Consider the following 72,089-nt stretch of genomic DNA (forward strand, 5'->3'; position numbering starts at 1 on the left):
CATTACTCACTCCCTCTTCTTGGTCTTTAAAAACGGCTGACATTAATTTAGTGATCAAATTCAACACCCTTATGGAAGTATGATAATATTTTGTAATGATCACTTAAATCAGACTAATGTTCAAATTGTTTGTCATAAATCAACATATCAGGGAAATGTTATGTGGTTTCAAATCAAAATGTGACTTTCTGTTACGAAACAGGACATCAGTTTCATACATGTCCACTATAGAGGACACCAAGACTTAAAGCATGTTTATTAGGCATTTAGGGAGACACAACAAGTGAATAGGGAAAGAAATTATATATCAATATTAATATGAAATATTAGATATTATTATGAAAATCTTGCCAATTATTAGTCCCATTATAACACTTCTCTTTTTTTTTTTTTTTCATTATATGTTGCCCCAAAATACATTAATATGCAAATTAGAGACAGTTTATAGATGCATTGAATATATTGGGAAAAACCTATTTATGGTCATTTGTACACACATTTTGCATAAAGAATAATGGCATATCAAATAATTTTGTTATATCTTTCATAACATAGTTTAGAATCATCTTTATATAACGCTTGGTTTAAAATAAATAAAAATTGATTTGTGATTAAAACAAAAAATCCTACTGTTTTTGAGATTTTCATGTGTATTATGTATTTATTATTATTATTATTATTATTATTATTATTATTATTATTATTATTATTATTTTAAACAGGACTTTTTAAAGTCCTGGTGTCCTCTACAGAGTACATAGCATAACATATGAATAAAATATAATTTTTCTAAAATTGTATTATTATTTTTATTTTCTTTTTTTCTTTTTTTTTTTTTTTGTTATGATCTATGGAATGATTATGACATGGAAAAAAAATCTAAATTATATAATTATATATATATATATATATATATATAAAAAAAATCTAAATTAACAAAACATATAATATATGAATTCTTTTTTCTATGAGAAATCACATGCATGTAAAGCTAGTTCACTCGCTGCTTATAAACTTGACTCAGAGAGCTGACAATATGGTTTCAATTATAGTGCACGCCACACCAGTGCGCGCCTGCAGTGCATGTTTGCATTTGCGCGTCTGCGTGCGTGTGTGAGTGTGTGACGTCACTCACACATCTCTCTCTCTCTCTGTCTCTCTCTCTCTCTCTCTCTCTCTCTCTCTCTCTCTGTGAGAGTGTTGCCGCGGAGTCTCAGTGCTGCAGTTGTTCTCTGAGTAACGGGACAGACGTGAATTATTCTAGCTCACATCCGCGCAACAGCGAGGAAATAAAATGAATATTTCAAACAGCCGTGGACTAAACAGCGCTAAACTACAATCGAGCCATCTCTCCTAACCAGACCTGTGTTTTTAGAGCTTTGTTCTTACTTTTTTGAGGAGTTACGAGTGAGTTTTGGAATAACTTTGTTGGATTTCACTGTCACTACTGCAAGTAAGTATCTAATGCCAAGGTTAAATATCTGAAAAAAATATGCATTTTCTCCATATAGTTAAACTTTTAATGTGAGGTAAACCACATAAATATATAAGCTCAGCAGATCATGCAAATTTCTGATCTCAGAGACAGTAACGCGTGGCAGTGTCCGACAGAAGAGGCAAAGGAACAGAAAAAAAAAAAAAGCATCATAATTCATTTCTAGCCTCTAACTGATGTAGTCTCTCCCATATGAGTTTAGTGATGCATAAGTTAAAGGATATAAATCAGACTCTTTCAAGGTTTGTCATTTTGTTTGTATGCATAGGTGCCACCCTATTCCCAAAAGGTGGCAAACGTCAGTGTTTGCCCCAATTTACACTAACACCTCCCCCACTTTTCCACATAGACTAAACTCTCACAAGAAGATGATAACGCGTACCTACCAAAAGGGGAATTGTTTCATACTGTGTTGTGTGTATAGTTACTGCTGTAACAACCTGTTCTGGTTTGTTGTAAATTTAGATTGATAGCAATCAAACATTCCTGGCCCTTCTGGCCGGCTCTCAAAAAACACGCCTTGAAATAATATATTCCAAACCAGAACAGACTCAGGTCAATGCACAGCAATCGTTTTATTCAATGCACAGCAATCGTTTTATTAAAGTCTTCTGATGCTGTTTAAATTCTGAAATGTGGCTCATTGTGCTGTTAGCAGTGTGTAAGGAGTAGGTGTGTTTGGTCCTGGTCTGAGTCCACTGTGGAGGATGAACCTGAAAATCATCCCAAGGGCAAATTTATTTTCATTTCATTAGACTGAGTCGTGATGTGGTCACCCTGTTATGTAGCTGTAGTAAGATTGCAAATGAAACCACAGTTAAGCTGCCTGATGACTGTTATACAGTATTACAGAAATCAAGTATATGCAATGTAATTCAGTTGTGTTAAACAAATAAGCTTTATAGTCACATTTATTTTCTAGATTTTTTTATTTATTTATTTATTTATTTATTTTTTTTGAACTTCTTTAAAAGTCAAAAGATTGAGCACACCTATTTTATTTATTTATTTTACACCACTTATTTTATATTATTTCTATATTCTGACAGGAATTGACAGGAATGTCATCAAAAGGAAATATGAGGATGATGTATTGACCAAAATAAAGCTGAATCTTATATTTGATCTTTCTGTTATACTATCAGTTGTATTTACAACTTTTCACTGATATTATTTGTTTGACGAAAACATTCAAGGCGGGCCTCACCTAACATTTACAATGCATGCATCACAAAAGTAAAGATACAGTGATTTTTTTTTTTAGCCTTCATTGTGCTTTTTTTAAAAATAGGTAGACTTAACAGATTTAGTGCCAAGGTTTTTGGTCGGCTGCTCTCGAGACAGAGACAGGAAAGCCTCCTCTTTACAGAAAACACCCATGGCTCCCATCACCTCGCAGGTCAGGACTGGTGCAGCTGTGCCGTGCCGCAGAGCTGGTTCCTGCCCTTCCTGCTGTGTGTCAGAGCTGCTGAAGGGAGATATCAAACTCCAAAATGTGTTCAGTGGCCTTCAATTTGCTGCAGTGGCGCTCTCTAAATAAATAGGTGGAATGGGCATGGCTGGGAGGTCCCGTGACTCCATAATGTTCATGGTGGTGCTCTATTGTGTGCTATTTTAATGGCCACCCAGTCAGCAGTATAAATACGACACAATTTTGATATATGTGATCTTTTGCGGTGTGTGGTTTGTTGCTTTGAATATGTGAGGAGATGCAGACATCAAAACAGTTTAGCTCAGCTACAGTATGAGGTTTCATTGATTTCTAAACTGTGTATTATCTTCGTAGGATAATGATTTGTTGTGGTGTTGGTGTCAAGCTGTTATCTTGAGATTGTTTTATGTCCTCGCTGGAGTTTACGGCGCCTAGTCTGGTTAGCTTCAAAGACAAACTCACAGTGTGAATTGTGGTTGGCTCTTGCAACTTTGTGATGACTTGCTTTGTTGTAGTAGTAGGGTGTATCACACGGAAATATGTCCAAGTTGTACTGTATTCAACCCAAAATGACAAGAAAAAAGGCCATACAAATTTTTTGTTTTCTTTGTTTTCTTTGTTTTGTCATGAAAAATTAGCACATTATTTCATTACAGTGTGTTCCGATGTTTAACGTTTTCATAAATAAATACATTTTCAAAAGTTATTCACTTTACTGCAATACAGTAGTTTTAACCATTTTCAAGCATAAATAAATAATGCATAAATACATACATGCATTCATAAATGCAATGTTTTTTTTTTTTTATTATTTGTTTTGTTTTGTTTTTTTATATTTTAAATCCAAGTTGTAATGGATACAACCCAAAATGAAAATTAAAAATAAATACATACATACATACATACATACATAAAAAAGCCCATAAGATTTTTAGTTATCATTTTTCTTTAGGTTTTTACATTATTAAATGAAAAATTATTAATTAATAAAAAATATTCCCAATGGTGATTCTCTTTACTGCAATACAGTAGTTTTAACCATTTTCTAACAAACAAACAAACAAACAAATAAATGAACAAACAAACAAATACTGTTATGCAATGTTTTTTTTTTTTTTTTTTTTTTTTTTTTATTCAGCATAAATTTAAAGTAGTGAAGTACATCAGTGAAATAAGAATATTTATTTTGATATAAATTTGTATTATAGTAATAAAAAAAATCCACATTGTTGTAGAGAATTATGACAGAGGAGGCCATGTTTATTTTTTTATGTAAATGACATTATAAAAAGCCTACTGTGGGTACCAAAAACAAATATATATAAACTAACTAGCTCTGTAATCTTTTTGTATTCTATCTGTTTTCTTTTCATTTATTATACAATTAACAAAAGCAAAAAAAAAAAAGACCTCTAACACTAGCTTGTGCTATTCTTTGTCTATTCTATCTGTTTTCTTTTTATTTATTATATCATTAAAAAAGCCGTTGCTATGTGTACTGCATTAGCTCGTGCTATTCTTTGTTGCAATGAGACTTGTTATAGCAGTTGCACATCTTCCATTGTCCTCATTTGTAAGTCGCTTTGGATAAAAGCGTCTGCTAAATGACTAAATGTAGATGTAATATATATATACACATACATACACATACATATATACACACACACACATATATATATACAATTTTTTTTTTTTTTTTTTGCATTAAAATACGTCTTATGTCTCACTTGGCATATAGTCGATACAAGATGTTAAGTCAAAACATATGGGTTTTAAAAAGTTAAAACTTGTGCAGTGTGCAGCCCATATGCATTTCAAGACACTCCCATACACAACTGTGACACAACTGTGAGCACAACAGGCTTCATGGAAAATGGGGAAACGTGGGTTTAATAGTTCAGACGAGTGCATGAAATCACCGTTTGGCTTCTTCCTCAAGTTTTCTTACACTGATGTCAGTGAATACTCATCTGCCATCATTTTAAAATAACATATCAAGTTCTTCATAAGAGATCACATCCGTTTTCATAGTGATATATGTCCAGCCTCTTGTGCCCATGTGTGTATGTGTATATATATATATTTATATATATGAACTATTTGGTTAACCAACTAAAAGCCTCTTCATATATTTAAGAATATTGGCCTAATTGTTACTGCCATGTTGTAATGCGCTCAGTAATGAGTCACAAATTAAAGACTGAAGACAGCCTAATAACATCACTTTGAAGTCAGGTCTGAAGTTGGGTGTTCGGCAGAACAGTGAATAACACAGGAAATCTCTCATCTCTTGCTGTTGTTTGGGGTGTCAAGAGAGAGTAGTTACTATAAGTTTTACCCTACTTGTAATATCCTTAAGAATGAAAATCGAGTAAACAATTTGGAAATATAAGGGTGAATCAGTTAAAAGAACCACGTCATGTGAGCTAAAAGTAACTAGATTACAATAACAAATGCAGCTGCTGAGGTGAATCACTAAGTTGATTTAGCAGTATGTGTCAGCTATAAACTGTCTTGTATTACTTTTTAACAACAGAATAAAACTCAACCAAACTAGTCTGTGCCAGGACTAGACATGTGCCGGTATTCGGTAATGCGATATATCGTGGTAATGAATATGCACAATATTGTTACTGTGGGCACTTCTGAATACCGTGAATAATTATATATTACAAATTATTCCGAATTTGTAATGCATTTTGAGAATACTATTCCCATCAACTGGTCACAATGCACAACACCGCTGTATGCTGCTTGAAAGCGTGTGCGCTCTGATGTAAACAAGCACGCATGAGAAGCACATGGGGGAACACCTCAGAGAAGCTCTGAATGAAAGCACATTCACTCTCTGACAGCAGATGGCGCTAAACTGAAAAAAAATGCAGCCGTTACCCTGGAAACCCCATAAATAAAGCAGCTGCACTACTTTCTAAAACGTATTTAAATTAGGGCTGTCAAATGATTAATCACGATTAATCACATCCAAAATAAAAGTTTTGTTTACATAATATATATGTGTACAGGGTATATTTATTATGTATATATAAATACACACACATAAATTATATATTTAGAAAATATTTACATGTATATACATTTATATATTTTATATTCTTATATTTTATATTATATATAAATATATTTAATATATAAACATAACATATTCTTCTTAAATATATACATGCATGTGTGTGTATTTATATATACATAATAAATATACACAGTATACACATATATTATGTAAACAAAACTTTTATTTTGGATGTGATTAATCGTGATTAATCATTTGACAGTCCTAATTTAAATAGATTTAAATAGCCATTCAGATTTGTGGATTTGCTATGATGTTCATCACACCACCAAATACTTATATATTTAGACATAATAGGCTATTTATTTTCAATCTTTCTTACATTTTAATCTGGACTACAACATGCCCTAGATATTGTTTGAAGTGTTTTGATTCTTTATTGTTCTGTCACACTTTACATTAGGGCTTTATTAGTTAACATAAACTGCCAATGAAAAATTCTTCTGAACATTCATTAATCTTAGGTATTTTAATATTTAATAACATGTTAAAATCGCAACTGTTGCAACTGTGATATTTAATGAGCTAACATGAACTAAGAGTTGTATTTTTTTTTTTTTTTTAACAAAGATTAATAACTTCTGTAGAAAAAGTAGCTATTGCTTATTGTGAATGTTAATGCGTAAAATAAATACTAATGAGTTCTTATTGTAAAGTGATACCTATGGGTCTTTATAGTTCTTTTGCACTTTAATCTGTGTAAAACTTTAAACTTTATATCTGTTTCTGTATTTTATCCGTGATTTGACTAAATAGCAGTTAACCAAGTGCTAATCAGTCATACTTTTCAAATTCAAATTTATGAAACTAAAAGAGTGTGTGTGCATGCAAGTGATGTATGTGTGTATGTATGTGTGAGGGTGAAAGAGAAGGAAAATAGTCCACATTAGGGACTGATTTAATAAACCTATATACTTAAAAAAAAAAAAAACTGAAAAGAAGAAGAAAAAGTAGACTATTGAAAGGGGTTCTTTATTAAACCATAAAATTACTATTTTGCAGTGTTATGGCAAGCTTTTACATCAGGGACAGCATGTTGGGACAGTTGCAACAAAGTGTGACAGCTGTGATAAAACTTGTTAACTTGACACAATATATTTGACATGTGCTAGTTATGCCTATTAGAAGCTAAAAAAAATGATATGGCTTTATGATGCTTTATGCAAACAGCTTAGAAAGTGACAAAAAAATCAGACCATACAAAATACTTTTTACCATGAGAATTATTGTATATTGTGTGTGTGTGTATATATATATATATATATATATATATATATATATATATATATACAACTGTACATTTCTCGTGCAACCCATTATATGGCTTCATACATCTCAAATGGATAATGCATATTGCAAGCCATATGGACTACTTTTTAGGGATGCATCAAAATGAAAATTCTTGGCTGAAGCCGAAGGCCGAACAAATTGAAACACTGGGCCGAAGGCCGAATACCGAATACCGAATACCGCACAAGTTTTTTCGAGGTTTTTTCTTCATGTATTTTGCCAACTTTTTTTTTTCACCATTGCATAAATTAAATAGCCAAAATGTGCTTTTTACTGTTTTGCCTTGCTTTTCAAAGAAAAAAAAAGAAAAAATCAATCAATTACAAAACAACAGTTTAAAAATATTTAACACTGAACATTTTTAACATTCTAACAGACACTATACCAATAAAGCACATTTTAACTTCAAATGAATACAATTAATAAGTTAGTAAAATAATATTTTTTGCCCATCAGACCCCATCGCGCATGTATTTTTTACAGTACAATTAAAAGCAGCCTTGCTGAGAAGAGATTTCTTTTAAAACTGAAAATATTACAGATCCTAATTTGAACACTATGTGTGAACGTTATAATAAATGTATTAACAGTGCTGTTGTAATGATTATTATCATTATTATTGTTTTAATTTTTCTTTTATTTTACAGACCAACAGAAAAATTACAATACTAACATTTATGAATGTTGGTAGAGTTCTTGCTTTTTTCTCAACTTTTATTTTGGCGGAAATGCACAGGAAGACCTCAGTGCTCCTTTTTGTTGACAACAGCAGATTTATAAGCGAGTCTCATTATTATTAATTTGTTATTATTATAAATGATTTGTAAAAATTCATAAAAATGTGTGGGCGACTGACTAGTAAGACTGTTTCAGCGCAGATTGATTTTTGTTAGTGTGTAGTTATGAATAGGGTTCCTGCAGCGCTGTCAGAATACATGCAATGCGTGCGTGTATTAGAAAACATAGCATTCTGCAGTTTATTTACTTATTGTTTAAAGCCATTTCACGATATCAGTCATCATATAGGAACCAGCAACAATCACCCCTTCCTCTTCTCATCAAATACATGCGGTGCAGTCCTAAACAGTCTCTCGCTGTCGATGCTTGTAATGATTTTTGCATCTTTCTCGCACAGTTTTGAATGCTTCCACACTGCGGACATGTTTGTTACATTATAAAGAGTGTGCTCCTCTCACTCTTACGTCACTGTTCGGTACAATTTATTCAGTCTTTTTCATTATTCAGCCATAATTATTATTTCATGGTGCCAAACATTCAGTGCATCAACACTACTTTTATGATACTTTATGCTGCTTTTCAGCATGTGGGTGGATATATGAATAATTCTGGATGAATTATTGCTTTAATAGAGATAGATGGATACTTAACAGGATTGGTTCTGAATACCGCAAACGTATAACCTTAAAACTGAACCCCTGTGACCCACTCTAAGCAAAAACTGAGCAAATTTATGTCAGGGGGCTGCCATTTGGAAACCACTTGTATCTAAAGACCGTGTACAGTGAAGGATAATCTGAAGAAATTAGTAGGAAGCCTAGACCACTGAGTAATGGAAAAAACCTGTAAAATCATCTTTTATCCTGTTTGCTTCATCCAACTGAGATTGCCAACTTTTAAACACTGAGTTTCATAATGATTTGAGCAGTCATCTTGCGGGAATCATTAGGTCTGATGATTGTTTTGTAAGACACTTCCAAGGAATATGAGAGCACCAGGTGCAAACACTTTTCAACCATGACATATTCAGGAAGATAGTGGCACCATGCACTGCAAAACATATTCTAGAAGGGGTTTCATTCACCAGAATGGCGTAAAACAATTTCCATGTCCAGAACTTACAATGATTGAACCATGAAGAGCCAAATGTAGATTTGGAGTTCATTTCTTGACTTTCTTGAGAACTGCAGGATCATATGCTTGAGTTGTGTGATATCTCACACAGTTAAATGCTTGCCAAAGACATTTCCATAGAAGTCAGTGTCAGTGTAGGTCAATTCATGATGTGTTTAATTTCTCTAGGTTCCAAAATTGTGTTTTTCATATATAGTTACATAACAGACCTGTTTGATTTTTTTTAGCTGAATGTACTCCAATCAGCAAGGTACCACAGCTGACCCATCTGGTTTTAGAAGTAGCACCAGAAATGGAATAATGGAGCTTTTTCCTTTTACAATAATGCACAACATATGGTGAAGAACTGAAAATGGTGGTTCTGATTTTGCCAGTATGATGGGTCTCCACAAAAGGATGTGAAAAGCAAACAAGGATGTAACAATAAAGAGTTAAGAAGAAACAGTTGTGTAGGACGTCCACAGCTCTTCCTTGCCCATGTGGAACTGTCTCTACAGACCCAGAGAGTACACTTTTTTGGCATGCCAACCACACTCTATTTATGTGGTTTCTTAACTTCAAGAGGGGCAGTTGCCTTCTTTGGATTGAAACCCTGTGGGCTTCATCTTTGTGGTGTAGCGTGCCATACAACTAACCAACTCCATGCCTCAGTTGTGTTGTGGAGTGCTGCCACCAAGAGATTTTACTTTGGTATTGCAGTAGTCAAGGGGTGTCCAGTCCCGTTCTTTGAGGGCCACCTTCATGCAAAGTTTAGCCCCATCCTGCTTCAACACACTTTATTGAGAGCTTCTAGTGAATCTGAAGACCTTGATTAGCTGGTTCAGATGAGTTTAATTAGGGTTGAGGCTAAACTCTGCAGGACTTTAGTTGTCCAGGAGCAAGGTTGGACACCTCTTCTTGGCACATAGGAGATACTCCAAGAGATGTTGCTTTAAGAAACCGATATACTCACGGTAAAGTTATTTTTCATTCTGCAATATAAGTTTGATTCAAACAGCAGTATACCTTTAGCAAACATCCCAATGCTGTATAAGAGCATTTAATAGATAAATATGTGTATACTGTATGTGCTGCATGCTTTCCTCTCAATCATTACATCTCCACTTTATACTGTGAATCAACTCTCAGGTGTGTTCATGTTTTACTCGGTCTGACCTCAACAGAAATGGGCTCAGAGCCGCACCTACCTATTACATAATCACCACGAACCAGTGGTAGTCTGAAGGTGTTTACCAGCCAGAATGAACTTTTCTGGAAACCTTCAAACTCACAAAATGAACTCCAAATGAACTTTGTTTTGGACTGATTTGAAATGCTGCCACACCAGTTCATCCGTCCGTTTTGCCTGAAGTATATTGGGGGCTTTATGCTGAAGAACGGCTCTGCAGTTGCAGTTGTCTCTGCTGCAAACTAGACCTTATAGTGGTTCATTTTCCATTTCCATTTTTTGCTCACTTCTGAACAATGTTGTTAGGGTACTACAAACTAAATGTCCATTTAGCAAGTTGGTTGGCTTCAGGTTTAAGTATAATAAGCCGGTTAGTGCAAGACATCTAGCTTATGTTTTCCCACTTACCTTTTCTTGTATTCTAGAGAAAGATTCAAGGCCACCTAACATCAAGTGCCAAACGAACATCTCAAGCCAATAATGGAAAACTAATGGAAATGAGTTCTCAGCAAACTTCAAAACCATTTCTCAGCAGTCGATTGACACTTTTGTGGTTTAAAGACACTAACCCCTTACGTTAGTTGAGTTTTGTTTTTTTTTTTTTGGATCTGTAGACTGAGGATGCTTCCAAAGAACCAAAGCTGGTTGTGGGTGGTGATGATAGATCAGTGAACACATTCAACAAAGCAGGTCCATACTGATTTTGTGTCATTTATGCAGTCCATCTGTAATTTTGTAGTCTCTGCCTGAGGCTGTTTGTAATCATTGTAATACTAAAATACATTTGAAATCAATTATTGTAAATTTTACACGAGTCGCTTTCCAGAAAGGGTATCTGTTTTCATAGGCTAAGGCTGTCAGAGAATGCCCTTTAAGTGTGCTCTGACTCAAATATTTTGAGGCGTGTATAGACCTAAGGGTGGTAGACACAGCAGGTAAATGAAACCATTAGCACATCTGCAACCAGGTCCAAGTTGAACCTGAGGTCCAAGTCAATGGCGAGAGGACATGCCAAAACAGGTCCTATGACACTTGTTTTCGAACAGGGTTTAGCCCCAAAGACCAAGCAAGGTTGTAATGTTCAGACATAACTTCCTCTAGAAACTCAGGAATGTCTAACAGGTATATTCTGTAGTAGACGTAGAATTATGGTTTCTAACAAGTATGTAATGGAAATTGATATAATTATATCTGAATTTTCAAGCAATGTAGCCTATGGGACGTTATTTTTTGTAAAAATGTAAAAAAGTTTGTGAACATGAATCCACCACTACTTTACCTGAGTTCTTCATTCTTCCTGGATTGTTAAAAGCTTGCAGATGCCTACCTAATTATGGGCATAAATTAGCACCATTCTGCTCTGAATCACATTGGAGTATTGCCTATGCACCAATGTGAACAATTTATTCTTTGTAGCAATCCAGTTTCATTGCTTTTTTGACAGGATGGGTGCAGAACAATGCCTGCATTGTATTTTCAGACAGGCAGGGGACCAATACTGAAATGGATTGAGGCTGAAGCTGTTGCTCGTTCCTTAACCTCATTCTCTGAAAGTTTGCCTGCACAGAACTTATATTGCTTATAATGGTACTTTATATTGTTGATTATGAGCAGGGTCTGGTTGATTTTCTGGAAAGGTGTTAGCCTCTTTTCAAAACAGCAATAACAGCAAAAATGGCATTATAGCATGAAGTGAAATATTTTAGAGAAAATCTAATTTGGAAGAATCAATTGGCAAATAAAATAGTGCAATATAATTTATATATACTCCCTAAAGTGTTTATTATCACAAAATGTTTCCTAGAGTAACGGTCATGCCATGTGGTTTTAGCAGGAGACGCTGTGAAGCTACAATGTTATCAAGTGCACTCAGCCAAGGCTTTTCTGGAATTTCCTTTCCACCATCTTTATCCATTGAGGATGGTTACTACAATAATGCTGAAGCTGTGGATTTGAGCATAGAAAAAGGAAGTTCACAAACATCTGTGCACAGATCGCTCTTGTTCATTGCCTTTAGTTAAGAGAGATCAGAGGCCTGGGGCTATATGATAAAACACATTGACACACAATGACAGGATCTGTCTGTCTGTATCCCAGCACTATGGACCAGTGTGTGGTGATGATAGGTTCAGAAGTACAATAACTGTGGAAAGGTCATCCACTCTCACTTGGCATTTGAATTCTAAACAGTTGATAGCATGCTGAGCCTGAGATAGCTGAATGTGAGCAGAAAAAAAGAAGAAGTGTGTTTTGAAGTTTTATTAATAGCTAAAAGAAACTGTTGTACTGAAAATGGTTCAACTTCATTTATTGATTGTTTTATTTATTTATTGTAGACAGGTTTTCAAACATATTTTACTGTTATGATTCTTTACTGATACTTGAATGGTGCTTTGGCATGATTTTTGAAGATTGAAATCTTCAGGTCCTAATTCATTTTAATTGCTGGGAAAAGAGCAACCACTAGACTACTCTAAATTTCTGCTTTGTTAAATGATGAAAACATTTCCAAAATTATTTTTTTTATATAACTTTATCACAATTATTCTTAATATATTGAAAAACAATGAAACCCAAGTAATTATTTTCATACACATGCTAAGGGTTAAATTATCTTGCAGTACCCAAATGAGGCCTATTTCCTGTGCTGGGTGTTTGGGGAGGAAGAATCTGCCAATTCAGTCTAACACTTATGTGTTTAATAACTAGTTTTGAGAGTAGGAAAGCCATTCTACAGACAACCATTGTGCCTGTTTGTGTGTTTATGAAAGTAGTCCCTTTTAATGTGTTTAGTGTGCCTTTCCTGGTCAATGTTATGAGGTAACATGCTAATAAAACAAAGCCAGATGGAAATTGCGTGCTATAAAGTCAATATTTTATGCCTGTGAAACATCTCACTGGGTTCTAGGACATACTTTGCAGCTAAATGATAATCTGTCTTGTTGTTCACAATAGAGACATTGTGGTTACACTTTATTTTACAGTCTGTACACTTACCTGTACTCATGGTGTACTTACCTAAGAAAGTACTAGATAATATTAGGTAACTACATGGGTAAAGATTAGGTTATGGGGTAGATTCAGATTTATTACTTAGTTATTACCCAGATATTGCATTTACTATAACAAGTGCATGCATTTTAAATGCCTGTGTGCTTGGTCACAAAACATACAGCAACATATTATTTCAGCATAATCCAGTTATTGTGTCTATGGCTCTAAAATCAACTGGCGTCCATTCATGTGTGTGACAATCTACTTTGTATACAGTCAATATCAAATTACAATCCATAAATTATGCAAAACCTTAAGCCATGTGTGCCTTTCATTAGACTTCATGCAATATTGAAACTCTGACACATTTTTTTATCTTTTTCAGAAAGATAACCTTTCAGGATGGATGACGGACAATGCTACTACAATGAAACCATAGCCTTTTTTTACAATCGTAGTCAGAAGTACCTGGCCACAGAATGGAACGCCGTAAGCAAGCTAGTGATGGGACTTGGGATTACAGTATGTATTTTTATTATGCTAGCTAACTTGCTTGTGATGGTGGCCATCTACATCAACCGCCGATTTCATTTTCCAATCTATTATCTAATGGCTAACCTTGCAGCCGCTGACTTCTTTGCGGGACTTGCCTATTTCTACTTGATGTTTAACACAGGACCCAATACGAGAAGGCTAACGGTCAGCACATGGCTGCTTCGCCAAGGCCTCATCGATACGAGCCTAACAGCCTCAGTTGCCAACTTGTTAGCTATAGCCATTGAGCGCCACATAACCGTGTTTCGCATGCAGCTCCATACCCGAATGAGCAATCGACGAGTAGTTGTAGTTATCGTCATCATCTGGACCATGTCTATCATCATGGGCGCCATTCCTAGCGCGGGCTGGAACTGCATCTGTGCTATAGATACTTGCTCCAACATGGCTCCCCTATACAGCAACTCCTACTTGGGCTTCTGGGCGATCTTCAACTTGGTGACCTTTGTGGTGATGGTTGTTCTATATGCCCACATATTTATGTATGTACGTCAGCGAACCATGAGGATGTCTCGGCACAGCTCGGGTCAACGGAGGAACCGGGACACTATGATGAGCTTGCTGAAAACGGTCGTGATTGTATTGGGTAAGTTCTCCTTTGATGATTCATTAGTTAAGTCTTTTGGCCTTTGAGGGTCGACGTTTTGAAGAGTTTAGCTCCAACTTTCTCCAGCACATTTGTCTGGAAGTTTACAGTAATCCTAAAGACCTGGAGTAGCTGGTTCAGTTTAAGATTTTAGATAAACTCTGTAGGGTATAGTGAGGCTGCAGGAGTAGGATTGGACACCCCTACTCTAGCAGAGTAGTTCCCAATCTTGGTCCTGGAGCCCCCAGGTCATCAGGTCATTAGTAGAGACAGAAATGGGTTTGACAGACAAATGGAATTTTCCACTGCATGGTACGGTACGGCTGGATACGGTTCACTTTTGGGTGGTTTTCCACTGGGTACAGTACCTGGTACCTGGTCCTTTTTTAGTACCACCTCGGTTGAGGTTCCAAGTGAACCGTACCATTACCAAAACGTGACGTGTAAACTCTGCTGATCACGGATTGGCCGGAGAGAATCGTTACTACCTGCGTCACTGAACATGCAACACAAACACAAAAGAACCGCTAGATTGAAATCAGCACAGCCAACGAAGGATCGAACGCAACTGTTTTGAACGAGCACACCTTTTTTTAACAATCAAAAAGTTTTGTTGTCTGTTGCGGAAGTACAGACAATCCTCTTGTTGATAGCAAAGGAGTGGATCCAGTGAGAGCTTGATGGGGTGATGGGGAATGAAAAAATTTTTTTAGGAGTCATGTCAGTAGAGGCGGCGCAACTATAACGACATGTGAATAATCCTGCCCACTCTAAAGTGATACTAAACTGCAGTGGAAACACAAACGGTGCCGAGCTGAGCCGTGCTGTACCGTACTGAATTGTGCCGAACCAAGTCGTACCACACAGTGGAAAAGTGCCAGGAACATAGTTGAGAACCAACCCTGGGTAGCCAACCCTGCACCTGGAGGGCCACTATCCTGCAGACTTAAGTTCCAGCCTGCTTCACAACACACTTGGCTATTGTTTTCAAGTAATCCTGAACCCCTTAATTAGCTGGTTTAGTGTTCGATTTGGTTTGGTGCTAAACTCTGCAGGATGGAAGACTTCAGGGTTGGACACCCATGATATAAATGTCCTCAAAGCTAAAAGACAAAACACTAAAATAAACTAAACTGTAATTCTGATGTTGTTGGGTATAAATACAAAATAACTTTTCATTATTTTGGGGCAAGCTAATATTTGAGTCATTTGTTTCATGTGTTCGTATCTGAAATAATGTGTCCAAAAAAGTGTTAATTTTGTTAACGAAAACTATGACAAAAAACAGTTTGTTGACAAGCTTTTTTACCTTGACTAAAATGAGACAATGATGAGAAGACAATAAGGTCAATAAATGATATCGGTGATTATATCAACATGCAATATCGTTGATGATAAAAGACGAGACTAAAATATATTTTTCTTTAAAGGGTAACTAAACCCTAAACCAACTTTTTTTAGATAATGATCTATAAGAATGGGGCTTTATTAGTGCTGTTCATTGATTTGAGGAACTTTTTTGACATTTGATTATAAAGTGTTTTAATTCTACAATATATGGTGTAAAAACGTCTGAGTGCTGCCCTCTTCAGGTTGAACGGTGGCTACTGCAGTTGATTTTTCACGTTGGTACGTGATGTAATCGGTGGTAGGTGACGTAAGCAGTTTCCAGCTCACCACGCCCTTGGAACGAGCTACCATGCCCTTGGCAGTATAAAACCATCTTGTTCCGGCAAATCACTGTAGCAAGTCAGATGCCGATCGCGATGCGGGAGTTAAAACCGCAGTTTGAGCCAGTGGCTCGAATTGATATAGCTCAGGCCCTGGCCCTGTGTCCACAGACACATCAACATCCTCCACTTCAGGTGAAGGTGGGGAAGAAAAGTCCTCTACTTCAAATGAACGCTCTGTTGCAAAGCTACTTGTGTCACTACAGTCACTCTCCATTTTTGCGACTCTGACAGCAGCTGTCAATTAATCTGTTACTGCGGGTCTCAGGTTCACGCCCAACCTGCTTAGCCCCGCCCTCGGTTCGTCCCCTGTATCTCCGCTGTGCTCTGCCAACTTTTCAGCATTTTTCAAATATTGCCAGTGGGTGGAATCAGGCTCTGACCAGGAGTTTAGTTACACTTTAAATAAATCTAAACCAAAATCTTTTTTTTATTTTATCAAAAAATAATAGGTTTGTTGGGTTCTTTTTATGTACAGGTGTTTACCTATTAGTCATGTCACATATTGTGTTTTGCCTACTGTATGGTAGGTAAGTTACAAATTTGGACACATGGATGGTATATGACATGTCCAGTTTGCGTCAATTCTCACACTATTCCACTTGCAGATTATATCTACATAAAAATTACATCATATCCTTTATTACGATGGTGCAATCATAAGCAGATGGTTTCAAACCACAATGACTTGTTCAACAAACAAACTGTCCTCACTCATTTGTAATATTATTTGAAAATGGTGGGAAACCTCATGAAGGTCAATTCTCTTGACTATCAAATGTTTAAAAAAAAAAAGAAGTGATCATTAATCGTGTTTTGGTCTACCACGAGTATCTACATTGTAGATATGAGCATCGTGGAGCCAAATTGCACATGTTCTCTGGGAATCTATCCTTTAATGATGTCACTGTGACATAGAGGATTTGCTTTGGGGATCAATTTGTTCTCTCCAATTTCTGTTCACACTCATTGCCGTTTTGGCGAGATTCCATGTGTTCGCTTCCTGTCAAAGTCCTTCAATGCTAGTATACATTTATGCACCAGGATTTAAGTTGTGGTTCAAACTACCAAAAGCTTATACATATATGAGCAGCTTTACCTAAATGCTACGTAATATTTACCCTTCATTCGATTGTGCCAATTTCAAGTCAACAAACAATGTAGCCCTTGAGTAGTCTACAGCTGAGGGCCCGTCATAGTGGTCTTGCGGCCAGTTCCACTGTTTGCCTTGCACTGCATCAGTGTCATGCTTCGCCAGCTCCTCCAGTGAAGCCTGGCCTGGAAAAAAAGGAACCCAGTCACAGTGCAGCATCCCGCTGCACAAGCACTGCGCAGGAAACAGTACTGTTGTTGTTTGGAGCGGGCAGAGCTTGTCTTCAACCTCTGGAGAGAATGGAGAGCAAGGGGTCTGGATGAAAGCACAGTTTGTAGACTGAGATCAGCCTGGAGATTACAGATGTATAACTATTAATACCATAGCAATTACAGTGTGTAATTAATGTTTAAATAATGTAATCCTTCAAATTATATTACAGTACTAAAATGAGACCAGAAATAGATATATTTTTTTAAAAAAATATGAGTGTTGCATTTACCAAAGAACTTTTATTATGATGTATTACTTTGACTAATCTAACTGGCTCTGCATCTGTTATGTTGATATTATCACATTTACATTTAGTCATCTAGCAGAGACTTTTATCCAAAGCGGCATACAAATGAGGACAATAGCTATATTATAGTATTAATGCTCATGAACATTTGCACTGGCCATCTTTGGTTTATTCTGATCAGCATTTCACAGCTTCCACCTAAAATATATTGAAGCAAACTTATGCAGCAGGAAGTGGTTAGGAAGTGTTAAAATGCAGATGTCATATGTGTTTTAACAAGGTTATTTCAGTACTTGTTGGACATCAGCATATTATTTCACTGCTCCATCTGCATGAGAGTATATTGCATTTCCAAAATTATCTTTTGTGCACTGCTTGTTTAATTATAAATCACTTGGCAACACTGATGTCCACTGTCACGTCAGAAATTCAGGTCTCCATGTACTATCCACCAAAAAGAACTTTCCAGGAAACCATGAGACACTGTATCTCCTCGAACTGTTCCAAATTACATCCACAATGAAATCAGTTCTGTGGCCTCTCAAAGGCATGACTCATCCATTGTTGAGAATTACTCAAGGGTGTATGAAGTATATTTGAATAACATAGTTACAGTGATGATGAAATCATTGGGACCGTTTCTGCTCCTCAAGAAAACGAGAATCAGGACTCATGTGATGTAAAGCAGCAGGGTGTTTCATTCAGAATACATTTTGCCAGTGTTGGCTTTTTATTTATCTGCTTTCTTGCCTTTTCAGCATTAATGGATCACATGACAAACTCAGATATGCTTGCATGGCATACATTTAAAAGTCTTTATTTTTTTTAAAGTCAAGTTTAAAATAAAATAAAACACTCAACCTCAACCAAACACATTTACTTTATATTAGTGAATACAATATAATATAAGTTTTATCTTTTAGGAAAAACACACATTTAATAGGGATTATGTAAAGATTTCATTAAGAAGATTTTCATACACTTTAATGTGTAAATATCCGGTTAGAAATCTGGTCTGTTTGCCGAATCCCAGGAAAGTCATAGGAAAAGCTGTTTGAACGAGGAAGGCTGAACAAATGAACATGCATTTGCCAAATCCTTCAGTCCCAAATCTGCTGTTAACTATGCAAAGCATGCACTAAGCACTTCCACAGGTGTTGCCGTCTCACTGAGTTCCCATCAACCTCCTGCTAATGCTGCATATTTTTGGCCACAAACATTTGGCCATGTGTTGTCAGGTTTACCCAAAAAAGATAGCACTTGTTTTGCAAAGATAACTTTTACTGGTGGGTGGTTAATGTTGATAGACACTGATTATCTTTGCAGTCTGTGTTAAAGATGACATGATGTTTGTTGAGAGAACTTATCTTAGATGAGTCAAGGTTTGTCATGTGAACCATGATGTGTTGTTGGAAGCAGCAAAATGATAATGGCTGTAAAATTACTACACAACTCAATATAATTGCTGACTAGTTGCCCAAATAACAATTCTATTGTTATTTTTCTCACAAACCATGGAAGATAAAAGTTATTATTACTTGTGGTTTAGTAACTCTTCAAGGGTTTGTTTCCCGTACAACTGGTTGCTTAACTGTAGTAATTTTGCTGCACATACATCACTCAAACCACACTGATTCAACAGCAGAACTGTTGATAATGACATTGCCACACAGCTGAAGTAAGAACTTCCGCTAATTAATAATTGTAAGTAACAAACATGACACCTGGGGACTACTTTGCTTTTTTAGTTCTGTCATACGTGTGTGTGTGTGTGTGTGTGTGTGTGTGTGTGTGTGTGTGTGTGTGTGTGTGTGTGTATGTGTGGTGTGTGTGTGTGTGTGTGTGTGTGTGTGTGTGTGTACAGTACTCTGTGTCTATACTATGCTACTTTGTACAACAACTCTCTCTCTATATATATATATATATATATATATATATATATATGATCTATTTACATGCACATCACACAAGCAAGAAACTCTGCTTCAAACTATAATGACAGAACTTGTGATGACCACAATGCCTTTTGGAAAACTTTAACAATGCTTTTTGGAAACACGCCCCTGAATGTTTAGAGATGAATGACATCAATAAATAAAGTTTATTAGACATTTTGAATGAAAGGACGAGTTTATAAAAAGTTTTACTATGCTCATGAATTGGACTATATTGGTCATGCTGAATGCTTGTTTTTTGTGTGCAGCCAGTGAAAACAACACAATCACTTTTTATTTATCTATTTATTTATTTGATTTACTTTATGGTTCCTGGGTCTTTTAAATAATTGCATTCAATTCAGACTACAAGTTCACAAGAAGAGAAATACTGCATAATTAAATTTTCTGTAATTATTATGATTTTTTTTCACAAGCTACTTTGACTTTTTATTGAGATATATATATATATATATATATTTGAATATATAACTTTCGTGTCCCATCAATCCCCTACAAAGAGCCAGTGATAGCTTTTATTTTTGCAGTAATGGGGTCATTCACACACTAAGTCTAGAACTTATTTTAACTTGAGCACAGCTGCCTTTATATAACATTGTGTCATGCACGAGATGCCACAAAAGATGTGAAATGCAAGTTCAACACATCAGTTGAGAACATCTTTACATAGAAAACCAAAAGCAGTGACGTGGAATGGAAAACACCTTCTGTATGAATGGCTCCTTACTCTAGACTTTTTCAGCACCTTCGAACACACTAAATAATAAATAGAAGTCATTATCATGTTATTTCTTTTAGGGAAAGCTGTTCCAAAAAGTGTGCTAATTTATTGGCAAAAACAATATATCGCTTGACTTCCACTTTCCAAAACAATCAAGGGATGTGTTTCTCTATATGGCCAATTCCTTGCTGGAGTCAAGGAAAGCGATAAAGTACTTCCTAGACAAACCCAACATTGACACAACTTGGCAAAGTTATTTTGCCTCTGAACCTGAATCTCTTGCAGTGTTCGTCTGAACACCCCAGTCATTGTGGCTGATGGTGTTAATAAGCATTTGCGGAAGTAATAAATTGAAATCCTGCTCTAAGACGAAGCAAAACTTTGAGCAGCTGCCAATTTATTCAGCTTCAGAGTGGAAAAGAGCTTTAATGAAGGGTGGGGAAAGTCTATATGGACTTATTTGTACCTAATCAATATCCTCATGTAGTTATGACATTAAAAATTAAGGGTCAAATATCATAGCATTACTAAACAAACAATACATCTTTGGTGCTTTGACTGCTGTTTAGAATCACATCAGTCCCAACTTGTTCAGTTTTAGTAAAGGTACTGTAAAGTATGAAATAATTCAGTTCATCCACACCCATGCAGTAATGCATTTTAAGTAATCTGAGTTACGTAATCAGATTACTTTTTTTTTTCAAGTAACAAGTAAAGTAACCCATTACCTTTAAATTTACAACAAAATATCTGAGTTACTTTTTCAGATACGTAATGCAAGTTACTTTGTTTTCCCATTTATTGACTAACAGCTTACCTTTCCTCAAGTTGAGAGAAATTGGGAGTGATGTGCAAAGACAGAGGTATTTATTTTAGCCTTAGGCTTATTAATTCCACTTTTGGTGTGAAAGGGCCTTTACAGTTGCCAAAAATATACATTTTGGGTTTTCTGTTATTTAAAACAAATAAGCAAGCCCAGCCCATGGGTGACAAAAAGTAATCCAAAAGTAATTTACTGCAAGTAACTAAGTAATGTAATCAGTTACTTTTCCATGGAGTAACGCGCTATTGTAATGCATTACTTTAAAAAAGTTACTTTTCCCAACACTGCACCCATGGAATTGGCTTTCTTTGTGTTTCTGTAGAGCACTGTGAGGAATCCTTACCCCAAATCCATAGTTATCCATTAAACTAATTGCTATTACATGAGACGCAGATTATGGATAAAGTACATTTAATAATTTCATCTAGTTGTAAGCGGATATGTGTGTGGAGATATCATGTCATGATAATGCAACTTATAGATCACTCAAATTGGCTAAATTAAATCAGAATTGTGTTTTGGTGGATGAAAATCCCATTGAACCAATGTCAGATTTCATCCTAAATTAGATGACATAAATATTAGTTAATAAAATCGAGTAAAATGTGTCTGAGAGAGCATGACATCAGCAGGACAACTGTACTGTAGGTTCTGAGCTGTTTGTGTAAAGGAAGCTCTCAACACTGCTTCGTTCTCACAGCTGAACCCACAGTGAAGTGCTTGTGATGGAAACCATCTTCATGTCTAGTATATTTTTATTTAAAGATTCATAATTCTTAAAAAACAATGAATCTGTAGTGGCATCAAGTTTTTCAAGTAAAACAAATACACAGGACGTTTTATCTTTATGGTGGACACTACAATTTTGTTAGAATCTCTGACTTCAAACGTAGTCTTCAATTCCCCTCGCTCACGCCTCTGGGTTTGTTCAGAGAGAGCAAAACATGTGGCAAAGCCTTGCTGGAAACAGCCTGGAGTTTATCTAACTGCTGAGAGTCTCCACATAACTTTCTAGTGATGTAAACCATTCAAGAGCAGCTGCGTTCGACTAAAGGAAGAGCAGTGCTCTTGCAAATGTATTTCTGTCTAGCAAAATAGCAACTGTGGCCAAAATGTTATTTTTCAGTAAACATTTTTTGGTTGTGTTGTGTTGGGTTGGATTCATAAGAAAAAGTAAGTTTGGCACAAAGAAAATACACTGTAAAGATTTTTTATTATTATTATTTTAAGCACGGGATGCATCCCTGCCCATCTCTTAGTAATGGAAAAGCCAGATAACCACTGCCTTATATGATGAGATGCAGGCTCTGTTTCAAAACTTTGAGCACTGCCTATATAGGAAACTACCTTCTTCTGAAGAAAACCATGAAATGCCGTCCTTACACAAAGTATATACACTGAAAATACAACTTTGAAAAAATGTACACTCAGAAAGTATATTATTAGTGTATTTCAAATAAACGACAAGTAGCACATTAAATTAACCATGAACTTTTGATGTAGAAACACTGAAATGGTATTTTCTTGTAAAACATAATCCTGTAATCATTTACAGTTTCTATACATATATGTAAGTGCTGTTAAATGATGGATTAACTGAATCCAATATATATTTATCAGTGCTTTAAATGATTAATCGCCTCCAAAATACAAGTTTTTGTTTACATAATATGTGTTTTTTTTGTTATGTGTGGATTTATGTATTTTTTTGATTTATGTATATATAAATACACACATACAGTACAAATTTTGAAAAATATTTTATTTATATATAAATATATTTAATATATATATAAAACTAAAAAAATTTTTCTTAAATATATACATGCATGTGTGTCTATTTATATACAGTATATGTAATAAATATACATCAGCACACACACATATATTACAGTATGTAAACACAAACTTTTATTTTGGACACGACTAATCATTTACAGCATTAATATATATATATATATATATATATATATATATATATATATATATATATATATATTAGGGCTGGGCAAGTTAACACGTCATTATCGCGTTAGCGCATTAATTATTTAATGCAGACAATTATTTTGTTGCGCATTAATGCAGTTTATTATTATTATTATTACTATTATTATTTTGAAAGCCCATTGCTCACTGGGTCTGAATACACATTCAGACAAACCATGGGTCACAGGAGGGGTGGGATGTTGATCAGTACTGGCTTGGGATGGGTGTCATAACGCGTCTCCACCAATGAGAGCATTTGGGGTGGGCCCACAATGAACGCTCACGATAAAATTATGTAGGCTAAGCATCAACATTCACAAACCACTGTTCACTGTTATTTTAACAGAAAAGAATGCAACGAGCTCATAATCATGGCTTCATAAGTGGTAAATAGGAAGTTTCCGATAGCACTTGAAGGGAGTAGAGAAGCGCTCTCGCTCAGCACAGTGGAGTGCATCGTTTTGTTAACTTTGTGGTTTATTATTTTGAGCCGTTTGGGACAATATATTGCTTTGCAGATCTATCACTTTTGCCGCTCAGAAATGTTCACACAATCATGCAGCATGTATTATAAGTTCCGGCGTGGTTAGCGCTCACACTCACTGATCTATATATAACTGAACCGCGCTCTGGTCCACCTCTTCCGACAGAGCGCGGCACGGAGCGATCACATTAGTCAAACGAACTGGGCTTTGGGTGTCAGACACACTCAGGCATGGTTAAGATTGCCTAATGTGAGCACACCCTTATTCTCCTGCATCCTGCACACACAACTCCCCGCCCGCACCCGTACTCGCCCATCAAGTGTTGTCCCGCGCTGCACTCTGCTGCGTTGGGTCCCGCGATCGTGCAGGTCTCTACTCAGAAGGCAGCTGTTATAATGTTATGATCGAGGGTCTGGATTCTTAGCATAACTTGTTTTTCTATAACAAACTATAAAATATTTTCTATAAAAAAAGTTAATGCCCTGGCAGTGACAAGTTGATTATATTAATGTTTAAGTTGAGATTTACAATAAATATTTTAACTACTACTAGGATATATAAAAGGAATACTGCGGTAAAAAAAACATGAAAAGAAAATAAACCACTTATTTGTTTAAAGTGTTGGCAAACAAAATGTTATTTGGTTCATATAGCAGTACTTTTAAATGAAAAAAGCGCACAATACACTACTTTTGAATTCATTATTGAATTCTGTGCATAAGAATGTGATTAATCGTGATTAATTATTGTATTCTTTGCCCAGCACTAATGTGTGTGTATATATATATATATATATATATATATATCTATATATATATATATATATATATATATAGTGTATATATATATATATATATATTTAGGAGACCTTACTTGGAATTGTTTACACAATTTGCCTAACAATTAACTAAGTATACTTGTAAGTTTTCTTTAGGTCCATGTGAACTTAACATCATACCTAAAGTTTGATACTCATGTCTTATTTTTGCATTCTAACTGTTTAGTTCTTGCGCAAGTATTAAATTCCTATACTTGAAATATACTTCAACTGTTCTAAGAGTAGACCTGCATTTATGCCAAAGATTTATCTATTACTTAAATTTATCCTAGGGCTGTTGAATGCTTGAATCTAATTGGTTATAGAAAATGTTGAATACTCCAAAACTAAGGAAGATATTTGGGTGCAGTGAGGAACTGATGTAGACTGTGACTGTGCTTCTTTTAAACCTGTTAAATCGGTACAGAAAAACACCTTTCGGTTTCCTGAAATACTCATGAGTCGCATCCATTTTCTCTTGTTTTTCAGGTGCTTTCATTGTGTGCTGGACGCCCGGTTTGGTGATTCTCCTGCTGGATGTGGTCTGCTCCAACTGCAATGTCCTGACCTATGAGAAATTCTTCCTTCTTTTAGCAGAATTCAACTCTGCCATGAATCCTATCATATACTCCTACCGGGACAAGGAGATGAGTGTCACATTCAAACAGATCCTGTGCTGTCAGCGCCAGGAGAATGTGAACGGCACAGCAGAGGGTTCGGACCGGTCTGCGTCCTCCATCAACCACACGGTCCTGGGCGGCGCGCACCATAATGACCATTCAGTGGTGTGAGGTTCAACACGGGATGGGATCTACTGAGCATAAGTGAGAAGAGACTGTGAAAAGGGCGTTTTTTTATCAGCAAAAGACTTGTGGTTATGAAGTTTTCTGTGCTTTTTCTGTCTTTATAAAGTTTTGACATGATATTGAACTATTTAAAGGCTAATGTGGATTTAAATAGCCAGTTTAACACAAATTGTATTTGTTCCCAAAATACCTTAAGTATGGAAAAGTTGGATTAGTCTTTTGGCTAGATGTAATTTTTTGCCAGATTGTTGTAAATCGAGAAGTTTTTTTTGTGTGTGTTGTACAGTGGGTGTTGAAGTGAAGGACGTAGTGAAGTGTCCAGTGAATCTGTCTGTCAGTTTGCACTAGAAAGAAAAGTGTGCATGTAAGGGACCACTGGGAAATCATTTTGATGAACTATGTGAAGTACTTGATTGTTTGCTTGTTGTTTTTGGTTTCTTTTTTTCTTTCTGGTGTTTTTTTTGTTTTTGTTTTTTGCACTGCACTGCACTGCAGGTTCATCCCTATGATACCAAGCTGCCACCAAATTGAACAGCTAAAAAAAGACAACACCATTCAAATGTTTTTTTTTTTTTTTTTTTTTTTTTTATGCTCACCAAAATCAGCATTAATTTTAAGCAATAATGTTAATGAAATTGGGAAATTTGGTGAAACTGTGATGCACCATCACACAAAAAGTAAGGTTGATAAAAGCAAAGAGAGAGAAATAAATCCGTTATACTTTATTCAGCAAAGATGCTGACATTTATAATGAAACAACAGATTTCTGTTTTTTAAAATAAATCTTGTTCTTTTTAATTTTTTTGTAAAAAAAATAATTTTCACAAAAATATTAAGCAGTAAAGGTTTATGAAAACATCATTTTCAGCATTTATAATAATATAATAAACATAATTAATAACTGAGTCCCAACAATAATTAATAACAGCAAATCAGCATATTAGAATGATTTCTGAAGGATCATGTGACATTGAAGACACTGAAAAATTCAACTTTGCATTACAGGAATAAATTACATTTTAAAATATATTAAAATAGAAAACTCTTATTTTAGATTCTAATAATATTTCATAATATTTCAGTTTTTGCTGTATTTTTGATCCTATACATCCAACATTGGTGAGCATAAACTGTGAAAAGTGTATATATATATTGCAAGGCAATTGTTTCAAAGCAAAGTTTATGGGTTCCAAAAAGGTTTAGAATGTAGATGAATGCTTGGATTTGAATTTCTCATGACAAGGACCATAAAATATTGATGTAAAGCTGGGTAAATTTATATATCTTTTTCCTGACACACACACACACACACAGACACACACACACACACACACACACACACACACACACACACACACACACACACACACACACACACACACACACACATTAAATGATCAAAACGTCTTTACTTCATATATCATTATATGTACGTATGTATATAATATGTGTATATATTCATATGTTAGTCAAAAGGGGATGTTTATTGTTTAAAGTTTATAGCTGTTTTTTAAATATTATGTTCTAAACGTCTTCTTTAAAATTGAATTCAGTCATAAAAAATTACATTGTTGGCCAAACATGGAAGGACAAGTGTTTTAATATACATAGTTAGCACTACATACAGTGACTTGAAAAAGTATTTGGACATTTAAGTTACATTTAATGTTAAATATTACACTTTTTTTATAAACTGAATACTATATTACTTTGTGAATTTAAGGAGATCTAATTTCACAGATCCACTAAAATCACGTTAACATGGTTGATTCAATTCTCAGAAAAATAATCAAATTCATATATGTGACCCTGGACCACAAAACCAGGCTTAAGTCGCTGGGGTATATTTGTAGCAATAGCCAAAAAAACATTGCATGGGTCAAAATGATTGATTTTTCTTTTATGCCAAAAATCATTAGGATATTAAATAAAGAGCATGTTCCATGAAGATATTTAGAAAAGTTCCTACCATAAATATATCAAAACTTAATTTTTGATTTGTAATATGCATTTGCATTTGGACAAATTTAAAGGCAATTTTCTCAGTATTTAGATTTTTTTGCACCCTCAGATTCTATGTATTTTCAAATACATCAATGGGAAGCTTATTTATTCAGCTTTCAGATGATGTATAAATTTCAATTTTGAAAAATTGACACTTAAGGCTGGTTTTGTGGTCCAGGGTTACATATAGTAAGTGTTACTTGTAAGTGCCCAAAAACTTGCCAGGCCACTGTAAGAAAGTTCAACTTGACTGTAATGTTCCATATGCTATAATGCTAACATCTGTGAAATTAACAGTTTTATATGGCGTATTGTTCATAAGAGGGAAATTTTCTCAGGAAATAACCTCCAGTTTAAAACAAAGGTAAAACCAGTATTTTGTACCCTATGACATTTTGACAGTATTGCTTTAATGTTTATTCATGTTTGAAACAGCGTTGTGTGTAAGAGAATGAATCCACTTTAATATGGCTAAACTTTGAGATGCTATATTTGTAAAACATATCAGTATTATCAGTAGTCAATACTAACATTCTCTTAAGTTCTACAGTGAAAATATGCATCGATTCACTGTGGACGTTTGAGTTTCTGTTCATGTTATTTGTCTTACCAGGAAAACAACCTATAAAACCTCTTTATTTTCAAATGAACCGAGCAGCAAATGTCCAAGCCCTGTTGCAAGTCTTGCTCTGTTGCGAAAGCAAGTTTGAAGCAGTCCAGTGCTCCAAATAATGTCAGTCTAGAGAAGACAGCTGTGCTCGACAGGTCACGGGCCATAGGTTCATTCTAGGTTGAAAAACGACAGTGCGTTTCAGAAAAGATACTTGTTCGCTTATGAAGTCTGAACTCTGAAATCCTGTATGGTAACATTCACTTAACAATGTCATACAATTAGTGAACCTTTTTAAAATAAATCTGTATATGAGTCAAATCTTCATCTGGTGTGTAATTTATTTGAAAATTAATGTTTTGTATTTACATGGTGAAATTACTAGAATACACATGCTGAACTTTTAGTTTATGTGTTCTTTTACAAAGGAAAAATGTGCCAATTAACCCATAATGTCATGGCTTACAGGCGACACATATTCTCCAGAATTACAACAAAATGCAGTTTTCCACATTTCCTGCAATGCGGTAGGAAATCCTTGTGTTTAGAGCAAGCTGATGAGTGATTGGGATATTACTCCGTCAATGCTGATGTCACTAATCTACAAGAACTATAAAAAAACAGACCCTCGCTGGCCTCATTTTGGCCGCTATAAGGAACGTGTTATATCTGTAAAACAATCGTGAAAATGCTTGGAATGTGAAACATATGGCCAGAGAGATTCCACGGGACAATTGCACTTCAGTTATTGCTCGGACACGGCCAAGTCTATAAACCAGAGCAGCTGGGGTCGGATTTCCTCTGTGTTTGCGTTACTCTTTAGTCATGTGTGATAGTAGACATGGAGTTTCTCAGACAGCTATCAGGAAGCTGTGAGGAAGAACGGTGTTTGAATGTAAAGTACATTGAGATCTAATTGTCTAAAAGCACTAGTTAAAATATTTGGTTACACTTTAGTATTTTCAGTTACCATTTTTTTTCAAGTAACATTTTTTAAATGGTTTTTTTTTTGGATATTTGGTGTTATTTAGTATTTTAAGTTAACATTTTTTTGCCTTATTCTGCATGACCATATTTTAAATCTTTTAAACCTATTCGATACCTAAACTTAACAACTACCTTACTAACTTTTAATAAACAGCAAATTCGGAGTTTGAGGGGAAACTCACTTATTCACGTAATAGTGAATATGTGTTCACCAATCTAAAGTGTTAACGAATATTTAGATTTTACATAGTTTTCTGATTTATTCTTGGGAAAAAGAAGCTTAGGAGACCACGGCTATACTGAGTTGTGCTCTCAAGTCCAAAATAAACGAACCGAAATGGGAACAGTCAACCTACTGTCCACTTCCCAGGTTTATAATACTCCACCCTCTCACTCAAAGACCCTGTGTCAGACCCCGAGACAGGCCGAAAACTGGCTTGTGATGGTTTAGACAGAATCTAAATCAAAGATTATAGCGTCAGCAACAGCAGAGAAAATCACAGACAGGATCACATCAGTACATCGGTTGTTATTTCTAGACAGCAGTGAGATTAGATGACGATCAAAATAAGACTTGCAGGTCAATATGGTTTCCTGCTTTCTCCTGAGAAAATGACCCCAGTAAGGTCACATGTCTCTCCACTAGAATTTATAAGATCCCAATGTCTCGACACTCAAAACTCAAAATATTTGATTATTAACTTTGTCCATTAACACCAAATGATCTGACCTGTTACACTAATTAATTAATTAATCCATTCATTCATTCATTTTTAGAAATTTTTAAATTAGTATTTTTTATTTTTTAATTTGATTTATAAAGTTGATTATTAAATTAAACACTTGAGTAGCATTATGTATCATTAGTATAATTAACCAATAAAAAAAAGAAAGAAAAAACAGCATAAAAATGATGGTGTTATTTTTTTTTTATTATAATAAATAAAATATAAATAAACATATTTGAGAATTTATTTTAAATTTATTTTATTTTATTTTATTTTATTGTATCCTTATTGGCAGAATAGAATAATTAAATTTCTTCTATTTCTCTTTTATGGACAGTATAAAACAGTATAATAAGCACTGTATGATTAAAGCATATTAAAGCATACAAAATAAAAAATATTAAAATAAAAATCTTTGTATTATTTGTAAATGTTTTATTTTATTTTATTTTATTTTATTTTATTTTATTTTATTTTATTTTATTTTATTTTATTTTATTTTATTTTATTTTATTTTATTTTATTATTTTCCTTAATGGCTGAACAGGATTATGAGTTTTTTTCTATTTCTCCCTTATGAAATCCATTATCCTATCCAATTTCAGTAGGACTTTTTCTATATTAAGAAAGAATCAGCTTTTTTAAGTGTCTTGTGGGGTGATCAGGAATTTGATGTTTTTTCTCCAAGTTACATCATAAGGGTCAGAGAGAGTGTACGGTTTGAATAGAAATCACTGAGGCCCAGATTCACCCGCTCGGTTGTGTTGTGGCCTCTCCGTCTTCCAAACGTGCTGGCAGGGGTCACGTCTCGTGAATCCATTCGTCACTTGTTTTTCCTGGCCTACTACTATTGGGATGTCTGTGGTTTTGCCTCGCTTACTCCTTGAGGTTTCTATAACAGTTAAAAACTCATGGCAAAGACAATGTATTTCTAGGATTATCAGATGTGACCCGACATTCTGAGATGATGAATTAAATGCTGGAATAGAGAAACAGTCCCACACACGTTGAAAGTAAATCCTTCACCATCTTTCTTCATTAAATGCCAGCGTGATTTAATACTGTCTCAGCGAGTTCCTGTTTTGAATGCTTAGAGCAAAAACCGGTTCAAATGCAGAGAAAGGTATTGTCATAAATCAGGCTCCATGGGGTAATTTTAGTTCCTGTGATGTAATACTGCCCCCTGCCTGCTACCCGAAGCAAACCACAATTTCAAACTGAAAAACAAGTGTCCAGTAGACTATTAGTTTCTTAATAAGTTGCTTAAATTACCACATTTTACCACACTTGATATGGACTGCGACTTATATACCATGAATGTTGCTTTCTGCAATTGTGGATTGGTGTATTTATTTATGAACATGTTTTCAAGGCAATAACAAGAGAAATAGTTTTATTTCAAGCAAGTCATATCCAACATTGAGTCATATAGCTAATGAAACCACTATATTAACATAGTTGGTCTAAAATTGTGTAATAATACAATAATGACATAATAATAACACTAAAAAAGGTCATGCTATGCATGTACAATAGCAAATTCACAAAGCATTTTTTTTTTTTTTTTTTTTTTTTTTTTGATTTTAGCTAAATACCTGTCAGAAGTTCAAACATGGTGAACTGAATTGAACTGAAAATGAAATGGGTGAGTTGTATCAGATGAAGTAAAGTGTTAAGTACACATGGACACTCCTATAGTACTGTTTATAAAGTATCCCAGAATGCACCAGGATGTATAGAGATTGCAGTGTAAGCAGCGTTATAATCTAGACAAAGGGGTGAATACTTATTTCCATAGGTTTTATGGCTTGTAGTGTTGTTTGTTGGCTTGTAGTGTATATGGGACCATCAAACAGATAAATGATTAAAAGTTGATTTTAAGCAAAAGTCTTTGTCTCAATTTATGATAAAATGCATATAATTCATACATTATACATAAATTTTTAATGAATTATGAGACATGATCTTAAGAAATTGTTCAAAAATATTCTATATACACTTCTCTACAATATTTTCTGATACATTGTTTGACTCACAAATACAACCGAGAACACACAAAGAAACATAGTATCTTGGAATATCAATTATTGAGAAATTAACAAAACTGTTTAGTTACAACATAAAGTAAAGTGATGATGTGCCACTTCGGAATAAGCTATTCTATTTAAATGTTTTAAATTTAAATTAAACAATGACAACGTTTTTCAGCTTTAAGGACTATAGCATGTTCTTGAATTAACTTTTTCGAAGAATGTTACTAACAGATGCATAGTACTCTCAGATTTTTACTCAAAATAGATACAAAAGCGATGAAAAGTACAAATATCAGGCATTCATACTGTATGTCTCTGCTCGCAGAGATTTCAGTCTAGATTACTGCGGTGACTGCACTACATCCACCTTATTACTAGATGTTAACCTTCATTACTGGTGAGCCTGTTAATATGAATCACCTCAAACCTTGACTAGCACTCATCTGATGTTTGCCGTACATCTGCTTCATTGAAAGAAAACAATCGGGATCCTTTGAACAGATGCAAGCAAACTCATCTTCAAAGAGTTTGAGGGATCAGTATTTCTTAAGGTGTGAGAGCCTTTTCAATCATTTCAGGCTTCTTACACATTCCTCAATGTTCCTCTGGTTTCTTGAGTATTTGTGGGCACTTAAAATTTTGCTGGGTTTTCTTCATCTCTTGTGGATACCTTAAAATGTTTTATACTTCTTCAAGACCCCTCAGGGCTCTTTGGGATTCCAATGAGTTCCTTAAAGATTGGAGCTTTTTGGTTCTTTGAATTGCATCTTTAGAGATCTTCAAGAAAGGCTAGATTGAAGCATCTGGTCATGCATTCTTTCCAGGATGCGGTGAATGCTTGCGAAACTAGGCCGGTCAGTGGGATGAGTGCTCCAACACAAACGCATGAGGTTGTACAGCTCCTGTGGGCAGTTTTCTGGACAGGCGAGCACATTTCCATCCCTTACATAGTAGATGACCTCCTCATGGGCCATGCCATAGTATGGCTGCATGCCATATGAGAAGATTTCCCATAATACCACACCATAAGCCCACACATCTGACTCGCTGGTGTAGCGGTTGTAGAAGATAGATTCGGGTGGCATCCACCGTATCGGGATGGCGTCATTTTCACTGGCTTTGTAATAATCTGCCGCATAGATGTTGCGCGAGAGACCAAAATCTGCAATTTTCACAACCAAGTTTTCGGCGACCAAACAGTTGCGGGTAGCTAGGTCACGGTGCACAAACTTGCGTTCCGACAAGTACGCCATTCCTGCCGCCACCTGCTTGGAAATGGAGAGCTGCTCCAGGCAGCTGAGGGGTGGGTAACGCTCAGGTTCTGACACAAGACTGCTGCATGTCAAGGTATCCCGACTTAGACTGGGCTGCTGGGTTGAAGAGCGCCGTCGCAGGAATTCATTCAAGTCCCCATAGGCCATGTATTCAAACATGAGACACATGGGCTTCCCCACCGCACAGACTCCTGCACGACAGATACACAAACGACAGGCTTAGTTGTGCTTCCAACAGTTGATGCCTTACCAAAAATATCCTTCTGTTATTCTAACACTGGGTTGAGGCACTGAATCTGGTTCCGAATTGCCGCAGAGGGGACTGATCTAGGGTTACACACTGGGTCAATTCTGAAATGGATAAGTCAAGTTATTTTAAGGCTTTTTCAATTGTGTGGTGCCCTTGAGGAAAGGACATAAGTGTAATAGGAAGCAGATGTGGTTCATTTTAGGAAAGTCCTCAAGCAGATGTATGGTGCAAGTCTTTGAAGGCATACAGTTGAGATACATTACCTAGGAGACGGACAATGTTGGGGTGATCAAACTCAGCCATGAGTGCAGCTTCTCTTTGAAAGTCATTCTGCATATCAGCCGAAGCTTCCTCCTTCAACATCTTCACTGCCACCATGGTGAATGGCTCCATCGGCAAAAGACCAGGGGCTCTAAAGAATAGCAGGCACATTGGGAATCACATTGCAGTAATTTGCTGATCCTGCTGAGGGATTTGTAACCTGGAACATCAACCTTTTTATGAGTAACAGGCCATCTTCACTGATCTCAAACCAGCTTTCTTTGTCACAAATTGACAAACAGGTCATAAAGCCTTTCAAAATAGTTTAAATGGTGATACCAAACTTTGGAAACAGAACCACAATGGCACTAACTCAAGAACCTGCTTCGAATACCATTAAGATTGCACTTCCTGTGCTGAAGGCTCCTGTGTGTTCCTGGAGAAGTAAACACTTTTCTAATGGGTGTCTATAAATAACCACCTCAGCAGGGCTCACTCACACGATAGTGTCTACAGGGAAGTTTCATATTGAAACACATCACATGTTCACTAGACCTATCCAATATCCTATTTCAGGCGACAGCCATATGGTGTATACATTTTACCCACTGCTGTACTTCCCAGAGTCTCTATATATCTGATTTCAGGACTATTTGGTCTGTACACGTCAAACCTTTGCATGCTGATTCATGGTTTATGCTGTATCAGATCTAACTGGTGATTCAGTAGAGAGTTTCTGAGAGTTCAGTCATTGTCCTTAAAACTGGAATCATTCACACACTATAAAGCTCCCCCTCTGACAAAACCCTACAAAAGAAATCATGCAATGGACTGTCCATATAAACACTGACAGTGGCAAACAAGAACAGACATTAGCACCACTGGTGTTACATTTGCTTGTAACATTTGGTAGCTCTCACCTTGCCTGAAACACCCTACCAAAGGCCCCCTCTCCAATATCACGGACATATTCAATGTTGTTGCGTGGATATTCGAGACTGAGGAGCTTAGAGTTGAGAAGGAGAGGCAGTCGTTGGTACATGGGGTTGGGATGAAGTCTGTCCAGCAAGAGCTCTGAGGGGAGGGTAGTCAGAGTAGGCGTCTCCAGGACCCTACTGAATATAGAAGCACAACTGTGTTGTTTAGATGCATTCAGCTAATAATTTAAGTAATGCAACCAACAAAGCAACTTCAAGTACATTTCTAGTGAGAGTTCTCAAGAGCAAGGACTTTCAATTCTCCAAGAGAGCCACCTTCCTGCAGAGTTTTGTTAACCAAATGTCCAGGATTACTTGAACATTACAGACAAGTGTGTTGGAGCAGAATTGCAGCAAGACTCTGTTTGATGGTGTACCTCCAGGAGATGGGATAGCCAACCCTGCTGCTAAAGGGCTACATTCCTGCAGATTTCAGTTCAGGCCTTGCTCCAATATACCTTTGTTATCAAATCATCCTGAACACCTTGATTTCAGGTGTGTTGGATTAGGGTTGGAGCTAAACTCTGCAGGATGGTGTCCCATCAGGAGCAGGGTTGGCCATCCCGTTCTAGAGTAATTTTGATTCTGTGTCCTGTTAGGGTTTAAAGTTGTTTCAGGACCAACAACAGATGTTGATACCAATGCCCACTTGGTAGACCTTGGTACATTCCTGTTCCTGAAGTCCTTACTTTCTGCAAATTCAGCTCCAACCCTGATCAAACAAAGCTGAACCAGCTAATTAAGATAATCAGGAGCACTTCAAAAGTACAGTAAGTTCTGTTGGTGCAGGGATGGAAATGAACTCTACAGACACCCCTGTCCTACATCAGTTCTCATGGATCACACTTTTTAAAGCAGGGTTCCTCAAATCCAGTCCTGGAGGGCCAATGCCATGGAGGGTTTGAGTTAAACTCTGCAGGACTTTGGCCCTCCAGGACCGGATTTCGGAACCTTATTTTAAAGGTTTGAGCCATCAACTTTTCCCAGTGCAGGTAATTGTATTGAGTGACTATAAATGACTATAAATTAGACTTTTCAGTCCATTATTCACCTTTTCCTCTTTTGCCACAGTTTCTTTCGCCTGTGGCACATGAGGATGAGTATGGTAAAGAAGGCCGCCCCAGCGAAGCCAGAAATGACAAAGATGATAACGCTCATTGAGTAAGCTGTAGACACAGGAGGAGGTGGGTAAATCTGGACCGGTTTTGTAATGGAGGGTGCAGTCTTCACACTCATAACTGTAGAAAAGAAAAATAATGATAAGCCAGGACCAGCATTTGTTTTATATTTCAGAGATAGCTGACAATCTAGCGTTAGCTACCCCAGTCAAAAAGAATTTTGAATTTTCTCAGCGTTTTTCTAGTTTATCTTTTTTATTAGTGAGTTATACATTTTCATACCTTCTCCACATTTGGGCACCAGACAGTACTCCCAGCGTACATTAGGGTTTGTGGTGTAGCACCATGGCCTGTCACTCTCTCCGCCTGGGTTACGACAGTAATTTTCTGCATTTCGCAACTCAGGAATCACATCTACAGAGAGTCTATGCTGATGGGGATCCTGAGTAGGATAAAAACAGAGCGGTCAACCAAGAAACTCAAACCTCTGTGGCTAAATTCAATATTCCCATTATCCCTGATATTTCCAGCACTGCCAGGTTGAAACCCACCGCATGCATTAATCCTTTCCACACTGTTTTGAAAAGAGACAAAATCTCATTCAAAACTTAATTTCAAAGGAAACCTCTGGATTTATGTATTTTGACCCTCCATTGTTTTTGCTGTAAAAACATTTGTTTCCTGTGTTCATATCTGTTGAAGGTCACTGAGCGTATGCCAGAATTCAAATGGTTTAGGGGTAGGTTATAGTTTAAGGATAGTGGCATTTTAAAAAATAAATAAAATTCTATTTGATTATAGCCACAAGGGAAAATGATAGCATGTTAAAATGAACATTTGTTTATTAATATGTGCAGTTCTAACCCTTTGCCCAATACTATAACTTAGCAGTGCTGGTCAAATCCTCCTCCAGAGCATCTTGGCATATGTCATTAGCATATCAGTGTCAGCTCTATTGTTATTTGCTATTATTGTCATAACTTTTATTAAATGACTGCATTAACCATTGTCCAAGACAAGACAGGCTGAATTAGCTCTAACAATAATCTAAAGCTAAATAAATAGCTACTTGTCTATCTACTAGCTAACATTATTTTCCCTGCCCGTGTGGCTTAGATGACATCATCCTTAATGAATAGGAGATAGAACTAGTTATTACAAGATTTTGGAGATTAAACTTTCTTCAGAATAAAAATAAATAAAATTTTAAAAATAATAATAATTAAATAATTGCACAAAATAAGAGTATAGGAACATTTATTTGTCAATTTTGCTATGCTGACTTTAAAACAAACATTTACCTGCTGGTTCCATCGCTGACAGGGAATGGAAGATGCTGTCATGTTGTGAGTTCCTTGGTAAAACCTTCCTTTGTCATTGTAACATGTCGCTAAAGAATATATAAACTGTAAATGGTCAAATAAAATGAAATGTGTGCTTTTATGATCATTATTGCTGTTTAATGCAAACTGGAGTCCAAAGGTCTGTCAGTAAATGTGCATCTTTGTTTGCTAATTTATAATAATGTTATAATTAATAATTATTATTATTTTATTAAACAAATCTAATTAGTAATTATAGCATGATTTATTATTATTAGTAGTAGTAGTAGTATTGTTGTTGTTGTTGTTGTTATTATTTACAAACCAGTTCACATGCAAGTGTAAATAAAAATATGTCTCTATATAGCTTCCACTTTTACACCCCACCACACTTGAAGAAAGCAAAGTCAAATTCTCACTTACTTGTAACTTGGTCTTTATTGAGATCTGTATAACACAAAAAAGTGTGTTGTTAATTGATTTATTCATTTTACTCATTAAGTTTAGTTTTATTTTTCTGACGTGCAGGCTTTTAGAAGATACACAGCCTAATTATCACTCTCCTGCAGTATATAATTACCATTTCATTGCTCTTTCCCACTAAATTTTGTCAATCTATGAGCAACACAACAGCTTGCAAACATGGCATGGAAACATTTAGATAGGAACATTTACTCAGCTGTCCAATCTCCCCAACTTCCTCACATGCTTTGGCTATAAACCACCCTAATCTTGTCCATCTATAGGTCTGCTGTCCTCACATTCCTCACGAGGCATTTCACATAAACAAATAAAATCTACAGCATTGTCCTGCCAAGAACCCTATGTGGTGGTTTTTCCTTTAACACCCATTGTTTTCATGGGACGGATGCTTTATGAGCATCATTGACAATCAGCCCCAAAATATCACATGATTTTCAGAACTAAAAATATATGTTCATATAATAGCACGTCACACTTACCAACGTAAGGAACCGCTGTGCATGAGGATGGGTCTGCTTGTTGGCTGGGTAGAGAGGTGCATTCTGGGAGAGTGATGCTATTTGGAAAACCTTGATGAGATCTTTCCTCAGCAGAGCGCCACTCCTTATAACAGTAGAGCTCTTTCACTGCCAGACAGTGCTCCCTGTGACAACAGCACAGTGTATGTAGAAATATATATATAGCATGGGTGGTTTAGTGGTTTAAGCTTAGGGCTAGCATTTGAAAACTTGCCGGTTTCTGGGTCGACCACCATTGTTTGCTCAAGCATGATGAGCAAACCTCAGGTTGCTCCACTACTGTGACTTGCTTTGGATAAAAGCATCTACTAAATAGCACTATGAGTCTTTTTTTTTTTTTGTATGTGGTTTCTGTGCCTGAGGAAAATCATGTCATATTGTATATTTTATTTTATTTTATTTATTAAAATTATTATTTAAAAATTATTTCGTTATTTAAAATATAATAATTACATTAAATATAATACAAATATGTATGTGCACAATATAATATGAATACACCTGGGCTGTGTTTCCCAAAAGTTTCGTAAGATTAAGTAAGTTTGATCGTAACAATGACCGCACAAATCATCTTAGACTTGTGGACCATATCCCAAAACCATTGTAAATTAAGTAGTACTTGAAAATCTATATAGATCTACGAGTGCTCTGGAGTAATCATAAATACTTACGTACATCATAACAAGACAGAATTATGAGGTTGCCTGCAGGACAATCGGCAGATTACACCTTTAACTTCATGCAATGTGATTATACTTAAAGTTTTTGATTGTCCTTTATTGTACACTTTTTTACTCTTTTTTTTTTTTTTTTTTTTTTTTTTTTTAAATGGATTTATAAATGAAATAATTCAAAAGGGCAGAAAAAAAAAAATAGAAATACACATCTAAGTTAAAGGACTGAACAAAAACACTAATAACAGAAGTAATGAGGAAATCATTTTGCTTTGTTGCAGCTTGTTTCCATTGTGTTGTGCTAATTTCTTTGTGTTGTGACTTGTTTTCATTGTGTTGTGCTAATTCTGTTGTGTTGCGGCTTGTTTCTATTGTGTTGTGCTAATTTTGTTCTGTTGTGCTAATTTTGTTGTGTTGCGGCTTGTTTCCGTTGCATTGTGCTAATTTTGTTTTGTTGTGCCAATTTCATTGTGTTGCGGCTTGTTTCCATTGTATTGTGCCAATTTCATTGTGTTGCGGCTTGTTCCTATTGTGTTGTGCTAATTTTGTTTTGTTGTGCTAATTTCGTTGTGTTGCGGCTTGTTTCAATTGTATTGTGCCAATTTCATTGTGTTGCGGCTTGTTCCTATTGTGTTGTGCTAATTTTGTTTTGTTGTGCCAATTTCATTTTTTTGGTTTCTGTTGTGTTTGTGTTGTGCTAATTTTGTTTTGTTGTGCTAATTTCATTGTGGTGTGGCGTGTTTCTGTTGTGTTGTGCTAATTTTGTTTTGTTGTGCCAATTTCATTGTGTTGCGACTTGTTCCTATTGTGTTGTGCTAATTTTGTTTTGTTGTGCCAATTTCATTGTGTTGCGGCTTGTTTTCATTGTATTGTGCTAATTTTGTTGTGTTGTGGCTTGTTTCCGTTGCATTGTGCTAATTTCATTGTGGTGTGGCGTGTTTCTGTTGTGTTGTGCTAATTTTGTTTTGTTGTGCTAATTTCGTTGTGTTGCGGCTTGTTTCCATTGTGTTGTGCCAATTTATTGTGTTGCGGCTTGTTTCCATAGTGTTGTGCCAGTTTCATTGTGTTGTGGCTTGTTTTCATTGTATTGTGCTAATTTTGTTGAGTTGCAAATTGATTCCATTGTATTGTGCTAATTTGGTTGTGGTGCGGCATGTTTCTGTTGTGCTGTGCAAATTTTATTGTGTTGTGACTTGTTCCCATTGTATTGTGCTAATTTCGTTTTGATGTACTAATTTCATTGTGTTGTGCTACTGTAATTTTGTTGTGTTGCGGCTTGTTTCCGTTGTGTTGTGCTAATTTCATTGTTTTGGCTTATTTCCATTGTGTTGTGCTAATTTCATTGTGTTGCAACTTGTTTCCTTTGTGTTGTGATAATTTTGTTGTGTTGCTGCTTATTTCCCTTATGTTGTGCACTACTGGGCCAGCGTGTTATTATAGGTGACATGTAAGTACAGAATAAAAGCTAAAGGTCAGCCATTTGCCAAAACACAGAATCTATAACTAATTTATCTGATTGTGGTTCTGTAAACAGGTTCATGTTTCACAACTCACCAGTGCTGTTTCCTTTTCATTAAAGATATGCTTTTTTATGATCCAGTGTTAGGAAATCTGATCCAGGCAACAAAGAATGACTCGTAGCCTATATGTTTCTTTGGCTTCTTCTGGTTTACTGTATATTTTCTGGTATAGGTATATTCTGCATGGTATCAGTTCATTTGCATTACCTGCAGACGGGTTTAGGTGCTGGTCCGAGTCCAGATGGATTGCAGTCCTGGAAGGTGGCGTGACAGAGCAGTGATCTGGCGGCAGGCCTGCAGAATGATCTCACCCCGTCCAGCTCCCCCCATGCGCTCTGGGCCAGGTACTCCTGAGCGTCCTCCGGGTTCGGAAGAGAATAGTTAAAAAATACCAGCATGTCCTGACGGAGCTCGTTCCGACACACGTCGCCTCTGTATGTGCTGCAGTAGCCTGCGTTGCCTTTGTACAGTCTAAATCATATAAGACATCACAATGCAACATTAAACACATACTGTGTGGTTTCTGGGTGTTCTGTGTGGTTTTATCAAGTTGCTATATGGTTGCTAAGGCATTCAGGATGGCTTCTCTATGCATGATCTGGGTACCGTTTAATAGTCTACTCTTTTAAAAGGAAGTGCGCTTAATTGTAATGAATGTGTACTTGTAGTGTAATTCAGTGTTATCTTAGTATAATTTAAATACTAGCATAGACACTCATTTATTTAAGCCCTGTTTTTTTTTTTTTGTTTCACTGTTGTTTATGTTTAGTGTGTTCCATTTTCCAGCGATATCTCCAAGTGTATCCTCCATGTTTGAATAAAATACTGTTTTGCTAAGTGTTTTGATTATGTTACACATAGTTTCTGTAGAAACTACATAAATGTGTGTTTTTGACCTGTTTTATTACTTTTTATGTGTGTTATAGTTTTTATTTAAAAAAAATAATAATAATTATCTTGTCATGCTTTAAAGAAGTGCACTTATTTTAACATTTTGAATTTTGAAAGTAAATGACATGCAAAGTACTTGTAATTTTAACTATAATTATAATATTATATTCAAAGTTAATATATTTAAATGCATTTAATTGCAACTTAATCCTTACAAATGTGCGATTACAAATATATTTAAATACTAAATCACATTAAACATATTTTATTTTGAAATTACAAAATAAGACGTCCTTTTAAGTCCTATTTAAGTGGGTAAAAAGCACTTATAAGTTTCAGCTAATTTTATTTAATATAAATGTAAACTATTATACATTTTCATTAATTGCAAAAAAATAAAAACTTAAGTACAGTATATTATATTTAAATATATTATTGCCGTCTTGAAACTTGCTAAAGTAAAAAGAGCACATTTAAATACATTGGCTCCAATATATGACTTGGCTCCTTCGTTCAATTGACATTTTTTACTCATTTAATTGTATTTCAGATGAAACTCTTAAGTCTGATGGTTTTGAACAGCTCTCCTCTCCTCAGAAATAATAACAAACTGTGTTTATGAGATTTTGTGTTTATGAGTTTGTAATTTGTCAAAGAGTAACTTTGCCCTCCATCAGTGACTTCTACTTAACAGAATGGTTCAGTTATATAAAGATGTCCCTTCAAGGCTTCCATACATGACTGTCTCATGACTGCGTGCTGACTCATGTACACACTGCACAACTGACAGGAATAAAGTGCAGTTCTCACAATTATTTCATTCTGTGTAACTTTACTTTAATTGCATCCAGACAATGAATCTGAACTGTCGGATAATAGCTTGGTTTATTTAAGTCCATGTGTAACTTAGACCATATGGCGCGTCTGGTTTGACAGCGGGAGTGTATACTGCATTATCCTGCACATGTGTATGCTTGCATTTAACATTTCAATCAACAGAGACACACTGACTCAATTTGAGTGGCTCTTTCCAGTGAAACAGCTCAGTGTAAACGCACGCTCTACATGAGCAGTCAGCTTGAGTCGTGCAATACACTTTGAGATTTGAAGTTCTTAACAGATTTTGTGAGATTTACCCAGGTTAAACTGTATAGAGAAAATATGGCCACAAGGTTATGTTGTATTAAGCTGCATGTTAAAGTACCACTTAATAGGATGCAAATTACATTCTTACCTCCATTCTATGGGAAAGTTACAGGATCCAGATTCCACCACCAGAAACAGACCCAAGAAGAGAGAAGAGCACAAACAATATCTGCTTAATGTCAGAGAGCAACACATCCACGCTGCAGGCCTGAGCATGCTTCTGTGGCACAGTGTTTGTGTGAATGAGACGAGGACACACACAGAGCACGGGGGGTCTTTCTGTAGATACAGCAGGTGTGACGTTTAACGGCCCTCCTGATTTTAATGTGGCAGGACTCAAGAACCTACTTCACAGAAGCAAACAGTTTACGGACTTGAGGTCTTTCTTTTTAGATAATACTTCCATAAGAAACAAATAACAATCAATATATTTCAGAATAGTGATTGGCCAATAAGATTGAGGTATACCAGAAAGCCTTGTAATAGGGAATTTTTGGTACTTGGTACTTTTTTTTGTAATGTTTGAAAAAAAAAACATATATTACTCAGTTGATTGAATAATTCAATGCCATATTTCCTAATCGTATTGTACACATTCTCTACATGGCTCAAGTGGCACAAGACGGCTTTTGGGGCATGTTTGCACAAGGATGCGTTTCGGGGCTTGGAGGAGGCAAAAGAACAGCTATGCAAACAAAGGGGAAGTTGAGTGAAATACCGGCAGCAGAAACACAGCTGCTGAAACTTCGAGGGCAGTCACTTCATATTTACACAGAGCAGCCAGAGAAGCATATGGCTGAAACAGTGGGTCACAGCGGGTGTGTGTTTACAAGACTTGTTTCATGGGCGTTTATTAACAGAAGCATTTCAAATTGATTTTGCTAAAACATTATGACTGCTGACATCACAGGCTGACAATAATACACTCCAGTGGTATCTCGGTACTCTGACTGTGTGATCTAGTACTATGACATTTATCAAGGCAGTATAAAAATATATAATGGTATTTTAAAGGTACACTACTGTTTAGAAGTTTGGGTATTATACCATTTATTTAATCAAAAATATAATAAAAATTGTAAACTGAAATATTGTGAAATAGTATTGCCATTTTTCATCATTACAGAATAAAAGTAATAATTTATCTCAATCAATCAATCAATCAATCAATCAATCAATCAATCAGTCAATAAAATAAAATATCTTACTGACCCCAAACCTTTGAATGGTAGTGTACACCAGCTGCACTTTAAATACCATAGTATTATGATAAATGTTGTTTACAAATTAACATGGTACTTTTTTTGTGCAGTTCATCACATATATAAAATACTGTTTCATATCACTCCTATACTCAGGTTTTATAACCCATATAAACATTTACCATGTTAACCGTACCTCCTGCTAAATAGCATAGTAACTATATTGATTGTTACTGTCATAAATTGGTTATTTTTATATCATTTTAGATATTTTTACAGTTGGGTATCAAAAAAACTTCAGTAACTATGACATTCTGCAAAATTGAAATGTGTGGATTTTTAGGGACAATCTAGTAGGAATCAGTGCTTTTAGCCCGATCTCACAGCAATTTGTACATATTTTACAAGGTGGCTTATTCATATGAATTTGTACATTTTAGGGACAATCTAGTAGGAATCAGTACAAATTCATACGATTTGTGCTAAATCGTATGTATTTTACGAGTTGCACAATTTGTATGAATTTGTACTAATGACCTACACCTAACCCCACCCCTAAACCTACCCGTCACTGGGGTCTGGACAAATCGTACGAGTGAGGTCCTATGAATTTGTACGAATTAGCCACCTCGTAAAATACATACGAATTGGTTGTGAGATAGCGTTGGTGCTTTAGCTCACCTGAGACAGTTATCTTAGCTGTGGCTTTGACGGTGTTGGCTCCTCCGCTGTGCTGGTTAGTAGCCTGACAGGTGTAGAGAGCTGGTTTATGAACCACCACCCGCAGAACAGACACGATGACTTCATCCACCAGCGTCTCTTCCACTGACGCGCCGAAAATCTACACACAACAAATAAATCATATCAGGTACACCCTCTCATGCTTTAAATGCTGTAATGCCTCTACATTTTAGAAAATGCCAATATGTGCGATATAAAAGACACAGGAGACTATACAGTATGTTTACTGTTGTCCAATATGTGCAAAAAAAAAAAAAAAAAAAAATTAAATAAACCAATTAAAATAAAGCAATTTAGTAAAAAGCATTTAAGTATTAAAATTTCAGATGTTTATTAAGATCCTTCTATTATCTATTAAAACCAACAATAATATTTAAAATATTAGTAAGCTTAATATAATTTTTCAATTCTATTATAAAGTGAAGTTCAAAAATAAATAATTGATTTTACATTTTATTTGTAAAATATGAAACTTAATGTAAAAAGAAATGTGCCACATTTTTCATGTCACTACCGAAATGTTTTAGTCTATTGGCCAAGACTGATTTTAACTAAAAGCATACATTTCAGGGAATATTCCTGTGCCCGCCTCTCTCATAGTTACAAGGTGTGAGTAGAAAGGTCCCATCATTTTGAGATAAATGTGTTCAAAAGTCTGAAAAATCTCTGTGTAAATGTAAGGAACATCATTACCGAACACCTTTTTCTGCAGTTAAGCACACTTTTTCGGGAGTTATTTCATAACTTTTAGTTTTTATACGTACACTGTTCAGAACTGTGCTAGCTAACCATGTGCTGATTAGCATCTTTGAGCTAGGTTCAAAAGTATCTAAAATTGTCACTACCGAAACATGTCATTATTGTTTCATAGAGAATAAAGGGGAACACATAATCCTCATATATGCGAGAAATAAACTACATAATTTCAGTACAGTTAGTCATTTTTTTGTTGGTTTTAGTATGTTTTAGTATGTGAATTAAAATTCTGTAATGTGATGTGGTCACTACCAAAGCATTAATGTCACTACCGAAAATGTGCTGTCACTACCGAAACATGGGATGTTTTGTCAAAAATAAAGTATACGGAATTATCAACTAAGATGTTTTAAAATATTTTTTGTTTCAATGTACATTCAAACTAATGAATCCTTAACTTTGAAATCAGTACAAGGGCGGCACTAGCTATTGGCAGATCATGCGACTGCCTATAGGCCTCGGCTTCGAGGAGGGGCCTCAATAACCGTAACATCCCCTACATGCTCGTCAACATTCTGTTCATCAAATTCAAAACCATAGAAATCACAGTTTACACAAAAATATGAGTCATTTTAAATTGTAAAAATGTTTTACATCATTATTGTTTTTCCTGTATTTTTGCTCAAATAATTGCATCCTTGGTGAGCAGAAGAGACTTCTTTCAAGAACATTAAAAATTATAAATAATAATAATAATTTTACAGACCTCAAAGGTAGAAATGATTATGATAACAATCAAAACAATCTTCTGGCAAGCAGCCATGCAATATAACAGCTATTAGTTAATACTGCTGCATTAATAGAAATTCAGCTGATGTGCGATCGCAGATGTACATATATATGGCTCATCTAATCAACTAAATTTAATAAATAAAACATCTATGATATTATCTTTAATGCCACGGAAAGTATACACCCTGCAACTGGAGACTCATTGTATTTGGAGTTCAAAATAGTCACTAACGATCTCCACTGTACACTATATGTGCAGAATAAAATAGAAAAGAATAGAAGTGATGGGTCACATGATTATTCCAACAATTATAACAAATCCCTCTATTTATCGTTTGGATGTGCTAAGACTCCTGCTATTTTGCTAATGTGATTTGCTGAGTTTATGAGACGATCATAAGAGCCTGTAGGAATGTCGATCGCGGCTCTATATTTGACAAAGTGCTCATGCAGCTGATTTTAGAAGGCACTTCATCAGGCTAAAGAAAACTAATGAGCCGCGAGTCCTGCCAGAAACACACTCAGATGACTCATTTTAATCAAGCTTCTAATAACATCTCACGGGTTTCAGGGATGCTTTGGAGGTCAGAGGTCAAAGTTCATCTCTCTGTCGTTATCTTTCTGCTCCGACAGCTCTAGCTATTCATCATACTATAAATGCCTTTTTAAAACTATAACTATACATAAGATTATTAGTGAAAAGAGCTCCAAAGGCAAAGGACTTTGATGGTGGAGTGTTTAATGATTTGGTCTTGCAACCCAATGAAATTCTTATGTCTAAATGACAAGTAAGGAGAGGATTTCAAAAACATGTCCAACAAATACCAAATAAGGAATAAATAGACAAATAATGCCATTACTATTATTTTACAATGTCTTGAAATGTTTTATTGTAGGGTTATTATAGTTAGCTAACTAAAACCATAAAATCTGTTTGTTAAAATAAATATCAACTGAATTAAAATATAAAAGTATTTAGATAGATAGATAGATAGATAGATAGATAGATCTATAAACTTAGTGTATAGTGCATACTAGTGCAACCTAAAACATTCTACAACAAAAAGATCACCAAAAACACAACAGTTTGTAGTTTGGTAGTTAGATGGTTAGATAGTCTTGTATTTAGGACATGTACGGCCTCGAGAAGAGAGATCATTCTCTGCTTCACTACTTACTGTTGTTACACATCGTGCCAAAAAATAGAAGTTTCAACCACAGCCGCTGAGCCAAACCAATATTTATCTACACATATCTCAAAAAATATTGCATTAAAATATGATTGCTGGTATCCAAATGAAAACAGTGCTTGTTCAGAAGCCTGAGAAATCTGAATGTTGGATTTTCTTGGATTTAAAGACTTACACGCTTGTTTTCAGAAAATATCTTCAAGTAAGACTGATCAGTTTTTGGTTTCTTTGTATCTGTCTACCAAAATCCACAACGAGAAACGATCCCAAATAATGATAAGAACTCTGATGTGTTTTGAATTCCTTTCTTGATCTCAATACGGCTTAAACTTTATTGCTGCTGTCCGATCGGCGGCCTGAGCAATGATTGTAGTTTGAATCCTGTTAATAGCAGCATTTGAGCTATGCCACCTGACATTAACATGAACACATTGAGCTCTGCTCTCTGGTCCAGTAAGATGAGATGAAAGTACAATTCATTTGCTCCACAGAGCCAGAGAAAACAAGAAAAGCAAGAGAGAGGCAAAGAAGAAGAAGGGAAAGGGAGAAAATGAGTAAAGTCGAGGATTTACCGTATTGCCGTTTTCAAGCCAAGTTATGGATGGGATTGGGTTGCCAGTGGCGTTACACTCCAGCGTAACCTCTGATCCGATCTGAACTTTCTTCTCCTTGGGAACTTTCAGTATTTTGGCAGGAGCTACAGGAAAGTCAATGATGAATAAGAAAATGGAGAATTTTTTTTTTAATTGAAAATATACAATGCTGTTCAAAAGTTTGTGATTAGTAAAATGTTTAATTTTGATTAATTTTTTTGAATGTTTTATTTTTATGTTTGATTAATGTTTATTTTTATTTTTTTTAAAGATTTTATTTTTTTTAGTCGTTTTTTTTTCTATTTGGTGTTGTATATATATGAATTTTTTGATTTTGTGAAATATTTTTTTTGTTTAAAATTATTGTTTTATTTTTTTTTCTATGTGAATGTATGTTAAAATATAATTTATTGCTGTGATCAAAGCTGAATTTTCAGCATCATTACTCCAGTCTTCAGTGTCAAAGGATCCTGATTGCTGCTTTATTAACAATGTTGGAAAATATTGTTAATATTTATATTGTTGTTAATATTTCTTGGGACCTGTGACACTTTTTCAGGATTCTTTGATGAATAAAAAGTACAGTGTTTATTCAAAATATACATATTGTGTTAAAACATACACTACTAGTTTTGGGTCAGTAATTTTTTATTTTTGTATATATATTTATTTTAAGAAATTAATGCTTTATGCAGCAAGGATGTGTTAAATGGATAAAAAGTGATATGAAATGCTGTTCTTTGTAACTTTTTATTCATCAAAGTATCAAAGAAAAAAAAATAGTAAGCAGCACAACTGTTTCAACGTTGATAATAAATCAGCATATTAGAATGATTTCTAAAGGATCATGTGACACTGAAGACTGGAATAATGATGCTGAAAATGCAGTGCTGCGTCACAGGAATAAATTACATTTTAAAGTAAAATAGGAAACCAATATTAGAAATTGCAATAATATTTCACAATATTAGTGTTTTGTTTTGTTTTTTTTTTTTTTTTGATATTATAAATACAGCCTTGATGAGCATAAGAGACTCCATTAAAATCATTAAAATTCTTACAGATCCCAGCCTTTTGGAACGCAGTGCATTTTTTATATATTTTATACAAACATCACAAATTATTAAAGGATATATCATTACGTTTTAGGGAGTTGCACCACATGACATTGTACAATCTTATCTAATCTTGCCTTGTAAGGTCAAATTAGGTCACAGGTCAAATATCATGCTATTTTAAATGACGGTTGCACCAATACAATAATATGAATAATAATAATAAATAACTATGTGCTCATCATGAAAGAGGTCTACTTTTTTCTAATTTTTTAATCAGTCAATCAATGTGCAAGCATTATGTCATTGGCCCATAAACATAAAGTGACCTTAAACGTATTGGACACTAGAGTCATGCTTAAATTGTCAGAATGTCATTGCATTAGAAAACCTGAAAATGACAAGAATACTTGAATGAGTATGAAAGCTATTTTATACCATACCTTGTACTTCAATAGTGACTGGTTTGGAGTACACGATTCCAAAACTGTTCCTGGCCACACAGCGATACTGTCCAGCGTCCTCTTTCTTGATGTTGTTAATTTTTAGGGAACCAGATTCCAAAACTGATATACGACTATTAACCCAAGACACAAGCACACAATGACTGACACATGTTGAACCTTGTTACAGTCTTACCAGCAAATACTGGGAAGAAATCCTATGTTAAATACTAAGACAAGACAATCCATTTACTTTTATCAGATCATCTTCTTTAATCCAGGATATGCCGGGTTTTGGATATCCTATTGTCAAACATGGCAACACTGCTTTGGACTCCACGATCAATGTCATGTTAGTAGGATGTCTTTTGATTTGAGGCTCTGAAAAAAACAAAAAAATTGTTCATTAGAGTGACCTTTACTTGACTGAAATGGATATTCTATTATAACATTCAGATATTCTATTATAATATTCAAATTCAAACACTTCTTACTCCTTTCCATGTGGATCATTAATAAATGAAGCATTGAATATACCACAGAAATTTCATGTGAATGCAAACTGTGAAAATGAAAATCTTCAAGCCTTTATTAAGATACAAAAACAATCATTTGGCAAGAAGCACAAAGAATAGTATGCCATATAATATCCTGATGGCTGTCAGAGTTATGAGAGCACATTTGTGAACATACTCATCTTCAGCTGTAAAGCTCCACAGCTCTTGGCCGGTTCTCCAATCCCATTTCTAGCAATGCAACAGTATTCTCCATTGTCTGAATCCTTTACATTGGGAATGATCAGCATTTGGCCATTTTCTTGTATAATGTATCTGGAATCGTAATACCTGCATTCAAGAAGCAGATGCATTTTTTGTTTTTATTTTTATGCATAGCATAGAATAAGAATCAAGTTAATGAATGAAGAAAGTTCAAACCGTATTGGGTAGTTATTCCGCGTCCATGTAATATCAGCTTGAGGGTATGAATCAACCTCACAGATGAAAGTTGCGTTATGATCCAGAGAGGCGTCCACTGTCTCAAGCAGTGTTGTGATTCTGGGTGCTGCAATAGAGAAGGAAATAAATATTTTCATTTTCAGATCATAACAAAAATGTTGTTACTTTATACAAAGAGTTATTTTTTATTCCCCCTTCTGTAATCATGTCATGAAATAAGACAGGCTGACAAGAAGTGCTTTTTAGCATTTGACTCTGAATAATTATAAATCAGACACTGTAATGGTTGTGAAACTACCTTTTCACAACAAAATATTTCACATTCTGAGCACTGCTCGGGACACCGCAGACAGCTGAGGGTCATGGGGGAGAACATGTTTCTAATGGAAATAACTGTGTGAATGCAGGCCTGATGTTATCCTATGAATAAATCCAGCTGATATGAAACACATCCCTCCCGTGACTGAGACCAGACTGGACTTGAGGTTTCATTACACTAAAAACATTTTTTTTAAAGGTCACATGGTAATATCATGTTTTTTGGAATGTATACCATGATAAAACCATGTTTTTTTTTTTTGGTTTTTTTTGTTTTTTTTGCATATGTATCATGTTAATAACATGTTTTGGGGAGTGTACCATGTCATTTTTTTATATATATATATTTTTTTTTATCATGGTGATTCCAATTTTGGGACTCTGGCCATGACAAAAAAAAAAAAGAAAAATGTTAAATGTCATTGCACCCTGAAGGCAATTGCAAACTTGAGTCCAAAATTTTCATCCAAAATTTTCACACATTGAAAATAGTTACGACTTCAGGTTGTGTCAATCATGTTTACACACTGCCTCCAAAACTTTTGTCTGCCATTGTTTTTGCATCCTTTGCAAGCATTTTGAGAGGAGTTTTGACAATTCAGAGCCACCGTACTATACAAGTGAACGCCAAAATCTAGAATGGTGATTGTCAAGTTTACCTACTGTAAAGATCCTTACACACTGAGTTCACAGAGATTGGTGGACTTCTTTTTTAATATGTGGCTCTACTATCACTAGCAAAGCATCTAGCTTGGCCACTGACATCCTGAAGTAAACTTTGAATCACCCATGATAATCCCACCATTCCCCTTATTGAGATTGTAGATAGAGTGTCAATAGTCCATTTGAGAGATAGGTGGCGGTAATGCACTTATAAGTCTGGATCCGGCGTGAAGCAAGAAGAAGAAGAAGACACATCAGGTGCATGCTGTTGAGAAGAACACACTCAGGACGCGCTCAGGGCAGACATTTCGGACATTGCAGTGAAAATCAGAGCTAAAAACAACAATATAAATACTGTTCAGTTTCTTTCACAGACCGATCGTTTTGTGTCTTTACACATCAGTGTATCGTTATGAGCCGCAGGGTTTAATTTGGTTTTGTTTGTGTATTTTTTTTTTTTTTTTTTTTTTTTTTTTTAGTTTTATTGTATGTTTTAGCCGTGACTCCCATTCACATCCATTATAAGACTGATAGACTTCAACAGTTTCTGTTTAAAATCTGTGTTTGTGTTCTACTCAACACAAAGTCACCTACATCTTGGATGCCCTGGGGGTAAGCATATATAAGTTAAATTTTATTTTTTTTTTGTTTTTTGGTTTTATTTCTATGTTTTTTTGAGTGTTATTATAATAAAATAATTTGTTTTATTTTGTGTTTTTTGCATGTTTATCATGGTAATACCATGTTTTTTGGATCTGTACCATAGTAATACCTTATTTTTGGGACATGTCCTGTGACAAAATCATGTTTTTGTGTTCCGTGGTAATACCATGTTTTTGGAATGTGGACCATGATAAAAATAATTAAATGTTTATCATACTAATTCCATGTTTACCAAATGCCATGTTTTTTTATGTGTACCATGGACATACCTTGTTTGAGCATGTACAGTGATAAAACCATGTTTTAGGCATTTTAATACCATGTTTTTAGGATGATAAAATTGTTAATTTTGATAGATTTATCATAAAACAAGACATAATATTTTTATTATTTTGCTTTTCAATAAATGTATCCTGATTTAAGAATGTTTGGATATTTGTACTGGGACATAAGACAAATACTAAGTAAGAAATTGTTTTTCAAGCGTAATACCATGTCTTTTTGGATTTGTGCTATTGTAATATCATGGTATTCTCTGAACTATTCTTCAAAGTATTTTCTACCTTGTAAATGCCATGCTTTTTAAAATCAAACATCAACATCTAAAGCAGATAGAAAAGTCAATCCCAGCATGCATTGTTTTGTTGCTGAGTACTGAACCTGAGTAAACAAGAGGGCTTCTGGAAGCAATGTAGAATATCAATGTGATTATAATTAATGCTGACAAATATTTAGATATTTTTAAATATCAACATGTATATGAGTACTGTGTTGTTAGCTTAGCAGAAATCAGTTGTGTCCAGTCTCTTGAGTACTGCTATTTGTATGTCACATGGAGTTGCAGCCTATCTAGGGTGCTGTAGTCACTTATAAGGCTCTGTTTCATTGCATGCTGTCTATTTATGAAACTACACAGCTTAGGATTTGGAAGAGAACCAGTTTTTGTGCATGTGTAGCCTATTTCATGAGTAACATTTAGTCTAATTTGAATTGCAGCAAGATCAACACTTTACTATTAACCAAAGATAACTCACCGGTTAAAGACATTTTTAAGTAAACTTGATGTGTATGAGTCTGGATATTGCCATTTTAGTTTTGAAATGTTTGCTTTTAAAGTTGCACAATGTTTGTGTTAAGAGCCATTAAAACAGCATTAAACATCCACTATAAAATTCAATGTCAGTTTGTTGCACTTCCCTTTCGTTCTGCTTTGTAATAAATATTTTATCTGGAGTTTTATTGTTTAGTCTGGCATTGTTACGTCAAGACACGTCAACTCCAGGAAGTTCTCGTCTTTTCATTTCTTTTGCAATCACACTTGTATTGTTTTAGATATTTCTTCAAACACTGGTTTCTTCAAAGGGAAATCTGACAAGATAAATAGCCCGCCCAAATTCTCCAAAAGACTTGTCGTATCAGTTTTCCAAAATTTCCCCTATTAATTCTAAAAGCTCCTCTCACAGACTAAACTCGACCAAAAGTGTATGCACTATACTGCGCTCACTAATGTAATTACTGTAGGTCACGTGTCACATGTATGACGCTTGTGCTATTTTCAGTTTTGCTATATTATTAGCAAGATAATAGACTGAGTGGCTTTGTTGTTGCTCTCCAGTGTTCTTATACTATTATATTTTGAATTAGCTTTCTTATTTATTTTATTTTCATTATCATTATAACTATGTTTACTTTCATTTTAAGGTTTAGTAATTCTATGTGCTTTTGTAAAATCCATCAAGTTGCATACTTCCAGACAAGACAGCTTCCAATGCAAGACTTCTATGTTTTTAAGTAAGTTTTTCATATAATATTTCAAATTTTTGTTTTATTTGAGCTTTTTCAGTTAACAAAAACAATGTTTAATAGCTTTAGCTAAAAATAACATGTTCATTCATTCAGCTGAATGTACCTTGAAACAGTTCTGCTCTGTGTATATGCTGTTTGCTAATAATATTATGTATTTAGAATTGTCATTTTCAATAATTAATGGAGAACGATGAACCAAATGGTGTAGCTACGTCATCTTCCGGCAGGGGCTAACAGGGCCTTGCTAACCAGTAAAAGCAGAATTAAGCTGGTCTGGCCTGGTGACAACTGCACAAAACCCCACTAAAACTATTCTGGGAGACCAGCTGAGCACTTCAGGTTGATTCAAGCTTTGTTTCAGGAGGGAATGCAAAGTTCCTGGTTTCTTAAGCTGTTTTCTCTGTCTTGAATGCAGGTGAGTGACAGCGGTGAAGCTGGAGCCTCATTAATTTACAGCATGACTGCACAAACCTCGTTTGCTGTCGGCTGTGTTTTCTCACGGGGATGCATTAACACTCCGTGGGAACACAACCTGCCAATTTCCAGAGTGTGAATCAGCGGATATATCACCTGTTCCTCGCAAGAGCTTCCAAGGACATCATCATCCCGACCTGTTAGCAACAGCTCATGTTAAGATGCTGCTTAGAGTTTTATAACAGACTCGCTCTCCAATTTGATGTAAACAAATTACGTAAGTTATAATAAATCAACTATTCTTCCGTTCATCTATTTGGAAAAGTTCCAGCATTCATTTGTTTGCATATGCCATTTGCTTTGATTTCTATTTTTATTCAGATTCAAATGACAAAATTTTTGGCTAGCATTGTTTCCATATTGAACTCTTTTTTTTTCTGAATGGACTATATGAACATTGTTATATATTGAGAGAAAATTTATTTTTATTTATTTTTTGCTCCATTTTCCATAAAGATTTATTTTGAATGGAACATTGCAAACTTAGAGAAAAATAAATTTTGCAAATTAGTTACTTAAGAACATTATTGGCAACCAGATAACTTTGAATGAATATTCTTTTAACCTTGACAAATGTTTGTTGAGAGAACCTTGTCAGAAAAGTAGTCAAAATTCGGAGAATGTTCCCTGATTGTTGGTCTTCGCTATTTTTGCTGCATTTGGTCTTTTTGGCTTCCAGTAGTGTTCTACTTCACTATTGTTCTGTTTTCACTGGTACTTTCCTCTGTGAATGACATTTGATGTGATACCAAGAAGGACATTCTGTATGCAAAGGTTGAGAAGGAGCATTTATTTTCAATTCACAGCTCACTGACAGGCAGATGATGTGTAGAACAGCTACTGATGCCATTAATTTGATTGGGGTAGTGTGTACGTCAATATCAAATTTATACCTCAACATCTGATCGCATACCATTTTGGCATCATCCATTTAGAGTGGGTTTCATCTGGTTTGGTTCCAGGATCCAAATTTTGCACTGGACATGGAGTGGCGACACTCTCAGATGTAACCTACATTAATGCAGTCTGGGTCATATTTCCTTTGGCCTTTCAATGTTGGCATCTGCCTTACTTCTACCTAAATACAGATGAATTTGTGGCAAAATATCGTTGAGTTTGATCAGATGCAACCTTTGACATAAACCTTTGACATAAACAGCAAAAGATATGAAAAGTGCTTTCTTTTTAATTATTAAAGAGGTAGTTCACCCAAAAATTAAACTTTACTCACCCTCAATGACTTTCAATCAGATACAATCAGAGTTATATTAATATATATACTTCCAAGCTTAATAATGGCAGTGAATGGTGGTTGAGATTTTTAAGCAAAATAAAGTGCATCTGTCCAACATAAAAAGTGCTCCACACAGCTCTGTGGGTTTAATAAAGTCCTTCTGAACTGAATCAATGTGTCTGAGTAAGAAAAATACCCATATTTAAAACTTAATAAATGGGAATCTATAGCTTCTGCTAACTGTTGTACACTTGTTCAAGAGAGAGCGACGTAAAACACCCAGGCGCCGTGTGGAGCAGTTATCATGATGGATGGATGCACTTTTTTGGGCTTCAAAATTTTGACCACTATTCACTGCAATTACAAAGCTTGGAAGAGCCAGGACATTTCTTAATATAACTCTGATTATATTTATCTAAAATATGAAAATGATATACACCTAGGGTGGCTTGAGGGTGAGTAAATCATGAGGTAATTTTCATTTTTGGGTGAACTATCCCTTTAAAAACTAATTAGACTATGTATCAAACTATGCACAATTACAATTAGCAGTTGTTTTCATAACAGACCCGAAACCAGTTTTTGACACTCTGCTGTGGTTACATTTGTTTTTGGTAAAAATAACTAAAAGCAATTTTCATGATGTTTGTTTCAGTTCCGTTAACAGTAAAGACAACATATTTCTATTGCAATGTCCATGTTTGGCTGCATGTAAAAATGGACTCTTCTGAATAACTCTTTAACTAAATTGGTCAGAAGACTCACTTAGTTGGCGCCGATAGCCTCGTGGTTAGTGCGCTGCAGTGTTAATTCCGTTGACAAATAATTTTCGTCAACAACATTTTTTTCACTAACGACAACGAGACTATTATGAACTAAAACTCTTTTTAAATGACAAAAACTATGGTGAAAATTTATTGACATTTTCGTCAACAAATAAAAACGAGATGAAAATGTTAGGGAAGGACGATTTGGGTAGAGATTCATTCAGAGGTTAGATGCGAAAAGTTACATGTGAACTGCCGGGACATAAGCTAAAATACACTTGCTGCACGTCTCATTAAACATTCAAAAATGTCAATATGTGGGAGTAAGAGAATAGCTAAATTCGGTCCGGTTTTCTGAGCGCAGACACTGAAGCATGCACACAGAAAGCACATCTCACAGCACACAAGTACTCTCGCGTCGCATGAACGGAGAATTACACACAAAATGATGTCGGATTGTCCGTTTTTCCGTAAGTGAATGTAAACAGCAAGGAGAAAGTGTCTCGGTACATTGCATCCATTGCTGCAGTGCATTTGGTTTTAAAGGGATAGCAGCCTAATTTAGTTGCTATTGTCCGAGTCACTGAAGTTAATCAAGCAACAACAGAATGACAGAGAATCCCTCACTGCTCTTGACTGAATCACTTTAGGAGCCCTAATGATTAATCTAAATTTATTTATAGAAATAAATATGTCTGCTTGAAAGAATGAGGTATATGGTAAAGTTGCTATAAAGAATGCATAGTTAGCCTATATAACCATTGGTATTTCATTTAAAAGAAGACCATGTTCTTGTTCTTTATGAGAAGTACATAAAGGCATGTTTTGTGTCACCGTAGTTAAATGTAACTAAACCCATCAGATTTTAGCCGATTAAATAAACTGTAGATTTAGTCTGATGAAAATGTTCTTGTTCTTTATGCAATTCAGATGACTAAAATATAATTAAAACTAGATGTATATGCATTTTAGTGAATATGTTTTGTATTATATTATATTTTGATTTGATGTTTAAATTTGGTGCGTTGAAATATAGCGCAACTGTGCTCACAGCAACCCGAGTTCGATTCCCGTCTCGGGGTCCTTTACTGATCCTGTTCCCCTCTCTCCACCAAAAACTTTCCTGTCATCTCTCTACTGTCCTCTCAAAATAAAAAGGCACAAAAAGTCCATAAACATATAATTTAAAAAAAAAAGAGAGAAAAAAATACTAATTTAAAGAGTCATTTACTTCATTAACTGAAAACTTTCAGTTTTCAACAGTTTGATGTTGTATTTAAGCTTTCTCAGACTCATTATCGTTACTGACAGGTTGCTCATATAAAAATGTAAAACAGATTTTTTTTGTTTGTTTGTTTGTTTAATGTTACCAAAAATAGCATTGATTTGTTGACTGTATTTGGTGTTTATAGTGACCAAGTATTTGTTAAGTGCATTCTTATCCCCTGTTGTGACCCATCACTGGAGAACCATTGGTTTAGATATCCAGAATGCATTTTCTTTATAGTCATTTTTAGTAAATTTGAATAAATTATGTGCACAAATGATAATGTTTTGACTACAGCTTCTGTTATCCCTTACGAAAAAGAAGTTTATTCAAGTGTGCTATTAGTATACTTCTTTTAATCTAAAAATAGGAAAGTTGACTTTTTATTTACTTCTCAGAAATGGGCTTTATTTACTCCTCAGAAATATACTTAAAATGACATTTAAGTATACTTGACTTTTACTTACAAAAAGTCTAAATATATTTGAGCTATACTTGTGCTCCTAGAATCCGTGTGTTCATTGTTATACGGTAGAGGGCGCTAGTACACATCTTCTGTACAGAATTTCAGAAAAAAAAAAAAAAAAGTGAAGAAGAAAAAGAAACAACAGATACTAACACATGTAATCTAACACGATCATCTGAAATGAAACAGCATCAAAACTGTAACGTTATGGAATAAAATGTCGACCGATGAAGAGGTAATCATTACAGACAAGCTTTGGGGTGTTGATCGACTTTGATTCGTTAATTCCTTTTGATTATCATTCTGAATCCAATTCATAGACTTTTTTCGGCTTTTTGTTCAAAATTTTATTTCTTTATTTTTTATTAAACTTACCCACATTAAAGAATTTAAAAAAAGAATGCATGAAGCTAGAATAAAATGTTTTTGTTTACAAGCAGATATCCTGTTCTTTCTTTGGATGTTTTCTATGTTTAGATATTCATATAACAAAATATATACAAATTAAAACCTAAATAGGGACATACAGTAGTAGTATACATAAAGTATGATGTAAAGTTCACTTAAAGAAAACTTATGAGTATACTTGCAGTATAAAATGACTAAACTAGAAGTTTACTGAGACTATACTTCAAAGTGTACAAAGTATTTAATTAGTAAACTGTCAGTATACATATAAGTTCACTTTTAGTATAATTGCAGTATAATCTACAAACATAGAGGTAAACTAGTTGTGTACTCAAAGTTTGCTACTGTTATACTTAAAGTACACTTAAAAGTATACTTTTATATACTACAAAGTGGGCCAATTTAGTCCCAAGGAGTATTGAGACAGTACACTTACAAGTATACTACTAGAACACTGATATTTGAATACTTGCTAGATAAAGTATACTTAAAAATATACTTGAACTTTACTTAAGTATACTTAATAAAATAAACCTGAAGTATACTACTTTTTGGTAAGGGATATGATGGATGGGAAAAACCTTTTCACCACTGTGTTTCTGGGTATATTAAATACAGATTCCATATCTGGAATTATGCATGTATCCAAATTTTCAAGCCTTCCATATGTATCTAAGACGTTACCTTGTGTATCATGCCATACTCGAACATTCCAAATCAATATTCTCCATCTTAACCTTTTGCAAATTCTATAAATCATGTCAAGGTGTCGCTGTGTTTGCTTTATGTAGAACAATTGATTGTAGCATACTGTCCAACGCCAACATACCGTACTAATGACCTCATAAGTTATTTTAAGATGTCGATTCGTAACCGCATGAGTGTCTCAGGAGAAACGGTTGGCGTACAGTGTATCTTCTCCATCTGGAACTCTGCTTACGCAGGCTCCTAAAATCATTATAAACATTTCCAGTTGGAAGATATTGAGGTTCAAAGCTCTGAGGTTACAGCTATGCTTTTCAGTTCTCCAAAAGTCATATGTCACAAATTATAGTTCAGGCTTGACGTGACCTCAAAGTTTAAATCATAAATACACAAATCAAAACCCGTCTGTCAATGATTCTGAGACTGATGCTGTAAAGCTTTGTAAATTATTCTACAAATGTGATCTGTATGTAATTGCTTTTCACAAATAGTCAAGAAAACCAGACTATAATAAATGTTTATTCACTGTGGGTGCGAAGAAAAATGTGAAGAAAAAAAAAATCTTGATTTGAAAATAATAGGTTAGCATTTGAACATGGTATGGTATTGCATATTGTGTGAGGAACATGCTGGAAACTTCCATCCTTTAATCTATGATGACATGAAGTAATTGTTATGTGTGACCATCGATACTATTCTTATTAATACAGCAGCACATATTATATCACTGCTGTCAGAAACAGCTCTTTCATAACAAACTTTTGACACTTTTGACATGTTGAAACATGGATGAATCAGATATCTTATCTTCGTATTGCTTTCTTGATGTTTTTATTCATTTCACATATTTCTGAATAGAGTAATTTGTTTCATAACTGTGTTGCTAAAAAATCCTAATAATACGCTGTTTAACAGCAGAATCAATTGTGACAAAGTTAACCCATGTATTGTGACAGAGAACTGTACTGTATGTTTTTCAATACAAGTGGAAATATTAATTTATTTTATTTTGTTTTATTAGTATTATTAGTATTATTATTTTATAGCTAAGTAGGGTAAAAGTGCCAGTGCAAAATTAATTTAACACATACCTTAGATAAACTATTTTGTGCATGAAAACCACTCGTATCCTGGTTGTTTTAAAAACTAACTAACTAAAATAATTTTTGACAGGCCAGCTTCTCTATTTAAACAAAATACGATTCTATAAATATATTCAAAATACAATTCTGCTGAAAAAGTATAAAGAACTATGCAAAAAGCACTTCAGACACATTTTATAATATACCCTAAAATCAAACAGTTCACCCCTCAGATAGATAGATAGAGTAGATAGATAGATCCCTGATCATAGTATCTCAGTATTCTACAAACTGCCTCACTTCCCCATGTAGCTCATGCTTGCACAACACAAAATAGTTATTCACAACCAGAAGCCGTTACTCACCTCTCTGGAGCCCTTCACTCAGGCTGAAAAACGCCAGAAGAACTATCAGTGGAATGTTTTTTAGGACCTTCATGTTCACCTTAGAACGTTCTGCCTTGAATCAGCTTTAAAATCCATCGGTCGGCCTCATGTCGAAGCTGTGAGATGCAGTGGCAGCAGACAGTAGAGTGTGTGTGCTGTAGACAGGCCCTGAGATCTGTGCGCTCGGCTCGAGACAGACAGGGCCAGCTGCTGGATACGCTTACACTGAGATGACGGGGACGAGATGCAGAAAGTGTCGAGAAAATACCAACAATTCCATTTTTATAGAAGGGAACATGTTGTACGCATTTACACAGTGTTGTTTAGTATCAAAAGTACTGCCAAAAATCAGAGCTCATGATTTATCATGAAAATGAGGATTCACGGCATGAAGGGAATTGTACACTGTGATAGAATAAATAAATAAACAAACAAACAAACAAATAAATGTACACTGTGTAATTAAATAAATATTGGAGTAGATTTTACAAGATAAGTTTTTTTATTATTTTTTTTTAAGAAGAGTTTTTGTATTTCAACTTTCATGTTTAATTCAATGCATTTGTAATTGTAAAAATTAACTCAATTTACAATTTAAAAATGTTTCTACACTTATTTTGTTTAAGCAATGAACGACTGTCAATATGTTAGAATTTCTGTGTTAATATCACCCAAGACCCACCCATTTTATTCCATAAAAATGAATTCACTGAGGTTTATTTAACAGTATTTTCAAATTTCACACAGTTAATTTGGGATTAATTTTGTAAATCCACTATAACTGCTAAAACATTTATATTATATATATAAGTCAGTCATGTCTCTCTCTCTCTCTCTCTCTCTCTCTATATCTCTCTCTCTCTATCTATATAGATATATATATATATATATATTTTTTTTTTTTATTTTTTTTATTTTATTTTTTTTTCAGTCATGTGTTTCTCTATGTGAGTTGGACAGCCCTCAGAAACACACGCTAGCCCTCTCTCACTCATAGCAATAGCATGACAGGCACAGCCTTTGCATTCAAATGGCCTTTGTATGGTAGGACCCACCTGTTGCTCACTGTCCCGTACACACTGATTTATTTTAAGCTGGAGAGTGACATTTCTCAAAGTGACTGTTTATGTCCCCATCCTCTGCGCTTTCGCCTTGTATGGTTAATTGCAGTGGAATATTTTATTCTGAGTGTGCATGATATACAGAGAAATGTGCTTATTATCACTTCTAAAGCAGCGTTTGTTTTGACAGGTTTTTGGTGATGTCAGATGTCATTGAGCCTATATTTGATTCTGGGGTGTATGCTGACTTGGTTCTGTGAATATGAATGATAGTGAAGAGCATATACAAACATGAATTATTTATTTCAATCATCTTTGTCCTGCACATTTTACTTTTTATAGATTATCTCCAGTATAGAATTTATATGTATGAAGTCTTAAAATCTGAGGCCAGATGGAACGTGCCACCACCCCACATTAAATATGGAAATAAAATTTTGCTGCATTCTCCAAAATGCAAAACAAATAGACATAGATGTAAGAAGGAATATTTATATTCCGCATTTTAAGGACACTAATCAAATATAAGCAAATTTGCATGCGAGACAAAGGAAGTCTCTTGTATGCTTATCAAGGCTATTTTGTGGAATATTATTTCTATTTTAAAATATTTTAGAATGCAATTAATTCCTGTGATGCGCAGCTGAATTTTCAGCATCATTACTCCAGTCTTTAGTGTCACATGATCTTCAGAAATCACTCTAATATGCTGATTTGCTGCTCAAGAAACACTTCTGAGTATTATCAATACTGAAAACAGTTGTGCTGCTGAATATTTTTGTGGGAAACGATGCATTTTCCATATTTATTTGATTAATAGAAAGTTCAAAAGAACAGCATTTATTTGAAAAAGAACTATTTGGTGACAATATGAATGTTTGTAAAAAGAGATTTTTTATTGGTTATATGCATCATTGCTTAATTTTATTATATAATTTTGTTCTTTCGTTCTTCCTTTCAAAGAAAAAAAAAGCCTTACTGACCTCAAACTTTTGAATAGCGCTGTACTGTTGAGGTTCATGAAATGAAGTTTATTGTAAGGGCACAGTTAGGGAGGCTGAAGACAGCTGAGATTCCTCAGATGTTCTGTTTGTAACCCTAACAGTGTCACCCAGAGTTCTGGCAGACATTGAGATATTACAGCCAGTGATCAGCCAATAAGCATTCTGCAATACCACATGAGTGAAGCATTCAGTGTTGCAGTACTGCATCACCATCTGACTGCAAGCATACGATCAGAAATCCAAATCTATAAAGGCCTGTTCATCTCTCTATCAGGCTGCAAGTCACTGAATAAATGAAACACAAACACTCCAACTCAATGTCTTCATTTCCATGGGTCTTCCTGAAACTTAAGTTGTACTGCCATCTGTTGTACAGTTAGAGAAGAGGCTCAACACCATGAGGCAGGCATGTTCCTGTTTAGCAAGCCCCGAGATTTCAAAAGCAGGGTGGACTAACATGAACCCGCTCTGGGTTGCACAACTGATTTGAGTTTGTACATTTCAGCAGCTCCATGTGTGTGAAGCAAATTAAGTAGATTTATTGTAGTGTAAGGCAGCAACTTTCTAATTCATTTAAATTCATTCCTTAAGCAAAAACCTGTTGGGTATGTGAAAAAGAGAGATTTCAAAACGTGTATTGCAAACCTCTGTGCAATATGTTGAAATAGTGTAGAGCCGTGGCTGGGTCTTTAACAGGCTGGACAAAGGTTAAGATTCAAAGTTCACTTGTGTTTTGTCATTCTTTCTGAATATTGCAGCTTTTGGGAGAGTTTCTTTGTATTATATTTAATGTATTATAACACAATTTAGCTGCAAACACACACACTTGTGGTTACACTGCAAGTTTTACATATGGACAAATGAACATTTAAGGTTAAGATTTAATATAAAATCTAAAGAAAAGCTTGTATGGAAGTTTAAAGTCTAAAATGAAAGATGTCATTGGGTTGTTTTATGCAAGTAAAAAAATAAATAAATAAATAAAAAATAGCACATATGTTATACACCTATTGCCATATTTATGTAGTTTTATTCTACATTTAAATACTTATTTAATGCTCTCTGAATACCTGCATATCTTTTTATATTATTTAATTTTAATTGGACATTTAGGCTACAAAAACTGGAAGCACAGTTTGTGTGGGGGAAAAAATAAAATAAAAATAATAGTATTTTTTGAATTTTAGTGTTGCATGTATACAATACCATTCAAATTATGAAAAAAAAAAAAAATATATATAATATAAAATAAATATATATATATATATATATATATATATATATATATATATATATATATATATATATATATATATATATACACACACATTCCCACACTATATATATATATATATACACATACACACACACACACATACTTGGAAAGGATGCATTAAATTAATCAAACATGAAAGTGCAGACGTCTGTAATGTTACAAAAAAATTTAAGATTTCAAAAAAATGCTTCTCTTTTAAACTTTATATTCATCAAATAAATTAAAATACATAAATAAACAGTTTAAAAAACATATAAAGCAGAACAATGGTTATTTGGAATTGTAATAAAATTTTATAATATTACTGTTAAATGTAATATAAATGTAGCCATGGGGAGCATAAGAGAATTCTTTCAAAAACATAAAAACATAAAAACATTAAAAAAAATAATAATTATAATCTTACTAACCCCAAAACTTTTGATTGGTGGTGTAGTACATCATAAATATTATAAATTTCCGTTGCATTATTACTGACTGCAGAAATTTTAGTTAGGCCATGATAACCCTAGCAGATATGTCGCTCTGTGAGCAATTCTGAAAGACTTGTCAAATGAAAAGATTTCCAGATGAAGAATAGTAAAACTAGTCAAATAAATCATAACTAAAAACACTGTTATCAAGATACTGCGTCACTCCTAATGCAAAACGTCCTTCCTGTTCCGCCAACACATTCAAACTGAGCGATTCATACCTATGGGTGTGTTCATACATTCACTGCATTGCTAGGCATTCCCACAGAGCACTTAGAAGAGGTGAGTGGATCGAGTTTCAGCACAACATTGCCATAATCACCAGAAAAAAACACCTGACAAACACTGGAGCTCCTCATTCGGTCCCGGGCTCCTCTTATCTGACCCCACACTGCTGGAGCCGCGGCTCGGGAACAGATATGTGACCTCTTCCTGGTAAAGTCCACTGACATTGGATCTAAGCAGACAGCAGGTGAGTGAACCGCGCTGTGTGAGAGAGAGAGCATTTATGTGCTGCTACAGTATCACGTTCAGAGAGTTTGTTGATGTAAGTATGCTTGCATATGCATGCTTCTATCGGTTCCCTCATGCAAAGGTGACTTATGTGTACTATGTGAGTTCTGAAATTACCAGGTGCATGTACTATGAAATTACTATAAGGAAGTAAGACATTAAAATATCAACTTCTAATGAATATAAGCAACAGACTTTAAATCTTCATCTAAAATAAGTACTGGACTTGACTGAACTGAATTGTTTTAAATTTAATCGTGATTTGATTCGAGAGTTGTTTGTTTGACAGCATTAGCCCATTAACCCAGCATAGCTCTGCTGACAGGCTTATTTACATACAGATGCACATTTTCCGTGAGTCAAAATCCTTTCAAAGCTGTGTGTGTGTGTTTCTGTGGTTTTTAGAGAGCGTGCTCTGACTTGAATAACCACCACTCCCTCTAATGAACAAATTCACTGAATGTTTCAGGTCTGAGTGAGGGAGTACAGTGAAAGTACAACACACAAGACCGGCAGGCTTTTATTTATTTATTTTTTTATTTTTTTTCCCCATGGCTTTAGTGTTTAAAGGGTAAAGCACAGCATTTTGCAAGGGTCTGTTTGCTAATAACACATTAGCGTGGACCATTTCATCTGCCTTCACTCAAATACCAGAGACTATTCATGCAGAAAAGAGAAAGAAAAAAAACGTGTTTGGACATAGTTGGTTTTTAAAGTTGTTGCATTAAAAATTGGTTTTCTTTGTAGATTGGGTTGGTTTGTTGAAATGAATGCTGGCCAGACAACTTCTGTTATTCAAACTGGTGCTGGAAAATCTTGCTCCAGGTCAGTATTAATATATATTTTATTGGGTAATATTTATATATAATTAATGAAATTATTACGAATTATATTTCTTGCAGTCAAAGGAATATATGTGATATATCACGTGGCAGACTATTATAAATACTACGTAAAGTATGAAAAAAAAAATCAAATCTGAGATTCAAAATAAATTTTAAACCTGGAAAGGAATCTTAAAGTTAAACAGAGTGCTAAAAAATATAGTTTTGAAAATAATAATGATAAAATAAAATGAATAAAACACATAACATGAATAATTAATCATATAATTATTATTGTTGCTGTCGTCGTCGTCATTTACACAGAAAAGCAAGTTCGCTGCAACATGAAACTCTTAACTTTGAAGTGAAAAACATAAATAATGAAAATATTATATATTGATTGTTCTGATATGTCTCTTTCCTACTTAATTATTTATTTATTTTTCAAAGGGCTGAATTTTTCTCTTTATTGAACACCTACAACTGCTTTCTTAAAGACAAATCACACCTGCAGCTCACTGTTCAGGAGGTAAAACAGCATTCTTTATCTTTATGGGTGTTTGTGCATTCGTTACATGGTGCTAAATTAATACAAGTTTGAGTGTTTGACAGCAGTGTGTGCAGCAGTGTTTGCAACCCTATGTGTGGACTTTGAGCCCATGATTATAATTTGACAAAAATAGCATTTTGCTGCCCTCTGCTGTCAAACGCTGAACGCTGTCATGTCTGCTCTAACAGAAAGCTGGGAACGTGACATTTGAAGGCAATCTTGTCATTTCCTGGGGGGTAAAGAAACCCATTCAGTTACAAATACAAGATGAGAAACAGATTTTTCCAAATGAGTCTAAAGTCAAGTCACCAGATCCCATCAGTCCACCTGGAAACAAAAGGTTAGTGTTCGTTTTTTTTTTTTTTTACTGTCTATTTTACTGCTGTTGCATGTATATTCCAGTAAATGGAAAAGTTGTTTCGGCCTATATAGAGATAATTATTATGCGATAAATAAAACGTAAGCTCTTAATGTCAGCATCTATGGCATGAAAGTAATTCAACTTGTTCCTCAGTTCCTCATCCTGTGTTGATGTACTTCCTATTAAAATAAAGTTGAAGTGGGACACATTGAAAGACTCCCGTTTCATTTTTTTTTTTTTTTTTTTTTTTTTTTTTTTAGTAGTAGTCTTCAGTTTAACTTCCCTTTCATTTACATTAGAAATGTATTGTTTGCCAGTCAGAAGTATAGGTGGAAGAGGGAGGGGGCATTCTAGAAAGCATTTGATTGGACAACATGATCAAGTGCTGATGATGAGTCATCAATATTTTTGGTTTATTTTCCAGGAAGCAAATGACAGTAAGCTTTAAAACATCTGCTTAAATTTGACTCATTTGACCTCACAGCTATCTGCACTGAAGCCTTCAAATATCCTATCTTCATTTTCATTCAATGCAAATCTTTGCACAGGCATCCTAAAACATTTCATATGATAACATCTAACGTGGCTGAATGCACATCTACACCATCTACATCGCACAGAAGTCTGTTAACACAACTTAATGTTGCTGAATATAGCTACTGAGAGTGGTTTTGGAAGATCCACATTTTGGTTTTCACCATCTTGATCAAAAAATACTTTCTACTGATAAACTGATGAGGCCAGAATTTAAACGAAAATAGTGTTCTGTGTTATATATGTGACTCTGACCACACACAAAAAAAAAAAAATCGTAAGGGCCAATTTTGGGAAATTGAGATTTATACATCATCTAAAAGTATAAATAAATAAACTTTCCATTGATGTGTGGTTTGTTAGGATAGGACAATATTTGGTCTAGATACAACTATTTGAATATCTGGAATCTGGGGATGCAAAAAAAAAAAAATAATGATTATTGAGAAAATTGCCTTTAAAGTTGTCAAAATTAAGTTCTTGGCAATGCATATTACTAATCAAAACATTTGATACATTTATGGTAGGAAACTTACAAAATATCTTCTTAGGCTACGTCCACACGAAGCCAGAGCTTTCCCTATCCGATCTTTTTTTTCCCCTCGTCTCAAGAAATGTCTGTGTCCACACGAAACCACAAAACCAACACAAAACGATGTAGTAAACATGCCGGACCAGCATGTGGCGCTGTAATTCTGCCACAGAGATACACTAAAAATGGAGAAGAAGACTTGGACTGTGCGCATGAACCTTGCACGTGGTATACAAACGAACATGGAACATTACATTTATTAATCTGTGTTAATGTTAGATAATAAAAAGACAGTCATTCAGTGTTTGTTCATGTTTTTGTTGCTGTTATGTGTCGTAGCATTGTTTGACTAGGGGCGAAACGTGGGCTGATGACGTCATAGTTTCAGAAAATACACGGATTCGCTGTCCACACAAAAACGCAAAGACGGCGTTTTCAGATTTATCCACTCTGGGACCCGGTTTCAAAAAATAGCGGTTTCACCTTCCAAAAATGTCGGATCCGTGTGGACAAAACACCCATCTGATAAAAAATGTGTGCGTATTCACAGAAACGCGTCTCTGTGTGGACGGGGCCTTAGAACATGATCTTTACTTAATATCCTAATCATTTTTGGCATAAAAGAAAAATCTATAATTTTGACCTATACAATGTATTGTTGGCTATTGCTACAAATATACCTGTGCTACTTATGACTGGTTCTGTCTTAATAATAATAAATCCTGTCTACATTGAACGTGGTGATTACACAATCTAATCACAAAGCACAGTTTATGGATTACAGCTTCATTCTTTCGGCACTGGATCGTGTAATATTTTTAAAAGAAATCTGGTTCTCCTTCACTCCCAAAAATACAAGTACCAAGACGAACCAAAAAAAGGTTTTTGTAGCAATGCCATATAAGAACTTTTATGGTTACTCAACTGCTGGTCGTTATTTTCTGTGGTATGAGGCTGTTGACAGTGCATAAGGTGTATTTAACGTGACATCAATGAGAATTACATGATGATAACAAACCCTTGCCAAAGTTATTGCTTTCTATGAGTTGTCTGCTTTTAGACAATAATTGATTAAAGGATAATTTGATGTGAACTGAGTTTAAATGAATGAGCGTCCATAGGCCTGCAGCATCATCTGTATATTTAAAACAGAACTGACTTAACACTAATTAGCTGATGAGGTTTGAGCATCTAAGGCTGAATAAAAAGTCTGCATCAAGATTATAACAGGAAGTCAGTGAACACAAAAACAAACATTCTATCTAAGATAAAATTGCCAATATTTGTTAAAGTTTCTGTCTGTTTTTGATTTGATAAAATGTTCCGGTAGGGGAATGACACGATGGGGAGAATTTGATGATCTTCATCATATTGATAAACTGGAAGAAGCAGGATCCGCAAAACCTGAAAATCCTCCTAAAGGTACTGTGGAATTAGTACTATGGCAACATATGTTATCAGATCTAAGGAAATACATTTAAAAGCAGTATTACTTGATTATTTGAAATGATGTAGTCTGATTACCGCATTAAAGAAATGAACTTGCACATTTAATTAACACTTTTCTACATCTCTCTTTAGACTACATTGAATATGAGAGCAAAACGTTGAGACCTTCCCAACCTGTGCCGATCAGTGAAGAAAGCTCATATCTGATCCGTGCCACGAGTGATGCCTCGCTGGTGAAAATGAGGGTGAAGAGTAAGAAGATGGTAGAAAGTCAGAGGAACAGAAACCATCGCTTCTCCATCAACGGACACTTCTACAACTACAAGGTCTGTAGTTCAACTACCATGAACCACATGTCAAGCCTAAAGCCAGATGTAAATTATCAATAATAGTGTTATTATTATGAGGCTGGGACAGAAAAGTGAAATACAAGTAGGAAATATAACCTCTGAAAAACAACGAATAAATGAATCTGTAAACGGAGAAATTTATTTATGAAATTGTACTGTAAAAATTCCCATTATAAACAGTAAAACCATTACAATTTCTGTGATGGTTTCCGGGTTTCTTTTTTTTTTTTTTCTTTTTTTTTTCAGCAGGGATATCGACATGATTCACCATAAACGTCTTAGTTCCCTTCCGAGATGTGTCCTCTAGGGGTCGCTATGGGGAACTCCTAGAGTGTGACCAGTGTCTGAAGCATACATCTAAACACGACAATAACATTGGCCGGTGAAAGCCAGTGATGTCATCATCCGGCGCGACCATAGTATAAAAGGCGCCGGGAGAACACGTCATCCTCTTCATCGTATTCAGGACTGTTTTGTTTGAAGCATGCATTTCTGGTAACAGCGATTATTCTTCTTCACCATGGCGAGGACAATTAAGGCTTTTAAGAAGTGTGTGGATCCGTGTCCTTGTTATTTGACACCTGATGACACACACAATCTTTGCGTCTTTTGTTTGAGTGAAGAGCGTGCGTGCGATGTCCTCGAGGGGGCAGTTTGCGCACTGCAAGCTTTTTTCTATAAAAAAGCTTTGCTCTCGTTTGTCTCTCTTTTCGAGGAAAGAGGGACACTCATCAGCTCATGTGGTTCAGGTTACTGAGGCTTGGCTTGATTCTGTTCTGTGAGTATACCACAGTCACGTAGGGCCCCTAGGCTGGTTTAATACAGCCTCGTTTACCCCTTAAGCAACGGTGTTTCTAAGTCCATGCTATGGTAAGTGCACACGCTGAGCTTCTGTGCACTTACTAAAATCCACATTGTGATAAGTGTGCATGCTAAGCATTCTGCACACTTTCTAAAATCCTGTATGGTAAGGGTTATGTGCTGTCAGCCTCCTTCCCTTAGTTAGTTTAGGCCCCGGTTCTCACCTTGGGCTCCACTCAACTTATGTATCTCTGTTGATACATTTCTGAGCAGGGTGTTGCTACCAAAGATCTGTCGAGCAGGTATATTCAGATCCGGTGGTAGCCCCCCTGGGTGGCAGGCCAGGGTCTGATTTGATTTTTAGACACCTGGCCGTATCCCCTTAAAGGAATCTCTTTCTTCCGATTCCAAGCCTTGAGCTTGAGGGGGAAGTCGTGGCCTAGTGGTTAGAGAGTTTGACTCCTAATCAAATCAAATCCTGACCCTAAGGTTGTGGGTTCGAGTCTCGGGCCAGCAATACCACGACTAAGGGGCACTTGAGCAAGGCACCGAACCCCCAACTGCTCCCCGGGCGCCGCAGAATAAATGGCTGCCCACTGCTCCGGGTGTGTACATGGTGTGTGTGTGTTCACTGCTGTGTGTGTGCACTTTGGATGGGTTAAAAGCAGAGCACGAATTCTGAGTATGGGTCACCATACTTGGCTGTATGTCACATCACTTTCACTTTCACTTTGACCAAAGGGGATTATGTCACTGACAGCTGTCAAGATGTCCTTTGGGGCAACTCCCATGGCTATGGTAGAGTTGGTACTTAGTGCTCACCATGGTTTCTGGCATGCACTCCCCTCAGCATTGCGGTATGGGTATACCGTTCCCCTAGAGGACGCGGTTTGAAGTTCCCTCGGAAGGGAACATCTCAGGTTATGTATGTAACCATGGTTCCCTGAGAAGGGAACCAGACACTGTATCCTTTAGTTCCCTTGCCATGTTTCGGACGTAAGCTTCAGACAAAGAAGCGGATGACGTGTTCTCCCAGCGCCCTTTTATACTGTGGTCACGCCGGGTAATAACATCATGGGCTGTCACCGGCCAATGTTGTCGTGTTTAGATGTATGCTTCAGACACGGGTCACGCTGAAGGCGTTCCTCATAGCGACCCTTAGAGGACGCAGCTGGGCTAGTTTTGGGTTAGTTCTTAATAGCAGTTGGGCTGGTTTTGTTTTGCAGACCTGGCAACCTTGACCATGGGTCACGTCATTTTAATATGGCAAAATGCATTGAGACCTGACCCGCAACATGTATAATTAAAACACTTTGTTTCAGATTTTTTTTAATCAATTAGCACGAGAGCTCAATTCCAAAATAACGCAGATGGGCATGGAAATTTATGTGGGTGATGTACTGACAACACACAAATGAAAGAACACAGACGCAACATCTCATTTACATATCGACCAATATACCAAGCGCAGCGCAGATTAGCTTATATATAATAGTATAGCCTACATAACTTCCAAAAGATGGTTTGTGCTTGCCTAAGCTGTTAGTAGGCTAAATCTGGCCCTTTGCATAGTGGCTAAACTATTAGAATTGTGATTTTAGGGTTATGTAAGGCAGAACAAGCTCTTTAAAATTCACCCATCAATCATCATTAATTCACCCTCATGTTCAAACTTACTTTCTTGGAATACAAAAAGAGAAATTCTGAATACTTTGTTGGTCATTTTTTCCATGCAGTGAATACAGCTATGTGAATGGGGACTGAAGTTATTATATTAGTTTTATGAGTCTTTATATATATATAGTTTACTGAGTCATTTTGTTTTTGTAGACATCTGTTTTCACGCCATCATTTGGCGCCACCACAAATGTGCACATTAGCAGCCAGATGACAACACAAGAGGTCATTATACAGCTGCTTCAAAAATTTAAAGTAGGTGTTATTACTTACAATTCAATATATAAGCCCCTTAAGGATTTTATGTGTCACTGATTATTTCCACCCTCAATTTCAATAGAAAAAAGAAAAAAAAAAAACACTGTTGACTTTTTTAATGCAGATAGAAAACACTCCAAATGAATTTGCCCTGTACTGCATTCATCAAAGTGGAGGTATGTAGAATTGCTGATTCAGTTTTATATATTTTCAACCTCAGTTAATTCCAAAACTTATGTGGATAAAATAGCTTAAAGCTTAATTCAGTTCTGACTGTAATAGTTTCATTTTCAAGCATAAGACC

At 35.3% G+C, this 72,089-nt stretch overlaps 3 protein-coding genes across 3 annotated transcripts in view; 2 read left to right on the forward strand and 1 right to left on the reverse strand.

Moving 5' to 3' along the window:
- The first annotated feature begins 1,198 nt into the window (after nt 1–1,198).
- On the forward strand, nt 1,199–26,211 carry lpar1 (lysophosphatidic acid receptor 1). The gene is made up of 3 exons (XM_042732159.1): nt 1,199–1,453; nt 13,728–14,483; nt 25,103–26,211. The coding sequence occupies exons 2-3, from the start codon at nt 13,745–13,747 to the stop codon at nt 25,402–25,404; spliced, it is 1,041 nt and encodes a 346-aa protein (XP_042588093.1). The 5' UTR covers nt 1,199–1,453; nt 13,728–13,744; the 3' UTR covers nt 25,405–26,211.
- Nucleotides 26,212–31,126: 4,915 nt separating this feature from the next.
- On the reverse strand, nt 31,127–60,361 carry LOC109097478 (muscle, skeletal receptor tyrosine protein kinase-like). Its single transcript, XM_042732160.1, has 17 exons — nt 60,102–60,361; nt 49,863–49,989; nt 49,621–49,772; nt 49,182–49,308; nt 48,928–49,070; nt 47,409–47,533; nt 44,099–44,258; nt 42,304–42,310; nt 40,386–40,649; nt 37,946–38,109; nt 37,407–37,430; nt 36,963–37,051; nt 35,944–36,103; nt 35,595–35,781; nt 34,487–34,681; nt 33,569–33,717; nt 31,127–33,246 (listed from the first exon to the last, which is right to left on the reverse strand). The coding sequence occupies exons 1-17, from the start codon at nt 60,172–60,174 to the stop codon at nt 32,561–32,563; spliced, it is 2,832 nt and encodes a 943-aa protein (XP_042588094.1). The 5' UTR covers nt 60,175–60,361; the 3' UTR covers nt 31,127–32,560.
- A 3,797-nt stretch (nt 60,362–64,158) lies between these two features.
- The window catches only part of LOC109097479 (ras association domain-containing protein 6-like), an 8,680-nt gene continuing 749 nt past the window's right edge, over nt 64,159–72,089 (forward strand). Inside the window, exons 1-8 of the mRNA XM_042732162.1 lie at nt 64,159–64,408; nt 65,197–65,274; nt 65,724–65,802; nt 66,012–66,163; nt 68,581–68,672; nt 68,832–69,025; nt 71,681–71,782; nt 71,910–71,961. Of these exons, the coding sequence (XP_042588096.1) occupies nt 65,216–65,274; nt 65,724–65,802; nt 66,012–66,163; nt 68,581–68,672; nt 68,832–69,025; nt 71,681–71,782; nt 71,910–71,961 (730 nt within the window). The 5' untranslated portion in view covers nt 64,159–64,408; nt 65,197–65,215. The remainder of the gene's footprint in view (nt 64,409–65,196; nt 65,275–65,723; nt 65,803–66,011; nt 66,164–68,580; nt 68,673–68,831; nt 69,026–71,680; nt 71,783–71,909; nt 71,962–72,089) is intronic.

The sequence above is a fragment of the Cyprinus carpio genome, chromosome B10 (assembly GCF_018340385.1).
Source record: "Cyprinus carpio isolate SPL01 chromosome B10, ASM1834038v1, whole genome shotgun sequence".
Lineage (NCBI taxonomy): Eukaryota > Metazoa > Chordata > Actinopteri > Cypriniformes > Cyprinidae > Cyprinus > Cyprinus carpio.

Excerpts from the sequence above, each read along its gene's own strand:
- lpar1 (XM_042732159.1), top strand. The coding sequence starts at position 13,745 with ATGGATGACGGACAATGCTACTACAATGAAACCATAGCCTTTTTTTAC. Across the intron at positions 14,484-25,102 it reads AACGGTCGTGATTGTATTGG|GTGCTTTCATTGTGTGCTGG; the intron begins GTAAGTTCTCCT and ends CTTGTTTTTCAG.
- LOC109097478 (XM_042732160.1), bottom strand. The coding sequence starts at position 60,174 with ATGAAGGTCCTAAAAAACATTCCACTGATAGTTCTTCTGGCGTTTTTC. Across the intron at positions 49,773-49,862 it reads CGGAATAACTACCCAATACG|GTATTACGATTCCAGATACA; the intron begins GTTTGAACTTTC and ends TCTTGAATGCAG. Across the intron at positions 34,682-35,594 it reads CTGTGGCAAAAGAGGAAAAG|TAGGGTCCTGGAGACGCCTA; the intron begins GTGAATAATGGA and ends TTCTATATTCAG.